The 72,089-nt window shown below is 45.8% G+C and overlaps 1 protein-coding gene across 8 annotated transcripts; it reads left to right on the top strand.

Annotated features, from left to right (window-relative positions):
* Positions 1-12,975: 12,975 nt before the first annotated feature.
* Positions 12,976-36,299, top strand: LOC144721961 (transducin-like enhancer protein 4). Of its 8 annotated transcripts, XM_078599950.1 has the most exons (21): positions 12,976-13,125; positions 13,892-14,199; positions 16,701-16,798; positions 17,882-17,945; positions 18,337-18,381; positions 20,703-20,813; positions 22,126-22,227; positions 24,387-24,597; positions 25,000-25,019; positions 26,420-26,539; positions 26,678-26,731; positions 27,127-27,288; positions 28,141-28,273; positions 28,914-29,098; positions 30,931-31,010; positions 32,445-32,694; positions 34,136-34,383; positions 34,594-34,741; positions 35,083-35,233; positions 35,364-35,440; positions 35,613-36,299. In XM_078599950.1, exons 2-21 carry the CDS (start codon positions 14,176-14,178, stop codon positions 35,718-35,720), a joined length of 2,391 nt encoding a protein of 796 aa, XP_078456076.1. In that variant the 5' UTR covers positions 12,976-13,125; positions 13,892-14,175; the 3' UTR covers positions 35,721-36,299. The 8 variants fall into 8 exon arrangements, with proteins under 8 accessions (XP_078456076.1, XP_078456082.1, XP_078456080.1 ...); XM_078599956.1 differs by lacking the exon at positions 12,976-13,125 and having other exon boundaries at positions 13,140-14,199; positions 20,703-20,765; positions 22,126-22,200; XM_078599954.1 differs by lacking the exon at positions 12,976-13,125 and having other exon boundaries at positions 13,140-14,199; positions 20,703-20,765.
* Positions 36,300-72,089: the final 35,790 nt, after the last annotated feature.

Raw genomic sequence — 72,089 nt, 5'->3', positions numbered from 1 at the left:
CTCAAAGCTGAATGGGATTTGCAAAGGGTGCAAGCAAAACCTCTTCCCCCCGCTTGAAATTTTCAGGAGATGGCAATAAATGTCAAGGCCGGATTTCGTGGATTTTTTTAAAGCTTTTCTTTTTAATGTAAGCATCTTAAGTATGACAATAAACATTGGGTGTTTCAAACTTGAGCAAAAATGTATGAAACAATGAAAAAACATAACACTAGCCCATCCCAAAAGTATGGGGTAACACGAAATTACACTATAAAATTAATAGGATTATGCCATTAATGTAGATTCTTATGCTCACAATACACGCATCGAACTGTGCTTGCAAGAATCGATTATACTCAGTGCATGTAATAGGTTCACATGATCCCTGTTGCAACTGGAGGCTGCTACATTCACCACAATTATGAAAAACATTGATTCTTGGATCACATCGCAATCCCCGAATGGTGACGATCGAATCGCGAAATCGGTCTATGCCTGCGTACTAATGCTTCTTGCACAGCAAAAACATTAAGCATCTAATAATACAAATGCAACACATTAGTCAATGACACTGTGGCCTTAAACGCGAAAGTATATATTAAGTGAGATTCCGCGCAATTACCCTTCTTGATAGCACATGGAGAAGGATCACTGCCTGAAACGTTGCATAATGATATATATCTTTTTCCTTTTAAGGTAATTTTATTAATGATTGTGTTGATTATTTTAAATGTATTTGTGCACCACTGCCAAAGCAGCAGCAGCAGGATCACCAAATAATGTGTTTAATAATACAGCCTGAGGCTTCATTTATATGACCTTTGACAACAAACTTTATATGTTTCAGGAGATTAATGTTGCACATAATTGATGCATTCATTAAATTGCAGTGTAATTGTCATGAATTTACTTATCCCCACCCCCATCCGTGACAACATAATTTCTTACGGGGGCTATGAATATAGACCGTAAATGTTGCTGGCACACATTTAACTCAGAAACACCCACAGTGTGATGCAATCACATGTTAGCTGCTTTGGCAGTGGTGCACAAACACATTTCTCTGATAGTGCTTGTCTTTGTGCTTTACGCCATTTGGCGTCCTCTGGTCTAACACCTTTTGAGACTAGGCTCCAAAGAAAGCTGTCTCTGGTGTGGACCAATCAGTTTCAAAGACAATGCCATATATTATCAGAGTATTTTTTTTTTGCATTCTGACCACAAGTATTGTAGTTAATGCATACATGATTCCTTATAAAAAGGTTTCAGTTTGGTGTTTTAACATCTTAACACCTGTTTTGTTGCCAGAAAAAATGGCAAAACCTATTCTCATGTTAGTTTATGTTTTTTCTGCTCACTAATGTGTTCGAACGGAGCTTCCCCTTACTCGTGCATTTTTTGTGTCGCTGTGCTTCGACGAGGTGTGAGCACAAAGGGCCCGGGAATCGTCGAGCGAGACCACGGCAGGGAGAGCGTTGCTGTTGAGTGGCTCGCTGCGGTCGTATTTCTTCAAGACAACTTTCAACAACCAAACAAAATCCCACTCACCAGAAAACCGCTGTCTCCTGAGCCTAGAGTGCTCGCGCTGCCAATCATACTTTTGTCACCTTGGTCAATCACTGACCTCGCTCGTCGTCGTACGAGCGGAAGCGTGCAAGTGCCGAACTATTCAAGCGCTGGGTTTTCTTGTTGTTGTAAAGGAATGTGGAATGCAAACGATTTTTATTTCCAATAATTGGGCCATTCGTGATGCTCTTCTCGAGCACCATTATCCTGCCTTTTCTTCGGGGCTCGCAAGGTCATAATAAACGTCATGATTGCATTTCGGTCGAATCAAATTCCTGAAGAAAATATTTTTTGGAAACGTGCAAGTAAAAATGTGCGTGCACCTTTCGACATATGCACAGTTTTTACGTGCAGTCAAAGCACAGCGTTTACATTACCATAAGCGGCTATTGCAGGTATTTATCCCGTACGCAACCTGTTTGCAGCACAGTTTCATCAGGGCCTTTCAGCCGCGAAGCTTCGCTGTTAGAAACACGACAAAAGAGCTGTCTTTTTTAGAGTTTGGTACCGTTAAAAGACCGCATTCGAAAATTACCACTCTCCACGATATTAATGACATCCATTATTTTGTATCTGCTGTCAGAAGCGTACGGTGCTGTAATTGCCCATCAGAGACCCGACTTGACCAGATGCAAGTGTGTTGGGGATAATCAATGGTGGACAGGGGTTAGGGGTGCAGGGGAGTCAGGGGCAGCAGCATAGAAGGAAATGGATTAAACCCCTGCCTAACAATTTACTGTCATCTGCGTGGTGGGGGAGATGGACCCGAATTGGACTTAATGATTCCTCTGGAGACGGCGATCTGGGTGTAATGAGCGGGTAGCCGTGGCCCCGACGATGCATCCAGGCCTTTAATAAATTACTTAAATTGACAGACTGTATGCAGGACAACGGGAGGCCTAACGGTATATCTCGTATGCTGAGCACAAAGGCCGTTTAATTGTACCGCTGTAGGGCGACTGCACACGTTTCTCCCGGCATTCCATCTCCTCCGTGTACAATTAGTTTCCCTCCACTACTGGCACACTTGAAATCCCCCCCCCCCCGCCCCCCGTTGCACAACGTACAATTCAGCCGCACAGGCTAAACAAAAGGGGTTCTAACAGTCATATCACGACGGCATTTGCATTGGATGTTACAATTTTTGCATGTTACAATTTTAACAACTGTTTTAACATTCGCCGTTAATATTTTACTGCCAAAGAATATTCGCTACTCTTGTGAAGTAAAACCTCTCAGGGTAAAACTGAACGGAGAGGGGGGGGAAAAAAGTTTTCAAAGATTGACATTGATTGTGTTTGACAAAGCCATTTGTCGGGAACTGTGTTGACCCTGTATTCCCCCCCCCCCCCTTCTTTTTTTTCCCTCCTTCAATCGATTCTTTCGGAGACAGACAGTGTTAGCATAAGAGAGCATAACAGATGTCTTATTCCCATAGCTGATTAGTCATTCCACTCTGGCAGAGGGCTCGTTAAAATTGAGTCGCGCTCCAGTGCACAGAATCATGAAAGTTTAGCCCAATAATCCCAATCGACCAAATTACTTTTTTGGCTCGACCGCTCGCAATTTCCATCAGCGTGGTCGGCATATTGACGGCAAAAAAATAATTCTGTCAGCCACCTGCCGGAATTAGCTTAATGATGTCAAATATACATACAATATATATAATGAACCACCGGTATTGGCAATGGGGTTGAAAAATGCAAACATAGGTGTTTTATTATCATATCTCGTGAATTGTATCTTACAGATATTACATATTCAATATCTTGTTTGTATATTTAGAAGTTCACACACATTTTGCTATTTATATTTGATTTCATTTCAATAATTTACAATGCGGATGATCATGTGCATCCATGCGATATCTATCACGGAGCAAAATTAACATTTCAACCTTCCACTGGTCACGTGGAGTAAGCGGACCAACTACATGTTATGCGTCGGCAAGAGTTGGTACAATGATATCGACACCTTGGATATCCAGTCCTTCACGATATCCTGAATGTTGCTTGATATGCAGCCAAGACAGCTGCCCATACCATCTGCACTCTGCTCTCAGATTATAATCAAACTCTGCCGCTTCTGACACAGGGGGGGTATTTTCGCTTCATCAGTGACCGCAATGGATTACCGTAGAGCGGAGCACACCCTGTGTAACATTTGATGGTTTCAAACCCCCGCTTTCTATCAGATCTAATTGTTCCCGTAATGCAGCCAACTTACCGCGGTACCCGTGGTTTGTTTTGGCATGCCGGGGCGGGTTTTCTCTGAAAAAATTACCCACCTACTTAATATTTTGCTACCCACCATAAGAGTCAGGAATATATGTATGCCCTTGTAGGATTCAAAGGGCATTTTATTTGTGCTAAGCACAGGTTTTTGTTTTCCTTGCAGCATTTTACACTAGAAGGTAGAAATGTTCATGGTTACCGCCAGAATAAATATTTATTGATGGGATTATTGCGCGTTTTTCCTTATTGGCGTGAGCATAACTCCTCGCTGTAAGTTGAAAAGTGAGTATTTGGTTCGCCGGAGGAAAGCGCTCTACACTTCAGTGAAGACCGCTCCTAGAACTGACCAAAGTGCACCCTAAATCAGCAATTGATCTTTATTTAGCCACGTAGAGGACACCGTCCGGGTGAGGATAAACTGCCCTGTTTGGCAAAGTTGCGCTTGACTGGCAAGCGGCTGATGGATAAACGTGCGGCCTGACGCTCTGAGCAAATTCATCATTTCACGGCGGCGCTTCCCATCGCTGCAGCTCTGTTGCCCTCACTAAGCACGAGCCAAGGGTGTCCTATCCGGCATGCCACCAGCTGATCATATCAGCTGAGGTGTAACTCATGGGCGACCGCCAATCGTATTCAGCTCTAGCAACTTAAAATAAGCGGGGCTGTTAGATTTTTACGATGAGGTCATATGGTGTGGGTTTTTTTTTGCTCACTTAGTATGGTAATCATTTAATGCCATAATAATTACCATATTCGTTGTTATTGAGGCTAAAAGAAACCACCAGATTTTTCCATATGATTATTGATGATATAATTATACAACAGTTAATGATATGTGGTGACCTTTTTTCTGGTCTCATGTTTGCCAGGCCATTAATCACAAGTGCAAGATGTTGGCTCTCGTGTGCGCTGGTGCTCAATGGACCGTGGAATGCTCCTATAATCGGAGCAGGACCTAGTGGCACAAACCACAGCACTTGTGAGTTGCGTTAAACATAAATTTAAAACGTGTCCTGAAAAGTTAAGCGACTTTTGTTTTTACAATTACAGCTTTTATTTTTTTTTTCATCAACCCGCCTCCCATGTCCCATAATCCTATAAGCCGATATTTGTATTAATATAACATGTAAGCATGTATAATTGTGGAGTATTTATTCCATCTGGTCAATACCAAACTGCAAGTGGCTTAATGGGAAACTGTTGTTATTATTACATCAAGGACATTAGACATTATTTAATAATGCGCTTTAGCATATGCCAATAGCACTGGCATTAGCGATTCGCAATGCTGCAAAATAAAAGGAAAGCCTTGCCATTTACCAGCTATTCAGAGCGTAATGGGTATTGACCATAAACCTGGAAGGGGAAGAGAGGGAGATAGAAAAAAAAGAAGATGCATTTGCCATTCCAGCAATCTTTGAGTAGACAATGGAATAATGTGCAGCACTGGTCCCTGCAGATACCATTAGTGTGCCTTGCAAGAGCCCTTGTTAAAGCCCAGCCACTGATGACTTGAACCCACTTCCTGCCACTATCAGCTGTTTTCCTTCCCCAGATAGTGTGCTGCATCTCGCACTGGGATTTTGCCAGGAGTATTACGACTGTGTTAGCTGGTTGCTGCTGTGGGGGGGGGGGTTGTCAGCATTGGCGTCAAAATGCAATGTATTTGTTTATTTTTCATTTTGCTGCTTGAGCAAATAGGAAAAAAAATCTATTCCTGCCATTTATTTATTTTAAAATCCTCGTCAGTTCAAAAACAACAAATGTAAAGGTGTTAATGTGCAGCACGAGCACAACGTGCAGATTTATTTCTAGAGATATAGGTAGTGAGACTTAGGCTAAAGTGGCACTCAAATTGCTTGTGCGTGAGCATGAATTTTAAATGAAGATATAGGACATTTACAATTATGAACTATCCAAGTGTAAAATTGTGTGCCAGTTTGTGTGCTGTGTGCGTGTCCAATCGCCTCCACGCGTATGCCGTCCGTCGGCATTTGAAGGCACCGCCGTAAATATTGTAGTAGTAATAAAATAACAGTTCACAACCCATCGTTAATCCACTGCTGGATGAAGGTTTCCCCGGGCCGTATTGATCACGAGGGTCGTTTGACTATACTTCACCACGTTGGTAAGTAAAGGGCTGGGAGGATGGGGGGTGGGGGAGTTGCCCAGGGCCAGTTCACATATCACTTGCTACAGATGTTGTTAGCTGTGGCCGAGAATTAGGAATTCAACTTTACTTGATAAAAATGTGCCAGATTAGGTCACTATGCGATATTCTAAAGTATCTGCTAGTTATACCGTATAGCGTACATGAGCAGTGGCGCAGTTGTTCATCCACTATGCTCAGGTGAACTGGGTTTGATTCCCACTCACAGCTACCATCAGCAGAGTAGCCAGATCTAAACTGGGGCTTGTCTTTGCCAAATAACCTCGTGGAGCATGGTCAAACAACTTCTACAACTGACAGGGCATGGAGAGGCCTTTGTGGAACAGAGAATTGATCATTATACACACCATTGCCATTCGATCATTTTGTATTTTATTTGGTAAGAAAACAACGTTTTTAAAAAAAGAAAAAAAGACGTCAATTGCTTACTTACACAAGCAACTGCAATGATAATAAACCATCTGATGATAGGTATATAACGTACCCTACCTGGTCAACACTGGCTGTTTCAAGCCATACCAATGCAAAGTAAATTAGGCTCGTCCAAACATACACTGCGCTTAAGAAGAGAATGGAACAATGCCCTCGGATCAGCTATAGGCTTACATGTGGCACATTCATTTATTATTCAGCGTGTTGCAGTTGTGGATGCAGATGATGGATCTTCAATTTTGTTTGTACAGAAACTTGCCTACAAAATATCCCCCCATAGGAATTAAAACAGAACAATTTGGCGAATGTCTGGTGGCTTCCACTTAGATAAATGAGGTCCAATTACTACTAATTAATTGCCATGAAAATAAATTCAACAGAGGAGTACTTTCTCAGCCTCTCTCAGTTACAATGTTCTGCCCTTTGTCAATCCACAGCTAGGCAAAGGCCTCTCCATGCCGTATCAGTTGTAGAAGCGAGGCCCCGGTTTACAACTGATGGTAGCTGTAAGTGGGAATCAAATTCAGTTCACCTGGTTCCGAGCAAAGTGTGTTCACAACTGCACCACCACTCTCTTTTATTTATTGCAAAAAACGGCTTGCGAAAGTGTATCCATATATGCAGATGTAGTCATAAGTACGGCATAACTATTCTCAGAAAGTGTTGTATAAAGGCAAAAATGGGTTTTAAATAGCAAAGACCGCTTTGTTTTCTGAATTATTGAGATGCTTTTATTTGTTGTTCCCTGATGCTGTGTTTCTCTGATTGTGTCTGTGAGTCATTCCATTCACGCGTTTCCCCGTGCCCCTGGATGCCTTTTGAACGTTCTTGCAAACACCCAAATCCCAAACCTCTCCATAACCATTGCGACGCTGCGCTTTGTGACACAGTTAAGCCTTATTCAATCGCCATTCCCCATTTCAGCGTTTAGCCCAGACACTCAAAACACAAACTTTCAGCGACGTCACCGGTGACTTTTATCAGTATTATTATTACATCTTGCTGCTTTCACCACGTGCGTCATGTTTAGATGAGCAACATATCAACATTTTCCCCACTGTGCTCAAATTAATGTTGGGTGCGTTAGGCCTGTGGTATACATTGTTTTTTTTTTGACAATGGAACGGACACGTATAACCAGAACTTAATTTAGGCCCTATTATATATATTAATTTCCCTTACAGGGCAGTATAGTTCATGAACGTATTGAGTTTTCTTCGTAGAATATTATTGAGCCCCCACCCCCTAACAATAACAATATCCAAACCCCCACAATAGAGGTTTTTTTTGGGGTTAAATCTAACCCCCAAAATCTCTATTATGAATAATATTGGTCGTCGAAAGCCTAAGTGTTCAACTGACTCAACGCCCGAACCCCCAGTTCCTCCCACCGCCAACAGCTGACAGGGAGAATATACTTTCCGGACCGCAGTCCTGGACAGCTGCGGTTGAATGAATGAAGCCCTGGCAACAACAACAACAACCATCACCACCAACAACAAAAACAAGTTGCAGACTTTCACGTACCAACCCCATACGGACCGTGTGGGTTCGGTCTCACTGATCAGTAGGTGGCGCTAGAAAGTCACTTGACTTAATTCTAGATTTGAAGCTTTCGTGACTGCAAGGATTCATATTCTTAGGTTTTTATCGGTAGTCACGTTGGTAAAAAAATTAAATTAATAAAAGTCTTTCACTTTTATTAATTTTAATTTTACTTGTATTAATTTTAATTCTTTACCTACGTGACTTTACCGAAAAAAACCTAAGAATATGAGTCACTTGACTTGCCCAGACCTGGTTTTCACCTGAGGACGGCTGCTTGCGTTGTGGCCGAAACGTCGTGAGAATTGTTTTATTATGTTTTATTTTTATTATTTTATTACTTCCCTTCTACCGAAAGAACCAATAAGATGTTGCCCATTGTTGCTCTGCAGAGGCAACAATTAAGCTCGCGCTGTTCACACACCGCCAAAAGCGTCTGGAGCCGCCAACTCGAGACGAGGAGGCTACGTTAGCGAGCGAGCTGTAATTTTCCACCACTCTGTCGCCATCGGTACCGCCAGGGATCGCAACCTCTCGAGATGAGATGACCGCGTGGCGTGCTTACTCGCACGCCCTCCGTGGCACGCCATCGCGGGGTATTGGGACCTCAATGAAACGAGTTGGGTAAAAGTATTCCTGCTCATCATCATCATCATCACCAGCAGCCATGGTCAATCCTTTGCTGGATGAAGGCCTCCCCGAGCCGCCACCTCCTCTCACGAACATGTGATAGTACTAACAGTCCATCTGCACATGGAATTGATTGCATCGCTCCTTCGCCATGCATGGTTGTACGTACGTTTTTGGACGCATTCCATTATTTGATTGCCACTCCGGCGTATTTTTGACCATCGGTCATGGATTATGTAACGCTTTTCAACATGCTTCTGTCCTCGAAAGTATTTCATTAACAGAATGGCACGGGAAGTCTGTGGGTTAGGGTCAAAGCAAAATGTGTGTTACATATTTTCAAATACTGTACATGTAGTCCTTTTTGCTCTGGTTTATGTCTCGGAGATATAGGCGTATCGATGATGAATTTGGCCAGTTTTCGATCTGGACAGCCCACACTAGCAACACGACTTTACACTGAAGTTTTGTTTATATTCGATCATCTTCAAGAGATTTATAGTGACCCCTCCCTCCCCATTTTCACGTACGAATGGGCAGTCATAAATAATAATGCTTAAGACGTTTTCCAAAGTAGTTGAAAAGCATAAATACAAATACTTCAGCACAAACTCTATATATTTTTTTAAATATATAAATTAAATAAGTCTTAGGCAGCGTACAGCCCCTCTGAATGTGTTGAACATGCCCTCTGCAAGCGCGGTGTAATGTCACAACACAAAACATTTAAGCGAAAGCTCTCAGTGAATTATTGCTCAGGCGAGTGCTCACGAATTGGATGGTGTACGATATTTAGAAGCGAGCGAAGCACAACGCGGGAGGCGAACAACAATGCGAAACCAAACTTGCCAACGCATATCCCACGGATGCTGCCGTGGTGTGACGAATAGCAAGCACACTGACTGAACAGGTTTCATAAATGCCCCCGCCTCTGTCCACTCGGCGACATTAAAGGGTCCCCCCCCCCAGTTGTAAGCAGTATGAATGGGTAATTTAAAAACATATACCCGCTAGAGGGGGTCTCTGGTGCTCCCCTTTTCAGAGGCCCAACTTACCAGCAGTCATATTCTATGGGTCTTTCAGTAAAGCCACGTAGATAGAAAAATAATACAAATATCACGACGTTTCGATCGCAACACAAGCAAGTGAAAAAAATACAGCTTTTTTCTATCTACGTGGCTTTACCGAAAGACCCATAGAATATGTATTCCTGCAGTCACGAAAGCTTTAAGTCAAGATTCACCAGCAGTCGTGTGAGCAATAGATTGCAGGGCTGTACCTTTTTCCTATACTGTATACCCAACATCGAAAATAAACACGATTTTTTTTCTCGAGGATTAAAGATAAAAGAGACCTTGGTGAAATTCCAAGCATGATACCGGAGCGAAATAGGTACGCTGGCTTGGCTCAAACTCCAAAAGCGCCAAGTGAATTCCCGTGTTTTGGTTGTGTTGACAAGATGCATTTCCTTTCACCATGTTACCCGGAATGCCCCCATTCTCGACATATCTCGGTAGCTAAGCAGGCTTGACCCTGGATAGTACTTGGATGGGCGACCACCACACACAGCAAGTTCTTACAGGTTGGGGGTGATTAGTGGCCTTGTGGTGGGCAGCAATGAGTAGCGCAAAAAATGACATTGTTGAATGTACTATATGTTGAAGTTCTTTCGCAGCCGACCGTGCTACTCCCGCGTCTATATTCCCTGCCTTCACCAACGACCTAGCTTTGGGTGGCCCTCATTCATCAGTGGCTGGATTAACGTGCTGAAGTTTTACATTATGAAACACCGTCCCCTGCTATAGTTGTATAACATTTTAGATGAAAGTGCTGCGTTGGATGTTGGGTACATATCTCAGGGAACGGAGGAGGAATGAAGAAGTTATAGCCTGAGCGGGGATTACTACAATTTTCGAGAGGTGACATTTGGAGGCGAGACTCAAATGGTTTGGCCACGTGTTGAGAAGGGACAAAGAAGATGCTACGGGAAGCGCTGTGGAGCTGCCACTGGTGCAGGGCAGAAGGGCGAGGAGGGCGCCCGACGGGGAAGATGGGATGTTGCGGTGGAGCGAGATGCGAGGATAGTGGATGCGACGAGAGAGGAGGCACAGAATAAAAAAAGAGAAGCCCATGGAGAGAGAAAATCCTAGCTGTCGACCGCATGCAATAACGGGACTCTTGGCTCAAATATGTACGTCTCTGGGTCGCTCTGTAAATCGAGATGTATCGGTGTAAGTCTGTGTTTCACTTTTCACTGCCCGAGTCTGTGGATCTGTAAAGAATAGCGGATGTGACTGGAGAGGAGGCACAGCGTATACGTTCGTGGAGACGGATTATATATTATAATCCGAGCAGCCCAACCGCATGCAATAAACGGGGTCTTGTGTGACTTGTGGGCTAAACTTTTATGGCGTGTGAGCGCGCGCGTGTGCGGGGAGAAGACAACGACGACTCACCCCGCAAGGAGCAGGGCCACGCGTTCAATAATGGTCGCTCTCTCGTGGTGTCAACGTTGGTGCCAGCCACCTCGCCACGCACTGAAAGCCCTCTGCTGCGTTGAAGCATCAGCAAGCCAGGACGCGATACCAACCACCACGCGCTGAATCCCTCCCGCATTGAGTGTCAACTTTACAAGTTGCATTTGAATCTCACATTGTATATTTAACGACAATGCATAATTTAGTTCGCCGGGAAAAAAAAATAACATTTGTAATTTTAATGCGTCCTTGCATTCACATGCGCAACGCTTTGTGTCGTTAATGCATATATTGTGTTTAAACAAAGGCGATACCACCCAAATTCTAGGAGGGATGATGCCGTTGGTTGTTAATGATTGCCACGCTGTGCTTGCAATATCAGAGGTCGCCCCCTTCGATCTCCCGGCACGAACAATGGTGACAAGTGTCTTGACCCCCCCACCCCTTTCCCCTGGCTCTGCCCACGCAGCAGTAACATAACAATCGCGGTGAGTCAACCGGCAGGTCGTGCGTGGTGGGCTAAAGTGTGGGTATTTCCCACAACTCTCGTCTTAGGGGCCGTCCATAAATGTCGTCACGCGATTTTGGACGATTTTGACCCCCCCCCCCGGCCTTCGTCACACGGCGTCACAAAAAAAGTTAGACCACCCCTCAAATATGACGTTACAAAGCTCTGCCCCCCCCAAATGCTTCAAATCGCTTTAAACTATTGTCATTGTAGTGCGTATTTAATGTGGCGATGCACTCTGATATTGTAGGAGAAACATGTATTAAAAAGTATATTTAACTAAGTGGAACGTGTTGTCTATATTTATTTAAAGTTGCGCATTTCGATGTGATGTCACATTTCTCACCCCCCCCCCCCTCGTCACACATCGTCACAAATGTCTGACCCCCTCCCCCCCTAGGTGCGTGACGTCATTTATGGACGGCCCTTTAGACGTGTTGGACAACGTGGAAGAGTGGACCAACCAACTTCTAGATGGGGAGGGCCTCTCGAGAGCTCTCGCTCGTGTAGGCCCTTCCGCCAACAGTGGCACGAGTTAGCAGTTGCAGGGTTGCGCCTTTTACCCTGGGCCATGGCACACAAAGAGAACGAGGCGGTGTCCGCGCCACGTGGTTCTCACTCGATGGGGGGGGAGGAGATTTCCGTGACTTGCGAAATGACCACAAATTCCTCTCACTCGCAGGGCACCCTCGGTCTGTTCTCAATGCAAGATATCACGATGCGAAAGCGCTTCAATCCCTAAGTGCCAAATACAGTGCTTGTCCCGGCTAAATAAAGTGTGTACCAATCACTCGTGCTAAATCTAACACCGCCGTGGATTTACGACAACAAGACACTCACTCACGCTTATGTAAATAATGTTTGCGCTCACGCACGCACACACACAAACACCACTCGGTTGCATTTCTCCGCAAGAGCAGCAGCAGCACCTGCAAAACCCCCCCCCCCAAAACTCTCCCGTTCCGGAAAGACAATCAAACCTAATTAGCGCAAGATCGCAGGAATTATTCCTAATTAGCCACAATTACATTGGTTCGCTAACGCGAGGATGTGGGGGGTAGGGGAAGAGAGGCTGGTGGTGGGGGGTGGAGGGTGGTGGTGGTGGAGGGGGGCGGGTGTCTGGGTGGGGTTGGGGGGTGGGTGGTGCCGAACCCACGTTACTTTGATTGACGTGGCCGAGATACGCCTTAATGGCAATCAGGCGGGGCTTAATGACGTCCTTAGCGTGTGCGCGCCTAATGATTGGAGCGCGCCCACGTGGCCTCTCCCATTGGCCGGGGCCTTGCGGTGCCGTCACGGCCCCACGTGGCGGCCAGGGCAGTGGGGGGGGGGCCACGCGCGCGCTCCTTTAATTGGCTCGCGTAGTGGGGGGGGGCAGTGCGGCGCTCCTTTAATTGGCTTGCATACAAAGGAGGAAGAGAGGCGCGACCCCCCCCACCACCTCCTCCACCGCCCCCCAATCTCAGAAACCAGCAGCAAACCAGCCAAGGCCCTCTCGCCACCCTCCCCGCCGCTGTTCGAATGCAAAAAAGAAATGAGCGCTGACGTCACGCGGCTTCGTTTCTCCGGCCGGAGGAGCGAGAGGTTGAATTTTTTTGTGTTCCACCTCCTCCTCCCCCCCACTACTCCTCTCTCTCTTCTCGCTCCGCTGGGTTTTTTTTTGCTTCCTCAGTCGGGCTGGGGCTAATTTCTTTCCACCAAACCCACCACCAAACCCACCACCCCCGTCTCGTTTGCCCGCCGTTCAACCGGGGGCCCTTCCTTCTTTGTGCGTTCCCCACTCCTTTACTCGCTTCTCTCTCTCTCACTCTCTCGCTCTCGTCTCTCTCTCTCTCCTCGTAGCTCTGTTAATAACTAAACATATTATACATTGCTTTGCTTGCTTGCTGGTGGTTCGTGAGTGTGCTGGAGAGCCGCTTTCAAAACTGTTGTGGGGTGATGTGTGCGGAGTTCTTTTTCTTGTCGTCGTCGGCGGCCTTGCGGATGATCCTGTGACTTGTTGTGTTAATGGTAACTGCACGTCGGCAGTAGTAAGGCTTGTTGTTGTGTATGTGTGTGCTCGTTACTTTGTCCAGCAATCAAGCCGTCCTTTGTTGTTGAGAGAGAGAGAGGTGGGGGGGGGTTAAGCACGCGTGTTGGCTCCGCACTCTCTCGCTGCCTCTCGTCTGTGCCGTGTGTCTCCGCGTGCGCTTGGCATACCGAAGTTTCTACCCTTAGAGAGAGAGGAGAGAGGGCTCGATAAAGACGCCAGGGGAGTGTTGTTACTACCCACAGGCGTAGTAGTAGCAGCAGCAGCCGTCGCGGTGAGAGAGAGAGAAAGAGAGAAGCTTGTGTCGGCTCTGATGGGGAGGTTTGCCGGCGACATCATTGGCGAGAGAGGCAGACGAGACTGAGGCTTGGGGAGAGGAGGAGGAGGGGAAGAAGAAGAGAAGAGCGAGGAGAGGAGGAGTCGTGGACGCGACCATCGTCGCTCGCTCTGCGCTGATTCTGTGAGCGCCAGGGCCGTGCTGCTGCTGGTGGTTTTTGTTATTTATTTTTGGTGCTTTGCCGTCGCGAACATCGAAGCCGAATACTGGAGTTATCATCAGCATCCCCTGCCGAGACGGAGCTGCTGACGATAGGCAGCAGCGCGCCATGTATCCGCAGAGCAGACACGCTGTGAGTACCTAACACCACCACCCCCACCACCACACGCAACAACAACCACCACCACGACAACAACCAACCAAGCAACACCCCCCCCCCCCCCGAAATGCTCCCATCCCCTTGCTCCTCGTCGTGTCGTGAGTGATGTCCTTTAGGGCCCCCCCCCCATCTCTCCTCTCTCTCTCACCGCCCCCCTCCTCCTGCTCCTGCTGCTCCTTCTTTGTGGAGCCGTGGTGCTGCTCGCTGTGTCGGTGCCCTTCCATGCCCCCCCCTCCTCTCCTCCTACGCGAATTTAATCTCAAAAGTATCTTGAATCCGTTGTAAATATAACACGACGGCGTGTTGTTGTCATCATCACCACCGTCGTCATCTTTCCGTGCGCCACGACCGGTCTTGTGTTCACGAACTACAGCCGTGGTGGTGGGGGGGGTAGTTTGTTCCCGGCTATCCAGCAGAAGATCCGAGAGAGAGTTTATAAGGAGTGCTCTTGTCAATAACATCATAACATCATCTGCTAATGCAGCAGCAGCAGTGGTTTAACAAGCCAGGAGGCCGCGTGGCTGACGAGAACCAGAGTATTCGCATTAACCAAATGGCTGCTTCGTTAATATTGCTCTTGGCAGCAGCTCCGCTGTTCGCGCACACTGCTCCATCGCAACGATGAGTGGTGTGTGTGAGTGGTGTATGTGTGAGTGTGTGTCCTCGTTTTGTTGATGCCACTACCACCCCTACAGCAGCCGTCGACCTTTCCACGCCAAACAAAATGCCTCGCACACATCCACGACGCCGACTGCCATCGTTGTTGTTGTTGTCGTCGTCGTCCCCTTTGTGCGACCGGCGCGCACGAGCCTTCATCATCTCCCTTCCTTCGTCGTCAACATTCTCGTCTTGTCGCTTCTCATTCCTGCTCGAGGATGGCCACGACGGAGAGTTTGGGGGGGGGGGACGGACGAATGGGGGCCCCCCTTTTGTGGTAGATGAAAGCCCGGCAATGGCGTGATGCGTACAGATTCTGCGTCTCCTCCGCCTCGCCGATGTCTTACGATGTACGGACAATAGCGTAGCACTAAAACAGCAACAAATACTCACACGACGTACAACAAAGAGAGACCCCCCCCCCGCTCTCCCCACCCCTCACTACGACTACCACGATGCATTGTGATGTCAATTGTTGTTAGCGAACGCCTATTAACGCCGCGGTGTGAATAAAACAACACCCCCTCCCGGCTGCCTTTGTCTCTCGTTGGAGACGATGTTTACCCGCATGGTACCCCAGGCAAACAACGCCTCTCAGACGGTGGAGTGGACCTCGTTTTTGTTTGTGAAGGCCCGAGCACTGTCTGTCGTCCGGTTCGGATAAATCACGATGTCACACGATTTCTGTTCCTGGGTAGTAAGTGTTATTTTCTAATTGTTTATGCCTTCAAAAGTGCAGAACATGGCGATTGTTGCCCACAAACTTTGCTTTTGTGACCAGGACTTTACGTGAAGGAATGACACAAATGCACACACCACGTTTTCTCTTTGAAAATAGGTACATTTCAAAATGTCACTGTCCTGGTCACAAAGGCAAAGTTTGTGCGGAATAATAGCCATTTTCTGCACTTTTGAGGCATACACAATTAGAAAATAACACTTACTACCCAGGAATAAAATAAAAGAGAAATGAATTGTTACACCGTGATAATCATCATCAGAGTGAACTCTGCGCCCATGGTTGTTGGCCATGGCTGGGAATCAAACTTAGGTTGGCCGGGTTTCTTTGGCAGTGTACTGCGTGCTAACCCCCCCCCTTACCGCTCCATCTCCAACACACACACATACACGCGTACATAAGACAGAGACAAACATATAGAAATAAAACACGTATATATACACACACACACTGTCCTTCAAATTGTTTTCATAAAAAGCTTCCGGCAAGATAAAAAAAATCCTGTGTAATGTATAACCACCACCACCACCCCCCTCTTGCAAAGTCTCTTCTCCGCCACTCTATAGTTAGAACCTATTACGAGGATGTTGCACATTGGGAAGGCATGTTCCAGATTCCAGTGGTCGCCTCGCACGCAGATGGTTGCGGTTGATAAATGGGCGACAGTGGATTGTCGTGATGGCGCTTTGGATTCTTCGCCCCGGGGTGCGAGATTGAAATGACTGATTATAGTGATTTACGCTCCCTGGGTAGGCTCGGCTGGCGGCGGGCGGGGTTGGTTCGGCTTGGGTGGGAATGTAATCTGTTTAAAAGGAAAGATTGGGGCTGAAGATGTGTGGTGGAGGAGGAAGAGTGACGGGGGGGGGTATGGAGGTGGCTCACGCTGGAGTCTTGTTTGATGATGCACTGGTAAGCCCGTAGTCGTGGTGGTGGTAGTAGTAGTGATGGCCTGTCTGCAACTGGGGGCGGGGGGAGGTGGAAAAATATATATGGGGGAGGAGGGTAGGTGATGGCATTGTGTGTGTGGGGGTGAAAATGCCTGGTGATTCATCAGTTTGTGTTCTTGTCTTTTTCCCAGGCGCCACCCCAAGCCGGGCAGCCCTTCAAATTTGCCATCAATGAGACTTGTGATCGCATCAAGGAAGAGTTTCAGTTTTTACAGGCGCAGTATCACAGGTGGGCAACGTGGCACATGCGACGACGACTACCACCACACCCCGTGCACCGTCACCAGACCCCGCACACCACCACGATAACGTAGCTGCTTTACGACGTGCATCACAAATAAAAAGATCTTGACACATCCTTCAAGAAACAAGGCCCTAAAAATAAAAACGCGGAGTACAAATTGTGAGCCCTCGCTGTGAGGAAGGGCCGTTGCCTGAAACGTCACGCTATTGCCAGAATCTCCAGATTACAAGATACACTTAAACAAAATTATCCTTGACGTTTTGGGGCGCATCTTACTTTCCTTAGCAACTTCTAATCCGAGTGAATACTGCATATATATAATTTTTTCCCATTTTAATGCAGCGTCATTGATGAATACGTTGCTATATTGTTATGTGTTGCCTGTGGCGCCACTGCCAACGCAGAATTACGCGATTATTGTTTTAATTCTTAAGATAAACACGAATTGTGTGCGGAACACACGAGTGATTGTTGTCGTGTAAAGAATGCGCCGAGGGTCCTGTGTGTAAGCAGCCCCATTGCCACATTTGGCAGTGGGAATATGTGCATACATGCAGCGTGGCGTGATTACTCGTGCGCCCGTTAAAATTTGAGCTGCGTTGTTGCACGAGGCCTCATTCGCAATTCTGCGTTTATGAACCTACGCGACCTTTTTTTGCATCAGGCATCCTCATCACTGGTTGTAGGATTCAACGTGACTTTGGTTTTGAGAATAGTGGAAACAGCAGCCCCCTTGTGTGGTGTGGTACGTGTGTTTACACAGTTGGAGTTTATAGCCAAACACAACTTGCCGAGAGAGACGTTCCACTCATAAAAATAATAAAGATCTATCTAACGTTGACTTGGGCAGAGCCCTTAGTGCAGAGCTGAATTGCGTTATTGAAGGAGGTGTGACAAGGTGTGAATAAAATGGAAAATAAATACTGAATGTAAGAATAACCCAGCCGTATATAAACAAGCAAAGCATTTTACTTGTTATTAATAAAGTAATGTTTCTGGTAGAAGGTGCCAAAATGTTTGTCTGATATAAGTGTCCTCTATTTTTTTGTTGTCATCTTGCGTCATCAGTTTGAAGTTGGAATGTGAGAAACTGGCCAGTGAGAAAACAGAGATGCAGCGGCATTATGTCATGGTAAGCCTTCTATTGTGCAGAACGGTACTTGTCGAACGCATTGCTGTACTGAGGAATCTTTTAAGTTGAACTCTAGTGTTCTTAAATGTCAAAAAACATGGCTCTACTTCCATTGTCCCTTAACCTCCCAGCACGCTCCTTCGTTTTCATAATGTGCCTTTTATTATGCGCGAGCTTGTCCTTTGTGACCTCGCTCCATGCTAACCAGACAGAAGTGCTATTTTTGTAAGGCAAGATTTCACAAAGCATCGCCTAAGCCTCACTAATATTGTGTCCTATCTTTGACGTAATCCAATTTGCTTTGGGTGTGTGTTGTGTTATGAATCCTTTCAAAACGCTAACGGCACAATGACTGGATCGTCTAATCAAATTTTCCGTGTTTGTTTTTCAGTATTATGAAATGTCATATGGCCTGAACATCGAAATGCACAAACAAGTGAGTGGCATAATCTGCACAATTTGTGCTTCTTGTCATATTATCTTAAGTGTATTTGTCACCAATGGAAAAAAAGCTGCTGTATAGTTTTTGTTTACATTTGTCAAATGTTGGGCCCTTTTGCACCCACCGTATGATTTTAGTTTTGTCTCGTTCTGCAGTATAGTCGGGCTCTAAACGCTGTTGCGTCTATTCCAAGCTATCTGCATTTTCTTATGGCCTGGTGCACTTTTTTCAGCATGTGAATTTTGAGGTTGTTGCAGGAAAGCAAATTCGTCCTTAGCTCTTGTCCTGCTTTCTTTGGCTAAATACTCGTAACTTTGGCAGCTGGCGAACTATTTATACTTCATTTTCCCAAGCAATTTCTTGGTGTGTCAATAACTGACCCGTAGCCCACCCCACAGGGAAATGGGGATGTAATGCAGACGGCTGTGTTCTGTGTGAAGGGATTATATTTTTTCTGACACGTGGAATGGTGGCAGGCCTTCCTTTATTGGATCGGCATCCCCCGAGGCTTCTGCCCTGTGTTTGTGGAAGGGAAAAAAATAGCAATTAGTATAGTGTGACTACCATTAATCTAAACAATGAACATTTTTTTTAAAAGCCACTTTAAGCGTAGTTGTAAATTTTGTAAAACCGCATGTAAAATAATATAAATTGCCTGTATGATGGGAGTTTTATCCACTCCACAATGTTTTGGAAAATATTTACACTTTTAGACTTGAAAGAGTAATAACACTTCAATTCTTTAAGCTCGGGAAGCTGCTTATTAATCTGAGCATGTCTGCAAGCAGCGATCTGCAAGCTGTTTGCCTTGAGACATAATAAGATGGAGTAAAATATGATAAATAGAGCGATTTGAAAAGGGTGCATCATGCTTCTTGGGTTTTTTTCATTGCGCAGAGTGAAGAGTATAAAGCTGTTAATAGATATGTTTTGCAACTGCCATTGTCGTGCTTAAATAAAACGCAAAGCACAGGAATATATGAAAATATTGCAAATTAAATGCAGCATTGCCTTGCCTGTGGTTCGGCGTACAGTAGAGGTGTAGCGACTTCTCCCACCGCAGGCAATTTCAATTAATTGCCGCGATGATATTCACAGAATCAGTTATCTTTTTAAACGTGGCCAACGCAGCTGCCACTCGCGGCTGCAGGGATGTCGCGCTCTGATATAATATATACGTACGCACGCGAAAATCTCGATACTCGTATCAAGAGATTTGAAATCGACATTGACCGATGCTTCATTATCGTAAATTTTGTTTTAGCGTCCACAATGGCAAAATTTCATTAATTTCGTGCCATTTCCAATTTTCACCATCCCACTTTGCCCGCGTGTCGCGTCAGAGCTGAGTTGCTTGGTGCATCAAGTGATCCTACCATGACGTTGGTTATGCCAAAGTCCTCTCTCGAAGAAGGATCTCTGTCAAATTTCAACACTCTTAAATTGATGATGTAGATGTGAAAAACATGGTGTTGATGAGAAGCCCTTGCTGTGAATGTTTTTTTCAACCAAATTTCTGCGGATATATTTAGCCATTTTTTGCGTAACTTACAGTCAACGTTTATTGAAATTAAGCGTGAGGTTTGATCATCTTACAGTGTATTGTTAGTGACAGTAAATCTCGATTAAGCTAAAGTGAAAGGTGCCTTTTTTACCTCCAAATAAGTAGTCCTATCTTAGTTGAATTTGGTAAACACTCATCAGGCGCTAATATCAACATCCACCTATTAACATGTAAACATTTTTGTAAAAAATGTCGTAGAAATTGCATTCGTATGGCGTGGGCACGTTGAGGCGACATCTTTATTCTTTTGTTAATTGTCGAGCGTTGGTGAGCTTCAACTGTAGCCAGCGATGAACAAAGCAAAGGGGCCCGAAGGTACAGAACTCCCTGGCCCTTAAATAATTTAATATCATGGGTAGTTGTTATCTGCGCGCGTGCTCGTATGTCGAACGTGCACATTCCTCGGTGCTGAGTGTTATTGGTTTGCCGCTGAAGCGTAGCAGTGACTTAGTTGGATTAAATGCGGAGAGGTACTGAAGGCCGACAGAAGTAGATACTCAGACCGCATCGAATTGGCCGTTTCTCCCAAACTTAAAAAAACACAACACCACGTGCGTTATCTCCACACCACCATGTGTTTTACATTTTTTTTGTTCTCAAGAACCCATAGGGGCAAGGTGAATATTGCGTTATCTTCGTTCAAAAAGGGTTGCACGAATTTCTGTTCTGAATGTTTTGTTATTGTTGTGTTTTTTAAGTTATCTTCTCCGTCTCTCAGAACTAAGAAACTAAACAGTGTATTCTCTTTCAGATGGAGATAGTGAAAAGGCTCAATGCAATCTGTGCCCAGATCATTCCGTTTCTGTCACCGGAGGTGAGTATGGACCAAAATGCCTCCCTGCTGACTGCAAGTTGGTGGGAGGTGGGTAGAGTCAACGCTGTATGCCGTGCTTTTATATCCGTGCTTTTGTGTGTCTGTAGTCTAGATGGGTGGGAGTAAGTGCTTAGACCATCTGCACAGACCCAGCGGGGCTTGTTATTTTGGCATTAGTGGAAGCGCGTTGTTTTAAAGGCAGTCATTGTCCTTGGTTGGGGTTTTTGTGTGAGTGCGCACAATAGAAAAGTGGTAGGATGAATATGGAATGGTGATCATTAAACATACTGTTTTGAAAAACCTGTGTAGCACTTGTTGGCCCATCCACATTCTGGAAGTATAGCAGCATGGCGGAGGGTATTTACCTGGAGGGAATTTTAATGTAATAACGTGCGACTCATTGACATTGTTAAACAGACATGTAAAAAGACAGTCATTAGCTGGGCTTCTGGATTTAAACAAAAATCCATTTGTTAAAAGTGCCCAGTAACCTTTAATTCCAATGACCTTTATGCTGTGAATCATTTTGAAATCTTCAAATGAAAATTAAATCTGATAGTAAGTGGAATGAATGAGTTTTGAAAAAAAAAATGTATTTGCTTTCAGTGGTATATTAAGCAAGGGCTGTGCATGCTAACCCAAATCAATAACGTTTCACATTGCTTTGTCAAAGGCGGTGTAAAGCATTTCCTGTTGGTGAACCAATCTCTGTGCAATTCCACACTTTGCAGCCAAAAGTACTATCCGTGACTCCCGTTTTTATTTAAAATAACACGTAACTTAAACATGGCGGGGTTTTTGATTTTAAAGTTACTGCTTCGGTAAACTTGTACACAAAATAACAGGTTGATTAAAATTATCACCACTCATTAACTGCCATCGAGGAGAAAGGAAGATATCACCTTTTCAACCGACCGCCCTTCTTTATGGGAAGACTAATGTTTACACAGACGTCTGGCAAGCATGGAAGAATAGTCAAAATTCCCTCCAATGGGGCTGTACCTTTACCTTTATATGACAGTCTTAGCAGGTGAGGTTTGGTGCTTCAGTGATGGACTCACCGGCGTGCAGCGAGGCATTATCCATCAAACATTTCTGAAATCATCCGTCCCCAGGAGTTAACGTGCGATTTTTCCGACCCGAAGTGTAATGAGTTTTAATTACGTACGTATTGTGGATTTTTGTCGTTATTCAACAAGTTATTGGCGTTACTCTTACCGTTCCGGGTGTTAATCCTGCTGCTGCAGCCTCTCGCTCTCACGAGTCTCTGGACCCTAGCGGATGCACAGGCAACGCACGGCCGGCGCCGCAGTGAAATGGAGTCCATTTGGTTTCTCGTCTTTTCCTCTGACTGCTGCAGCACCAACAGCAGGTGATCCAGGCTGTAGAGAGAGCTAAGCAGGTGACCATGTCGGAGCTCAACGCTATCATCGGGGTACGTGCCCTTCCCAACCTGCCGCTGGTTTGTCCTCTTCCACTTAACATTTCTTTGATGACTGTGACGCCGTGAACGCTCGCCGTGCCGAATGCTTTGTCCGCCGTGGTGCATTTTTTTATTTTATTTTGGCCGTCGTTAAAAAATGCAATGCATCACGAGCGGCCTCTAGGGCCGATCCATAAATGGGATTTTGTGTCTCAGTTGTGTGTCGCTTTACGTAAATGCTTATCTTTGTGGAAAATGATATCAAATATTCTGTAATCGGTTTAAGCAAGCCTGACGTCTGATGACGGTGAATGTCGAGTATCTGCTGATACTAAACCGAAGCTGCTGAAAAGATGCACTTCCAGAATGCCCTGTGCGCTGATGGGATTTGTGTTTTTAATGCTTTTAACTTTTTAAATGAGTGACAAATATTTAAATAAGGCATTTTATTTTTACATTATCCACAATGATGCTCAATGATTAGTACCTCCTCATTCTAGAACTGTTGAATAACATTTTACATGGTTTTCTCAGAGTTTAGCATTTGGCATTAAGTGAAGTAATTAGGCAAGAGACCATAACATGGTTTTTCAGTGAGCTTTTGTTTGCTTGAGTAATACACTATAGTTTTGTATGTACTTTCCATTTAAATAAACAATGTAAAACAAAATCCAATAGCAATATCCTTTTTAAAATCATATTAATATACTCTCAATTCCTCCAAGAACATTTATTTGATAAAAAAAAATATATATATATAGGCTTTCAAGGACCGTGCACTATTATGCGAGGGAATTCTTTTATTTCACTATCAAAGGTCAAAGTGACACATAAAAAAAATATGCTTTATGTGAATACCCCACCTAGAATGTCACGTAAATTAACTTTTAGGTGGGGGCTTCATGTTCAGGCAGAATGTTCGGGTGATGGCTTCAGCAGAATGCATTCTAGGTTGACGGAGAGCATTGTGCAAAACTTAAAAACAAAACAGTGTTCGTAGTATCGGCACAGAGTGTATTCGTCCGATCTTTTAGAGTTGAAGGAACTGTACGTGGTCGTGAATGCATGATTAATATTTATTTACGAGTGCTTTTAAAATTTACTTCAACCCTTAATTTATTATGAACATCATCATGCCGTTGTTTGCCGGTTGTTAATTGTAAAGCGCAGCATTGCTCAAGATGGTTTAATTAATCTTGGTGGGAGACAATTGCGTTTGTGATTGACTGGCAGAATGCGCCACATGGGTCCTTGGGCAAACGTTTATTTTTGTAGCGTTAATAATATATATATTGTTCAATGATGACATGAGCAATGCCAGTGAAATATATGTACTCTATTCTGGGGGGATTTGCCTCGCCTTGCCGTAATACACGGACTGATAAAATACGCGCGGGCATACAGGTGTGCCGTGAGGAGCGTGCTACTATCGCTGCCTCCTCACTTCACGTTCGAGCCTCAGGCAATGCAGCTATTAAGACATAGATGCTATTTATAAGGGAGGCTGGTTAGCTCTACAGTTGGGGACATTTTCTTAGTAATTGCAGGCAAATTGGCCCACGAGGCTCGCATACAATGGCCCACTGTTGCAACGTGCGCCGAGGGATCATTTACATCAAAGGCAAGCCTCAAAGTGATGGCAAGCCAATTTAATGTATATGCCCGACTTTGAAACGCTATACTTAAGTCATTGCGCATCCCCCATCCCTCCTCTTTTTTGCAGATTAATCCCTTGCCTTGCATCAAACTCTTGCAATATTTATTAATTTTGTATTGCTGAGTGCAGCTCCAAAAGCCCACAGCTCCAAGCGGCCAGATACGGACGGCGCTATTTGATGCATAATAGATCAGAGTTGATGCCTTCCTTGAATTGAGAAATGTGATAAGAATTTGAGAAAATGGACGATGGGAGGTAATTTCAGAGTGGAGCGTTGTGATTGAAGCGTAACGATCGGGGTGTAAAACCCACCGCTGTATGGTGGTTGAGCAGCACAGTATTGGTGATCCAAAATAGTCGGCAGTCCTCCACATGGGTAGCAAAAAGCACTTTGATATTTGCGAGTCGCATAATCGCGTTCGCCGGCGTCCGTTGGCACTTCGACGCCAAATCTGTCGCGACGTTTTCAAATATAAAAAATTATCTCGTTGGATGCAGGAACGCGTGTGATTTATCTATATACACATGTATTGTACCTTAGCAACAGCAGCTGCAGGCGCAGCACCTGGCGCACGCGCACGCGCCGCCCGTGCCGCTGCCCCCGCACCCATCTGGGCTGCAGCCGCCCGGCCTCCCGCCTGTGAGCGTGGGCAGCTCGGGCCTCCTGGCCCTGTCGGGGGCCCTGGCGCCACCTCCGCACATCCCCAGCAAGGAGGACAAGAACCACCACCAGGACAACAACAACCACAGAGGTTTGTGTTCACGGAGGCGAGCGGCACTTTGCACGCGTTCGACGCTCGTTTCGGTTGAAGTGGCAAGAGTGTGTTTTGTTTTGTTCTCGTCGTCGTCATCATCTGCAGCCATTATCAGCCCACTGATGGGTGAAAAGGCCACCCCCAAAATGTCACCATTTATATTGCTCCATCTCCTCATGGCGAATGTTCTCTCGGGATTCGTTACGTTCCTATCTTGGCCGCCGCGCCATCATCATTCTTGACCGTCGAACAATGTCCCTGCCGGCTGAAACCCCACTTTTCTCTTGTGAGAGGTGGACCAAACACAATGTGCGTTCTGGAGTTTTAACAAATGTGCTTTTGCCTTTTGTATTTTTTTGGCTCCTGTGATCGTCTCCGGCCGTATTAAATCTTCGGAAGCAGACCGGGACCCAGGCCCAGTAAGCACGCACTTAACATTTAGAAAATGTAATTGTACCATTTTAATAGTAAATGATGGCGGGGTGGGGTGGTGTTACTGTACGTTATGCTGAATGGGCTAAGCAAAGGAGCGATGCGCCGTTTTAATGTTTAAATGCAATTTTGAAAATAATCATAATGGAGCTACACAGACTTGCTCTTGTTGCAATTAGTTTACAGTGCAGTTTCAAATTGCATCAATTTATCCACTGGCTGTAGCATAAGATGCAGTAAAACATGCTGAGGGTTTAATGTTTTTCCCAGCAGTGGCTAATTGTTGACCAAAAAAATGTGTTGGCTCAAAATTGTTCTCTGCTGCACTAAATATAGAGGACTCTTAATTTTAATTGTGCCCAGGGAGTGCCACCAAGCGACATTTCCTCATTTCAAGTGGTTCGCCAAAAGAGAAAAACACCACGACTTTACATTATTAGAGCGAGCTGGAAATACTTATAAAAAGAACGCATGCCGCCTTCGCTTATTAAAGAGTAAATATTTTCACTTGTTGGTGCAGTCTCTTGTTTGCAATGTGCTTGCATATGTATTGCTTTTTAAAAAAAAGTTTGTGGGTTTTTTGAACGGGTGCAAATCGATTTGGCACTCGGGAAGCGAATTGTCGTAGTTCAAGTGGAAGAAAGTTGTTTGAGTGTTCCATGGTCCCCACAATTGTGCTCTCCCAAGTTCGTGTGTTTTTAACCGAGCTGTAACTCTAGTAATAGGCTCTTAATGCAGGTATATCCCTGTACTTGTGGCCATTGAATGCTTTTATTATGCTTGTTGCTCAACAACATATTTCAAAGCCACAACTATTTTTCTTACATGCAGGTGGTCAGGTAAGCTAAAATATCAGGTTGCCAAGCTGGCAATGCTGAGGTCCAGGGTTCGAATCCAGGTAGCCTACTGTGATTAAACCTGTTTCTCAAATGGAGTGACTTGATGGCGTAACAATGACGGCACAAAAAACAACAGCAAATACATTTTGGTTCTGCTCTTAATATGGCTAAATTCCACGTATAAGAATCAGAAATGTCAGTGTGACTCCCGTGATGATTAATATTCAATGTGGCAGCGCAGGTGGGAAAGTTCTGCGCCCTTACCGAGTCGACCAGAGGTCACTTGATGGGATTTCACAGGTAGCCCTGAGGTGTCTGCTTTTGTGGGCCATTTCTAGCGTGTAGGGTTGCACTGCTTTGCGAGAGGTCCGAATGGATGCTTTGTCTCATGACTGACATCGGTAGCGCAGTCGGTATACAATTGGGGGAAGAAGGCAAAGTAATGAATATGCTAGTTGATGTGATTTAGTGGCATAAAATAGAATGTTTAAACTTCGGGGCCAGTAGTGATGGCTAAACTTGAGTTGTGTCTTGTGTTATAATTCCAGAGTAAGTCCGTGTCACCAGCTGGCAGCTTGAGAGGCAATGAAAAATTCAGAAATTCGTCCGACTTTGCAAATGAGAACAAGAAGAGGAAGATGGATGTGAAGGAGTCTATGAATCACTACGTACGTACATGGAACATGTGGTTAATGTGCATCACTGACATCGGCTTTTTAAATGCTTTGACGTACAGAAAGCCCACATTTTTTACTATTAGGGCAAAAAACGCATCTTTAACGCGTGCGATGTTTTGGCATTTGCAGGACAGCGACGCTGACAAGAGTGATGACAACCTAGTCGTGGATGTCTCAAATGAGGTTCGTAATGAGCGGTTCGTAAAAAAAAAAACGGCTCTCAGAATTGCGTCCGGTGGATTATTAGCATAAACACAGGGCAGCGTGGTCCGTGGCTCGCATGCATAAAATATGGGCAACTGACACCCGCGCGCGATAAATCAGGCCGTTTTAGAGGCGGCGAGGCACGGGGTCATCGCGGGAGCCACGCAGGGTTTACGGCGTGCCTGTTGTGTTTGACGTTAACTACTGCGGAGACTTCGCCTCCAGCAAAGGAAGCATGCGGGGCGGCCTCGCCGTGGCTTGTTGGGTTGGTGCGTGTCACCCGCCGTTCACGGTTAGCGTCGTTTCTCCCTCCCGCCTCACGCCTCTTCCCACCCCCCCCTCCTTTTTTTTTTACCCCTCCACCTTGGGGACAGGACCCTACGTCCCCCCGGGGCAGCCCGGGCCACCTGCCCCGAGAGAACGGGCTCGATCGGTCACACGGTCACGGCCCCCGGAAGGAGGCGCCCCCGCAGAGTCCAGCGTCGGTGGCGTCGTCCAGCAGCACTCCGTCCTCCCGCTCCAAGGACCACGCGCAGGTGTGAGGGTTTGGCGGTGGAGGCAGCGGCAGCTGTGGTGGTGGTGTGGCGGCTGTTGACTTGGCAGGCCCGCTCGCCCGCGCCGCAAGGGGATTATTTATCTGGCCCCGCCAGTCGTGCTGCTGGGCTGCGACCTCGCGTCCTTTCATGTGGTTGGGAGACATCATTCCCCAGTGGCCATTATCGCGCTTGCATGGAAATAGCCGGCCTAGGTGCGTAAGGGGGCGGCTGCGCGAAGTCTGCCCCCCCCTTCCACCTCGGTGCAGGTGCTTGTTGCTTCGGTTGCTTTTTTCGTTTCGTTGTAGGTCACCGGTTTTAATGTAGCTTTGTTGTTTTATCATAGCATTAGAAGTAATAACGCTGCTCTTTTTGTTGCCCAAGGGGGGTGAAAAAAAGCTGGATTGGACTATTCTGTTAATGAGTTTTTGGGGTTCTTGTTGGGGGAAAAAAGTGGAATACGAAGAGGGAGTGCCCTCCCCCTCTCCCGCGCAGTGGGATAGCGCTCAAAGCTCCACACGTAGATCAAGAATTTGTCGCTGTACTGCCATCTCTTATCCAGCTTGTAAATGCCCCAATCGTGTTGACCTTCTTTGTGTGCAAGTACGCCGCTTTGTTTATTTCAACACACTACTGCCCACATTGAAGCGTTTCATGCTAGATCTAGTTGCTTCTTGGATCATTTTGTTTACGTGCCCGAGGTTGCCGCACACTTCTCTGTATGTAGCTGGAGGTTAAAGAGCCGCTTGTCCTTTTTAATTGAACTCTGCAACAAGCTCGGCCTCGGCGTTTCGTTACAGATCGATGGGAACTGTGTTAACATGCGCCTCGGTTCTTTTGTTGTTGTTGCTGCAGAACGAGAAACCTCACACCCCAATGTCCGCCTCAAGTACCCCAGCCTCCTCAAATGACCTCCCTGTGCCTGGCACGAGTGGTTCGGCCAGCCTTAGGCCCATCCCAGGAAAGCCTCACAGCATGGACCCTCTGGGTAAGGCGCACTTAAAGATGATATGCCTTTTAAGAGGGGAGTCAGCGTTTGGTGTTTCAAGTCGGCGATGGGGTTCTGGCCAGGACTAAGTAATGCGATACAAGAATAATAAATGCACCGTGACCCTGCGGCGGTCGTACATTTAGCCATTTGCAACAAGTGATGTTCTTTCATGCTTCTGAAACATGAGCCAGGGGAAGCCTGTTGAGATCCAGCGGCTCCACCTCACACCCCGGATAGCATTTGTTATTTTTATAATATAGAAATAATGTTTAAGGTACGCTTGGGTTTGATTATCTAAGAAACACACCCAAAAAAAAAACCCACTGCCTTGAAGTTAACCTAAGTGACAGATGTCATCGCTGCTTGGCTTGCTAACCCCAGCGTGACATCACGGCTAGTGCCTAGGGCTGCACGGGTGTTCGCGAGCAGCTCCCTTTTGTGGAAAGGGGGCCAAGAGGCCCAAGAGAAGTAGGCTACATGGCCCGGTTAATGCCGGCTTGGGCCGGGTAAGGCTGCCGTTGGAATCTGGGCCGAGCCCAACCTTCCTGGTTACGTGCGCCATGCCAGCCCACTAGTTAGGCGGTCGCGACACCGTGGATTAGCGCTAAATAATTCTGACGTGGGGATGTTGTTGCAGGGGCCGGCTTCAGGATGCCTTTGGCTGCGGCCGGCGGGCCGTTTGGCAACCCCTTTGGGATGATTCCACACCCCGGGCTGAACGGAGAGCTGGCCAGCCCCGGGGCGTACGCCAGCCTGCACGGCATGTCCCCGCAGATGAGCGCCATGGCGGCCGCGGCCGCCGCCTATGGACGCTCGCCCATGGTGGGTGCCCGATACGCTCTGCATTGGTCGACTACGCGGTCACATGACGGGCGTCGCTCGCCCACTGGGTGTAACATCGCACTCGTACGTTTGTCTCGCTTCATATTGGCTGAATGCACGGTCACATGATCGGCTGACTCTCCCATGGAGGGTGCCCGACACGCTCTGCATTGGTCGACCGCGTGGTCACATGACAGGCGTCGCTCGCCCACGGTGGGTGTAACGTGTGGCGTTCGTCATACCTTGCTCTGCTTTGGTCGACTGGGTGGTCACGTGACCGGTGGTCCCGCCTGCAGCCAGTTGACGCGGAGCCGGTGGGTTCAGTTCCCACAAGTAGCCTGACCACGTGTCTTTTTTTTGTGTGGGCTGTTAGCACACGGTGCAGGCTGGTGTAAAGTGGGAGTGGGGGATGCTGCCATGGTGTACCGGTGGGGCACACTGCACGTGCAATCCAGTGGTCGTCGGTTCCATTCGATTTCCCAGCGCGTGTGGCGAGTGACACATTGGACCAAGTTTCTTAAATTCCACTGCACCGCTCACCCCATACCGAAGTCTGTCCAACTTAGAAGTATGATAAATAGGTTCACCACAGTCGATTGCTGGGTCGTGTGTGGAGAGCTACATCGGTGCTCTCACACCGTTTCAAAGATGTCTGGCGAATGTGGGAGAGTTGGCCACAGTATTCGTCTGGAGGGGGGCCTCTATAAGAGCTACCTGGAAGGGGGGGGGCTGTTCTGCCAGCAGTGGCATGAGCAAGCACTTGTGGGGGTTACGCTTTCACCCTTTTTTAGTGTAAAATGGATCTACAAAAATATTACTTTTACCCCCTGTTGTTGTAGTAGTGTTTCATTTTGATTGTTGTTCTTCTTGGAACCGAAAAACGTGTGCACATAGATGAGTGCGACTGTCTAAGCGACTGCTGTTATCTCTAATTATATTTAAGATTGGTTAAAAATATATTAAAGTCTGTCTTAAAAAAAAACAATGCCTTTACCAAAGTTCTGAAATGGGGGTGCCAATAATTGCAGCCCCAAAGGTTTATTGATTTAATGCCAAAGCGCAGGGTCAGAATGCTTTTCTAAATTGTGTTGCATAATGTACAATTATTTGCAGCTCTTATTTATCCACTTTTGGATGAAGACCTCCCCACGCTGTGTCGGTCATTGGTTTTGTTTGATTATATTTGACGATACTGGACAGTGGGGATTGATGATGTGGGGAGGCAGGATACAGGATCAGTTCAGATCTCACCACCAATGTCATCCGTGGCCAGAAATCCAACTCAGATCCCAGGGTTCGTAGGGAAGTGTGTGCTAACCACTGTGGCACTAATCCCCCAAAAGCTCATGTTAAACACTATAGCAATGTATGATGCCCACCAAGTCATTTGCCTCCCATAATGGAGTGCAACACTAATGCTTATTAGAAAGTGGATGAAGCCCGGTACAGGTTGGTCATTAAAATATAAACTTTAAAATACAATTAAAAAAATATTTCACTGCCATATTATCCATGTGTGGTGCTGTTAATATATGAGTTTCTTTGATTACCGAGGAATATAAGTGACCTCCCACCTGGTCCAATAATAAACTGCTTGCTGCATGTTTTAATTGAATGAGTCGCTCCCAATATTTTTTGCAAAAAATACATTCCAGAAACCAAATTTGAACGTGAACACGGGTTTTTGTAATATGTTCAATTTTTTCAGAATTGGCTGTTCAGACAGGGGTTTTGCATACCTCCTGTCACTTGCACTCTAATACGATTTAAATTCTTACGCATCAAGAGCCTTAATAGCGCGTGATTAACGTTTCCTTTTCGTGCGCTCACAGGTTGGCTTTGATCCACATTCGCACATGCGCGTGCCCGGCGTTCCCCCGTCTCTGCCCAACAGTATTTCTGGTGGAAAGCCGTAAGTACTGCACATCAATAACACTTACATGTCAATGCATTGGTGACGGTGATGCATGACGACTGCATAGAAGTCGGATGAAATCCCCCCCCCCCCCCTGCCTGTAGATGATCCATGCTGTCACTGCCAGATTCCTCTCCTGCATGCGTTAATGAATCCACATCATCCCCCCCGCCCCCCCTCTAATCCCTCCTGACTTCTGGACCAGTCTCGGTAGCGAGATGTGAACTGCCTCGCCTGGTATACAGGAGGTCGTGGGTTCGATCCCGACTCCTGATGCCTGTATATTTGGAGTTTGCGTGTCTCTCCGTGGTCGCGTGGATTTTTCTCCAGGTCCTCCATTTTCTCCCTCTACATTTAGGACATGCGTTTAGAATATTTGGCTGCTATAAATTTCCACATGAAAAGGCACTTCTTTGAGCTTTCATTTGTGGCCAGGTTGTTTCTTAAAAATAGCTATATAGCTCAGTGGGCTTTACCTGGTAAAATAAAAATTGTTTATAGTTTAAGAATCCCGCTCGCCTCTTTCAAGATCCTCCCGACACTTGCCCCTGTCGACCTTGCTCTCTCAGCTCGCTGTAGTGCCCGTCGCGTGCGCTCTGCTCCCGACAAACCAAGCCTTTCCGGCCAAAACCTCCCCAGACAACCTTTTATTTTAGTGGGAAGTCACTCTTCTTATTCTGCCCCTACTATCAAACCCCTCCCTACCCCCCTGGCAATCCGGGGGGGATGTATGGGGATCTGGTGGTGTTGCGTTCAATTTTATTAAGTCTATTTCACGGGTGTGATCGATCTCGGCCAGGTGTCGACAACCAACAAAACAAGAAGTAAAGTTTTTTTCTAATTCGGTAAAAAAAAACGTTTCAAGAGCCGCAATGCAATGTGAATACGAGATGGTGGTCTGTTAAAAAATAAAACGTCACGAAGCGGTCCCTTTTTAAGAGCTACATGCGGCTCCGGAGCCACAGGTTGCCGACACCTGATCTAGGCTGACGGAAATAGTATGGGTTTGGTCTCTAGGAAAGGTGGAAATCTGATTCTTCGTGCCTCTGCACCTCCGGTTCTACACCCCGAGAAGATTACGCGCGCTCAGGGCTCCCGCACAGAGACGTGTAAAAAAAATTAAAAAGCGCTTTGTATATCTTCGGATTTCTCCAGTCTAATTAAAGATTCTGATCCATGCGACGAACTCTCTGCGCCAAAGTCCAGGCTCAAGGCCTTCCTTCCTCTTCTCCTCTGCCGATGACTGACTTGGCTGTCTTCTCTTCAAACAAAAATAAATATATAGTGAGATATGCATGCCACTGTGATACACTACTGTTTCTGTGCAGGCTCTTGAAGCGCGGTTGCAATTGCAAATATTCCACGATAAATCCCAATGGAGCCGTGTCGAGAGTGCTTTGCGCGCTACATCTTTGCGTTTTGGTGCCACAGGGCGTACTCGTTCCACGTGAGCGCGGACGGGCAGATGCAGCCTGTGCCGTTCCCTCCGGACGCCCTGATGGGCCCAGGGATCCCGCGTCACGCGCGGCAGATCAGCACGCTGCCGCACGGCGAGGTGGTGTGCGCCGTCACCATCAGCAACCCCACGCGCCACGTCTACACGGGGGGCAAGGGCTGCGTCAAGATCTGGGACATCGGGCAGCCGGGAACCAAGACGCCCGTTTCCCAGCTCGACTGCCTCGTAAGCTGACGTTTGCAACGCGCAACAATAACACATAAATGCGTGCCTTTGTGGAGAATGTACATATGTATGTACGTGTGTTGAACTTCTTTCGGCACCGCACGTAGCCAACCATGCTAATCGGAGGTGCAGGGGTTGTAATGTTTCTCATGGCACGACTAATACCATCACATGGAAATCAGTGTGCGTTGAACTAGGACTTCTCCCCCCCCCCATATTTTAAGAAGAGGATCCTTGCCGCTTAACATGTGGCAGTTCACCAGCATTGCTTCTCAAGGAAGTCTGACTGCTGATGATGAGACGCTGTGTGGCGAAACCAGCGTTTGCTTGCATTGAAGCAATGTTGCTGAAATTGTGCACTCCCCAGAATGCATTGTGGTTGTGGGGTAGTGTAAAATAACACTTGTATATTTTTCACGCGGAGGAGTAACGTATGAAGGAGATGCATTGTCTGCTTGTTTATTTTGTAGTATACAATTTGGCTGCCTTGTCGTGACATCAGGGATGCTCCTGAGTTGCCGTGGTTACCGCGCTGGTTTTTAGTTTATTTCAGTCAAAGTGAATGCCTGCTCGCATAAGAATTCAGACGGTGCTCATCTCCTTTTTGTGGCCCTGAGCCATTGTTGGGAAATTCCACATTCTTATGGCGTGGACAAGTTTATCTATGGAATAACCGCACTTGACTTCCCTCACAAGGTGGTACACGTCTCGTGTACACGCACTTTGTTTTGGTATACACAACGCTGAAGCAGAGTTGCGCAATGTGTGCGATCTACAATGTTACCAAATTCAAATTAATACTACTATAACACATTTATAAATGACATTGATTTTTTTACGCAAGTGTCTCACTACAGGATCGAGCACAATTGATTCGCACTGTTGGCTACGTACGGTGCAATAAGAAGTTCAACATACATACATTCAAACGGGAAGCAAATTACAATGGTCTCATGAACTGCACAGATTCTGCTCTGATCTAACTGTTCCCACGCCAGTCTTGCAATCCACGGATCGCCGGTTCGATTCTACCTACGGCAGTTGAAACCTGCCAGTGCAGGTTATTCCCCCCCCCCCGCCTCTCTCCAGCGAGCAGTTATATCAACGGGGTGCACCACAGTTAACTCAATTGGCAGGTGGCCGTGTGTGATGGAGTAAAGTGTGGGTACTCTCCCACCTCTTCCAAGATAGTCGGTCCAACGTGTTCCCTCGAGTGGAGAGGTCATCCCGCCAACAGTGCCTTGAGCAAGCAATTTCAGGGCTAAACCTTTAACTTTGTTTCATTGTGCTATCATGGGACTGACGGATGGCGATCACGTGGGGGAGGCCTTTATCCGGCAGTGAACAGACAATGGAAGTTGATTATGACGATGTTTGAAGTGTGTACTCTCATCCAGTTTTTAAAGAGAAGTAAAATTTTGTTGTCGTTCTTGTTGTTGAGAACCGGGACAATTACATCCGGTCGTGCAAGCTGCTACCGGACGGGCGCACGCTGATCGTGGGCGGCGAGGCGAGCACCATCTCCATCTGGGACCTCGCGGCTCCGACCCCGCGCATCAAGGCGGAGCTCACGTCGTCGGCGCCCGCGTGCTACGCGCTCGCCATCAGTCCTGACTCCAAGGTGTGCTTCTCCTGCTGCAGTGACGGCAACATCGCCGTGTGGGACCTGCACAACCAGACGCTCGTCAGGTCCGTCGCCAGCCGCTTTCACCAGCAGACACCAGCAGACACCAGCAGACACCAGCAGACACCAGCAGACACCAGCAGACACCAGCAGACACCAGCAGACACCAGCAGACACCAGCAGACACCAGCAGACACGAACTGCCGCGTCGCGCCGCGCGCCAGAGCCGCCGGCTTCATAAACCGTGCGTGCCCCGGGTTCGACTCGTCTCACAGGCAGTTCCAGGGACACACGGACGGCGCGAGCTGCATCGACATTTCCCACGATGGCACGAAGCTGTGGACAGGAGGCCTGGACAACACCGTGAGGTCGTGGGACCTGCGGGAGGGCAGGCAGCTGCAGCAGCACGACTTCACCTCGCAGGTGTGCTGCCTGCACCCTCTTCTTCTTGCCCTGTCTTGCTTCAGAGTTTAATATATATATTTATTTTATCTAAGCCCCCACCCTCATCTCCCCACCTTATTCCCTGACGAAGCCCAATCTGTTGTCTAATTTGGATTCTGTGTCATTTGGAAAACAGAACGGTTGGCCACAAATCAATGGACCGTGCCTATGCTAACTTCCACTCACCTATTGACAAACATCACTCCTGGTTGAAAAGCCACACCCAGCGCCGACAGCTCTAACGCCGGCCACGAAGCCGGGCCAAGAACTCAGGCCGATGACGCGCGGTGTGAATGAATGTCTCTCCTCGCCCTCGCTAGATCTTCTCGCTGGGCTACTGCCCGACGGGGGAGTGGCTGGCCGTGGGCATGGAGAGCAGCAACGTGGAGGTGCTGCACCACAGCAAGCCCGACAAGTACCAGCTGCACCTGCACGAGAGCTGCGTCCTCTCGCTCAAGTTCGCCCACTGCGGTGAGCGAGAAATGGGGTTTCGATTTTGTGGTTGCTGTGATTTATTACGTGTCGCGCGGCGCGTCACTAAAACGACGACCGTGATGAAAGACCACGTTGTTAATGGTTGTTCGTGCGTGTCACTTTACAGGTAAATGGTTTGTGAGCACCGGTAAAGATTACCTGCTGAATGCCTGGAGAACACCCTACGGGGCAAGCATATTCCAGGTAGGTGTCGCAGAGTTTTTTTGCAAAGTTTGCAGGAATGGCGTTTCGGTTAAAACTCGTTCCTGTTGGTGGTTGTATTTTTTTTGTGCACAAAAAATGATTGCGTCGACAAAATGATGTTAACGCGAGAGGCTTGCGAGTGTTTTCAAACGTCTTGATTTTCATTTTGCAGTCCAAGGAGACTTCGTCCGTTCTGAGCTGTGACATCTCGGTGGATGACAAGTACATAGTCACTGGTTCCGGGGACAAGAAGGCTACCCTGTACGAAGTCATTTATTGAATCGTGCGTGTACATGCCGACGTTTTTTAAAAACGCGGAGTGTGTGTGTGAGCGCGCGCGCGTATGCACATGCGTATACAAATTGCCTTTGTGAAATCTGAGCCTCTAAATCAACAACGGTGCACATATCTCAGCGGAGGGCGGTGGTGGGCGCGGGCAGGAACTGCTGTTAGGTGAATTCATTTAAGAAATTACACAAGCCGATGGACACGTTTTGAGCCGAAATGAAAGGGATGATGCCGCGCGGGTGTTTTTATAGCGAAAAATCACTCGAGGGTGGTCGACTGCAGTGGTCAAGCAGCCCCCCTGCCGAAAGAGCAGTAAAACGTCTATCGTTTTTATATAACTGTCAAACTATGCTCTCTTACTTATGATGTTGCACTGAACAGTCTCTAAATGTTACCGACTTTCTCGTGAATTGGTAAACCTGTCTTGTTGGTGGGGGGGGGGAACAAAAGCAGCCGTCGGGCGCCCGTAGGTTGACTAACCTGTAAAATCAAGCGTTGTGTGTCGTGTCGTATTTTATGGATTGCTTTTGTGTATAAAATGTAAATATTGAATAAATCTTGATCTTCACGATATGTTTAGTTTTTTTTTGTTTTTTCAACCATTGGGGGCATATGTAATATACGAAAATGTACATACCCATACCGATTTTAATTCATTTTATTTTTAAATCATGAATAGTTGCTTTCTGCTCGTACTGTAACCATTTACAAGAAATTAACTCATTAAAAGCAAGGTTTGCATACGTTTTAAACGCCTTGTTTAGTGTTTTGATGCTACTCTGTTTTCTCATGTTCAGGATATTTAGTTTCAAAGCAAGCAACCTTTCAGTATCGCCATGGATGCACTTTTCTCGGGCACAATTGACGCACCAACGTGTGCCTGTCTCCTCGTTTTAATTCAGGATTCATAACGAAACGATGCCGGATGAGGGGGATGACAACGCCCGAGTCTAGTTGGCAGCCACGGCTAATGTCAGTAGCCGAGCGATAGCTCAACTGACTGGTCGTGTGGCCCCCTTCCTTTCGGCGACCCACACGCACCACCGGTGTAAAGGAAGGAGGATTAAACACCCCCCCCCATCCCCCGCTCCCGACAGCATGGGGAGGCCTTCATCCAGCAGTAGATTCCATAAGGGGCTGTAAACAATATTCTAATGTAAAGTACAGTATAGCATCTGAAAATGGTGGCCTTTCTGCAACCTCGTGTGTGTATGTATAGCAACTTCTTCTGGCATCAATAAGGGTCTACCCCTTTTTATTTCTCCAAAGCTTCTGGGACGGAAAGGTTACCGCGTGTCATTCCACGCTTCCCTCTGTTGGAGTAGGCAGAATTCCCACGTATCTTCTATCTTGATGCCTTCATCGTTACGAAAGGGGTTGGGGGGGGGGGGGGCTCTTCTCCCCGTTGTCTGCGTAACAAAGCGGCGAACGCTCGCGCCAATCCTTATCCCAGCCGTCGGCTTTTGCCGCCGACGGCACCGTCCCAAAAGTCTCTCTCGCGTGATCCATCGCGTCCAGGTTGCATCGCCCAAATTTCCGTTCGGCGCAAAAAAAAACACCTCCCCTGCCCACGCTAAATCGAGGCGTCCGTGCGCGGTTGACTTCGCCTTCTAAATCCCTCGACCATCGCCATCGCCTTGTCTTCACCTCGGCTGCTGCGGCGTCGTTCCTCGTCTCTCCGTATCGCCGCTTTGCGCAGACGGCGGGGGTGGAGGGGGGAAGCCCCATTGATCTAGCGGGAGACATTCGGTGGCTGTGCATCCCGTAACAAAAAAAACAAAAAACCCTTTTTGAAGTGCTGCACATCCCCCGCCATGCGAGACCGACGATAACGACGACTGCGGGCTGCTTCGGCCTCTCTTTCCCCCCCCCCCCCATTCGGTTTCCAGTAAACGTGGCTCTCTCCCTCGCCGCGTTTTGGCCGCATCTAAAAGACACGTCCCGCATATTCAATTCGTCTGCCGTTCCCCATCGTCGCACCTCGTCAAACCCCCCCCCCCCACCAAACCGTCGGCCGTCGTGTGACCGCCGCCGTGACGCATGCGGCCAAAACCACGCAATTGTTTCGCGTGAGCGGTGTTGTTCGCAAGCGCCTCGTGAAGACGACACCAAAATCGTGATTTTTTTTTTTAATTCAAGGCTTTTGTGATTCCCACGGTGTCCGTGGCGCCACCGATTTCCCAGCCGCGCACCGGCGGGACTTTTTCGTTCTGCCGTCGAGGTGTCTCTCCCCTTCGATGTTGACCGCTCCAGCGCAGCGCCAATTGATGAGACTCGAGGTAAATGTCGATCACGTGCATCCCCAAACACGTTTAGTCGAGCGAAATGCCGTTCCCGTTTTGGGCACGCGCGCAAAATGTGTTGTGTCCGTGTCTTGTTAAACACGGGGGGACGAGGAGGAGGGGAGGTGGGACAGGGGAGGGGGTGTTAACCTGCAGTGCACGAGTAATTAAATATTTTGACATTCGGCTTTGGACGAGAGCCAACGAGCCCGCGTCGCGTAACACTAAAACGCCGACGTGACCGCTTCACGCCGCAACGCGATCCCCACACCGCCTCTCGGCCACGAGTCGCCTCTTGAGGCCGAGTGGCGGCGGCGGCGGCGGCGGCTGCTGCTGGTGGCGGTGAGTTGACGGCTGCCCGTACAAAAGATCCCGCACACTCCGAATATGCACAGGCGCGCCTCGCCCACAGAGCGTGGCGAGCGCAGAGAACCCCTCTGCCCCACGGGGTGGGTTCGGGCGAGGTGGCGGCTGCGGCAAACTTGACCCTGAGCAACGAATGCAAACGGAATCGATTGACTACTCTGAGACATCCCTGCAGTGGAAAGAGGTGCCCGACAAACCACTGCTCCGCAAGAGGGATGGGGGGGTGGGCTGGGGGTTTGGTCCTGTGGGGTAAGTAACTCTACCCACGATAGAAACTTAAGAAAACCCTCCTACCGGGAATGTTATTCCTGTAGCCTTGTCTGGCACGTGGCATAAGCTGAGCAACCTTATACCGTTGCTGTGTTCTTTCCCAGTTTGTGCTACCGGGGCCGCATTCGACGTTTAGCCGTCCCTGCCCGAGGCATTACTAGGGAATCCTGAAATCCTCAATAAGCAGGCGGGCTGTGCGCAGAATGCAGGCAACCTCCTGCTGGTTCAGCCATCGTGTGATTGAATCCAGGCGGTATGTTACGAGGATTATCGTTCTATCCCTCTGCCGCAGTGGCAGTCGGGTGAGAGTTTACTGTCACGATGGCTCTTTGGACGTTCGTTGTTAGCCGTGCGCGTGTGTGCGCGTGTGTGTGTGTCCTTGCCTCTCTAATGCCAGAATAGGACTGGAATGTGTACCACATTGCTGTCGAGGCTACCACTTAATTCATTGTTGTGCTTCAGATGGGATCAATGTAATATAAAACGGGGACGGTTATTGCACACAGTTGAGGGAGCACTGCAGTGATATCAGAATATATTATCTCAATAAAAATGCATTAGTTCTCATCCGCGGAAGGGCATGTCTCTGAGTAAACACGATGACGTTTAAGGTGGTGGTGGTGGAGGAGGAGAGATCTATCCGACGTGCAAACCTTCCCTATTTGCATTGTATCTCGGAAAGCGAATTTCCTCACAAGCGCACACACTAATTAGAGCGGCATAACTCGTGAGCGTGTCATAGTGAAAACGCCACGGGTCCCTCGGCTTTGCGTACCGTTCCTTCAGCTGGCACATCGTCCTTCTCCGGCTGCTTTCAGGAGGAGGTGAGTAAATACAAAAATACTTTTTTTAATTTACCCGGTAAGGCCCACTGAGTTATACAGCTCTTTTTCAGAAGCGACCTGGCCACAAATGACAGCTTAACAAAGTGGCTTGTCACGTGGAAATTTAAGCCAGCCAAATGTTTTAAACGCGCGTTGATTCTAAATGTGGAGGGAAAACCCGGACGACCCGGAGAAAAATCCACGGTGAGAACATGCAAACTCCAAATATACAGGTGTCAGGGTTGAGATCGAAACCACGACCTCCTTCATACCAGGCAAGGGAGTCAACATCTCGCCTCCACGGCTCATTAACATATCTCAGGAAGGCATGATCTATCACTGTGCCGGAGGTAATTCCAAGCAGTTGGTTTCTAATAAATAATGAAAAAAACTTTGAATATGTATCAATCCTGCTGCAACCTTAACAGTTAAATATAATGGAGGTGACGTTTTGGGCAAGGGCCCTCTTTTATTATTTTATATGCCATGAAGAAGGACCATTGCCTGAAACGTCACCTGTCATATAAATATCCTTTTAAGGCCACAGCATTATTTATGAGTGAGTTACGCTTTTTGTGTGCTTGTGCACCACTTCCAATACAGCAGCATCACCAAATAATTTGTTCAATAATGGACTGACCTCAATCCTGGACTCATCTTCGCGCGGTTTATGTATGGTTATGTATCCAAGGCAGAGGATGATTATATCACTGATGTCCGAGAAAGATCAAGCCAGCTCGCGAGAAAGCTTCCCATAATCTGTTGTGAATGCAGATTATTTTGGATTAAGAAACATTTCCTGTTATCCTTGTCTGCAAACTAAGCTTTGTCTAATCTCTCACTCAAACACTGCTGCCCTTTATCCAACAACTGACCCGTTTCTGAACATCACACACATCGGATTTAGTACAAAATTAAGCAAAACCCACCAGTGATGGTGACTTTGCAGGGAAGCTTTCATTCAGCAGTGGATAATGGCTCAATATGAAACGAAGCATGAATTGCTTTGTTTTGAAAAGTGAAAAAGTAATTGCAAAAGTGGATTGAGATTAAAAGAACATTCTGCTGTGTTTTTTATATGTTAAATCATAAAATAATTGGCCAATACATCTATTCCAAAAAAATATTAAATACATATTAATCAAGATAACTTGACTGTATTTACTGAATATACCTTAATTTGCAAAGCAAACTACAGTATATCATCACATGCCACTGGAGAACCACCTTCCTACAGACGCGTGACTGTCCTGCATGGATAAACAAATCACATTTATTTTTTATTATTATTTGCAAGTTTCAGATTTCAACATTGTACTGATAAAACCATCAAAATGTTTTCATCAACTTTGAAAAGGCCCATGCTGGCAATGCACTTGTTTCTGGGAAAGCGACATTTGGGTGGACGGTGACCTGTGCCGTTTCAAGGAATCTGAATTTGAATGAAGCAGCAATGGCCAGTTGTGTCGTGGGTCGAGTGCCAGAAATCTCGCTGCTTAGCCAATCGGCAGGGCCCTTTGCAAGATGGAGTGTTTCTAAAGTGTGCTCCTGAAACCACATTTTATTCACATTACTGTGAACTGCACACATTAAATGTTGACTCAAACTTTCAAACGGGTTAGTCGAACATTTGTAGAGTTCTCCAGCAGACTGATATATTGCCTGAAATATTGCTTTCAAACTGATTAAAATTCATGGCAGGTAATACCGAGTATATTAAATAGTAGTATATTGCATAAACCCAAGCTAACCTCTTTGGGGGAGAGTGCCTGGTGCAACTGTGATTGATGTGGAGGAATTACTGTCGAAAGTTCTGTGGATTGGAAGAAGGCTTACTCCAAAAGAGTAATAAACAGAGTTTATAGTGTCACCTTAAGTCCCAGGCTTTTATGGTGTAACAGTGGAATCACGTGTAAGTTCATGCTTTGATGGGGTTTGGCAGTAGTCTGCAATAGACTGCCAAACTCCAACAAGAGGTTAGCTCATAACACTATTTAACACAATCATTGTTCCTGGGTAGTAAGTGTTATTTCGTAATTGCTCATGCCTCAAAAGTACAGAAAATGGCTATTACTCAATGAAAAAAAGGCTAATTTGTGTCTTTTCGTTCTCAAAAAGTCAGAAAAAACATATGAATCAAAATTTACATGTATTTATACCAAAGTAATACAAAAATGACTACAAAAGATTTAGAAGTGAGTAGTTTTTCGAGATTTACGATTATACTGTAAATCACGAATCAGCCCCCAAATGGAGTATCCCATCATGTTCTCGTTATACTGTTCTTGATAGCGGCGTTCAAAGTCCAGCATATCCTTATGTAAGCGCTCGCCTTGCTCCTCCGAGTACTCTCCCATGTTCTCCTTGAATTTATCAAGATGAGCATCAAAGATATGGACTTTGAGAGACATCCTACAACTCATTGTGCCGTAGTTCTTCACCAGTCTCAACCAGCTTCACAGAGTTTTCGACCTTGTGATTTCCCACGAAGCCACGAACCACTGTGACAAAGCTGTTCCAAGCCGCTTTCTCCTTACTAGTGAGCTTCTTGGGGAATTCATTGCACTCCAGGATCTTCTTTATTTGTGGTCCGATGAAGACACCGGCTTTGACCTTTGCCTCAGACAGCTAAGGGAAGAAGTCTTGAAGGTACTTGAAGGTTGCCGACTCCTTTTCTACAGCTCTGACAAATTGTTTCATAATGCCCAATTTGATGTGCAGTGGTGGCATCAGCACCTTCCGGGGGTCCACCAGTGGCTCCCACTTGACGTTGTTCCTCCCCACTGAGAACTCGGTCCGCTGTGGCCAGTACTGCCTGTGGTAGTGTGGCTTGGTGTCCCTGCTGTCCCAAAGGGGAAGAGATGGGTACTTGTTACCATTATGGAGCAGCACGGTTTTGAGGCTCCTGGATGAGCTGTCAATGAAGAGGCGCCACTCATTCTGGTTACAGGTGATTCCGATTGCCTCGAACAGACTGGTCACATTGTGGCAGAAGCAGAGCCCATCTTGATGGGTGAAGAAGCTGCAAAAAGGTTGGTGACGCTTCCTCTGATCTGCGACTTGCACACTTTCATCCAACAAGTTCCACTGCTTGAGCCGAGACGTCAAAAGCTCGGCATTGGACTTGGTGAGACCAAGATCTCTGATCAAGTCGTTGAGGCCTTTTTGGTTGGGGGAGTATGGGTTTCTCTCCTCAGCTCCACCTCAGAAATTGTCATCTGGATCTACAACGTCTTCCTCGCTCTCTGACTTGCTGCTCTCTTCTAAAGATGGCTGCTCTCTCTCCGGAGGAGTGGGTACGAGGAGCTCATGGCAGTGTGGCACCGGGGCGATGGATGAAGGAAGGTCCGGATACGTGATAGCAGGTGCATTCTTGCCAGTCCGACGTTTGGAAGGGTCCACCATGCAGAAGTAGCAGTTGCTTGAGTGGTCAGTCGGTTCCCGCCAAATTCCTGGGATAGCGAACTTCATGGCTCTCTTTTCCCTTCTGTACCATCCAACATAAATACATTTATTTCACCCATGATTGATGTGTAAGAGATTCTCGCAACATTTTTCATATTTGATATATATTTTTTCAATACATTGAAAATTGTAAAACATTTAAAAATGTTAAACTTTACAAAGTTAATATTTTTTTTTACAAATTTTTATAACATTAAATTCCGAGCAACAATTGTCCATCTTACCTTCCAGAGTTTTTTTTGCATTGCTCGCGGTGAAATGAGGTGTCGTGATCCCCGACAGGCATGCCGAAATATTCCTTGTAGGCCTCACACATCTTAGCAGATGCTTCCACAGAGTACTTTTTCGCTCTTGTCTTGATAAATGGCCGCAGACATAGTAATATGCGTCTGCCGGATGCTTGCAGCCTCTTGATGCCATCTCGGAAAAATGCAGATATGTATCCACTTAGGCAGCTGGAACTAAACTGAACTGGTGGGCTTAAGGACCCTGTATTTATACTACTATTTATTTTACTGGAAAGTTCTAGAATGTTCTAGAAATTACTCCAAGTTTACTCAGCACTGAATCTATCTGGAATGTTCTGGAAAATAGGTAAATTTAAAAATATCAATGTTCTGGTCACAAAAGCAAAGTTTCTGGGGAATAATAGCCATTTTCTGTACTTTTGAGCCATAAGCAATTCGGAAATAACATTTACTACCCAGGAACAAAACAAAATTGTTACACAGTGTATAATCAGAGACACTTGGGCTGGATGACAACACGAGAAACGTATATTTTTCTGGACCAATATAGAAAGGTCGCTGTAAAATCTAAATGCTGTAGTGCTGGAAATTGCCAGTCTTGTTATATCCTTTTTAGTCCGACGAATTTATGAGGTCCTGTCAAAAATGTCAGAATTAATGAACGGCACTGTATTCCATCCAAAGCACGTGCACATACGTGTGCACTGGAAGGCGAGTAGCATAGAATTAAAATACCTCAACCGATTAATATTGTCCACTGCCCACGAAACATCGCACTGCAGCAGCCTATAGAGCACCAATTATACGCATGGTGATCACCCATTCGAGCACTATCCAGGCCTGAACCTGCTTAGTTTCCAAGATCTTGCGAGAGCGAGCGCACTCCGCACACTCCGATAGGCATCCAAATTAGTTGAGGTCACGTGGGGTCCCCTCCTCCTGCACCGGCAACATCGCTGCTCGCGATTGTGCAGGCTTCTGGAAGCCGGCCTGGAAGACTTTGGCTGAATAACTCTCTCTTTCAGCTGTCTCGCCGCCTGAAAAGAGGTTCCCTTCGAAGCAACGTTTCACGAGTCACATTCGCCGCGTGCGCTGCTGTAATGCGGCGAGTGTTTTCCGAGTGTGACCTCTCCAAGGTAGCACGAGACGTCTCGTTGGATCGAGTCTTGTCTCTTGCACGAAAACTCGCAAGGTGCACAAGTTCGTGTTGACTGGTAGCGGGGCGGCGGGGTTGTGTGATTGGCCCTGCTGAATCACGGGACCCTGCGAACAATGGGCCAGTTGTAGACTCAATCAATATATTTTATCTACAAGGTAAGGCCCACTGAGCTATATAGCTCTTTTTCAGAAGCAATCTGACCTACAAATGGTCGCTCAACGAAGTGGCTTATCACGTGGACATTTCCAGCAGCCAAATACTCTTCACACATGTTTCTAAAACCAACTTACTTGGGGAACACGCTTTGGAACGTCTTAGGCAGCAGCTCCCCGACCCGTTTGCCTGCCATACATCTTGCTGTGTGCTATAGCGCGCACAGAGCACAACAAGTGTGCACAGGAAGGCGTCCAAGCACACGGGTTCACTAAATTCCATGCAACAAATGTAAAGCAGCTTCAGCATTGCTAGTGCACACCCTCAAATGCGGTCCTGGCCGAGGAATCACGTGTGATCGTGCCCCACGTGATCGCCGCTAAATGATTCGTCTCACGTAACCCCCCGCCCCTCCCCCCGACATTGTGACGTGTGCTCCTGGCGGTACACGTGACGCCACAAAGTAAACCACAGGTTGGGAACCATTCCATGTCTGTTTTCCTTTCAAATTACGAATTAAATCAACGCCCCGAGGACTTGTTGGCTGAACCTCATGCTGGGTCTGAACATCAAGTGTATCCCTTGCTTAATACTCATCACCTTCGCATTTACACAGCTAGTTTCGTGCTTAATCCGAGTTGTAATTCGCACGACGCTTCTTCTTAGAGATGTTATTTTCTGATATTTCAAGCGGGGATTGTTTGACCATAAAATGCACGCTGCTGGAGGTACTGCACACCCAGATACCTTTATTAGTTTTATTTAACGTGCACTCTGTGCACTTAAGCCGACCGCTCGCTTGTGTAAAAATTACAACTTGACTGAAGTTAACTGCGTATTTCCGAGGTAGTTCGTGAAAGCCAACTCTTTCCGGTTTTCTTTCTTGTGTCGATTACATTTGTTGAATCTGGCATCACTCAGGAAGCTTATGCCATCAGCACGTGCCTTTGAACCATTGCCGAAGCTGTAAAAGCGGCGTTACTCGTGTCGAGTCATTGGGCCCCTGACAGGGCCGTCCATAGAGTGGGGTGCGGGGCCCGGGACAACTCACCCTGTGTGGGCTCGCCCCCCGTAGCGTGCCCCCCCCCCCAAAGCGCTGGGCCCGGGGCGGTCGACTTGACTCGCCGTATCCCAGGGACGGCTCTGCCCCCCATGGAAGCTTTTGCCCACCCAGGTGCTCCCACCGCCCACCGATGACAGATTTATTTTGCAACGTTGAGGCTGTTGGCGGATATGCAGCGATGGAGGGAGGGACACCAAACTAATGAGCCATGCTCCTGAGGACAAAACATGTTTCAGCTTACGAAAAAAACTATTAGGTTTGTATTCAGTGCATCCTTACACATTGGACAATCATGGGGAAATAGCTTTAAATAGCTATAAATGCCACTTAGTGCCGAAGCTATTAGATCCATTTCAGCAGAGCCAGAGGTTGGCCGAGGGGCTTAATTTCCACAAGATGTGACCACAGTGGCAAAGCATTCCAAGAGGCCATATTCGGCTCTGCCTCCAAATGGTAGAGATAACGCAGTGACTGGGAAACCAGCCAGGCTGCTTTGATCATCACCTCCACTCGGTACTTCTGCTGCCATGCAACATCTCACGGAAGACCCTGTTGATTGCTGGTTAGTCATCGGCACAAGGCTGTGCCTGGATCAGCTATATACTTCGAGATAAAAATAGAGCAAATATTGCGTGGCTTAAAAAAAATCCATTATCTATGAGAGACCAAGTACGAGAGGTTGATAACCGCGTTAATGCCTTGCCGACAATGCGGTTTGTCGAGGTTAGTTGCTGTCCAGGCTGTCGCACTGATAGCGGATACTAAAGCCTTTGGATCCGGGAAGCGCAAGCCAAGAAAAACAAAGTTCAAATTCGCGATGATGTCAGCTGGAAAAAACAGAAACCAAGAAAACTTGCTGGGGTGTTCCATTTCTTGAGATACCCAAGGCCGACCTTAAACGCTGCAGGCTGCTGCATAAAGTGAGCCATTGTGTTTCTAATATAACCTCATGAGTTGGGAGAAACTATTTTGACCGCACATGAAAAGGAAGGCCAACATATAATCAAAGCTCGAGCCACGAGTAAATCCACAAACTTTTACGTTTGTTTGTGGTCTGAAGGACCCTTGCGTGGATTTTTCCTCTGCTTCTCTACGGACACCCAGCAGCTTAGCCCTGTTTACACGAAGCAGTGTGGATCGCTTTTATCTACGCTCCAATTCTGTCTGCTGTCTGCCCCCTTGTTCATATTTTGCCCTAGGCAATGAACTGAATATACGGCAACACAATTCAAACCAACTAACCAAACTTTGGCAACTGGAGCGTGAAGATGTAAAGGTAAACCGGAGATGAGAATGTTTGATGGAAAGACCAAAACAAGAGGAAAGGGAGGGAGGGAGGGAGGGGAGGGTGGAATAGAAAATCCATTGCCTTTGTTTTTATAACCTGTAGACAAAACAGCTTCACATGCAAGGCGGTAGGGTTCCGGCTAACGAGATGGCGCGCTGTGCTTTTGTTGTTGACGTTGGAAGAGTGCCCCGGATTCTCATCATGCGGGGCGCTTGCGGTGTCAATTGAGGTGGCACCGGCGGGTTCAAATGCCGTGAAGTGTGGAGCGTGTGTGTCATCGTGCTGATAAGCCACGCGCGCTTGTGTGACTGTGTCGGCGGCAGGAGCCAGTCGCGCCGCTTTGCGCGTAAATACAAACACGCAACACAACCACAACAACAAAAAACACCCGGAATCAGAAGCCCTACAAAGGACACGGTTGTTCGCCGTTGTCTGTCCCGACCGATGGGAATCTTTCACGACGTTCGTAATTGGTGCACGACGAGCCGTGCTGTAACCCATGGCTGAATTCATAACATAACAAATAATTAGTATACAAGCGAGAGAGCATACTATCTTTATATATTTTTTAACAAGCTGTTTACGTGCGAAACACCACCTCAAAATATCAGAATACGCCGTTGTTATAAATATATATTTTTTACATACCGAACTGCGGCAGATAGCATAAACACACTGCGCCAGTGGAAAGTTTGACACGCGAGACGCTGTCACGGTCCGGGCCAAGTCTCGCCGGGTGCAACTCATCAAGAGCTCACGGCCAGACGCGTGGACTCGCTCACGGCCCAAACGGCAGCGCGTGCTCGGAGCAGACTGCTCGAGTGGACACCGGCAAAACCATTTGACGCCGCCATCCAATTGCACTGCGGTGGCGACGCAAGAAGATCCCTGGCCTCGATCTTCCGCGAAGCTTCTTGGGGGGTGGGGGGGGGGTCACGACGCCCTGAACCGCATCCGCTGGACAAACCGCGGCAGCAAGCAAACGCTTGACGCTTGGCGCACGAATGGAAATACTTAAAGCTCTGTCGGGTCGCTGTGCCGCTGCTTCAACACGGAACAGTTATCTGGCCCAACCACCTCACTGTAACATGACAGTTGTTGTTCTCCATCAGCATCAGCCACCCGAAGAAGAAGATGAAGAAATAAAGAACCAAAGAGTATGGATCCTTACAGTCACGAAAACTTCAAATCTAGAAAGAAGAAGAAACCCACACGCCATGTAGGCAAAGGCGCAACCTTGCAATGCCCGCACCAAGAGGTGGCTATGAAGTAGCCCTTCTTGAGATTTTAGCCTCATCTGTCAAGCTGCACGAAACGCCTTGAAAGAGGCCGAGGGAACCCACACTTTATCCCACCGCATGTGCCACCTACCGATTTACTGGCTATTAAAAATGGTATGTGCAGGTTGACCTTTAAAGATCATCGTATGATTTAAAGGCACCATAAATTGTGTACGTGGTACAAATGTACGTGTGTGTGCTTACACGCATACTGTGTTGCGGAAGTGCGCTGCGAACCCGGTGGCCCAAGTTCGATTCTCGCTCACGACCAGTAACAGTGGCCTCCCCTAGGTCGACTCAGCCTCAAATGGGTACCTGGTGTGGTGTGTGGACATCGCCACTCGGGAGACAAAAGCGGCCGGGCGTGGAGATGGCCACCCACCTCCTCGTGTGCCGTACCGGCCTTCATATATGCTCGCTTAACAGCACTTGTCCCAACATTTTGTTGAGGCTATAAGGGCGATCTTTCTCTTTGTATCGCACATAATGAGTGGCGAGGAAGCTTTAGGAATCAGATACTGATCGAGAAATGCGCTAAATGTGGAAGCCCCGTAATGATTTACAGGGCTTACGTGTGATGAATGCATTGATGTGAAGGGTGACTGCGTTGAGAATATACAGCGCCACGCGAGTGCGTGTTGACTTCCGATATCCATTCTCAAAACGTTTGTCTTCTAAATACCCAGGCTGTGACTTGACTCCGCACAGCCCTTCCGATTGCCAGCGGAATGTTTCCACTGCAACGAATGTTAAAACAGGTGCATTATAGCGCATTGATGGTTAAGGGCGACTTGGCAGAATGAAGATCTTCAAGTCTCTTGCAGAACAGGAGATGAATCAAGCTTCGGCACTGAGTTTCACCCGGATCGTCTGTTGTGAAGCTCTGCGTGGATCGCCGACAGTTGGAAACTGTACCAGTGAGTGAGATTTAGGACCTCCAGACTTGGAATGAAAGCATCATCTTGCAAACAGGAGCAATTAGGCGCCCTGCCTTCAACAGCAACAACAAAAAAATGCTGCCCATAGAACCACTCCTGGAACCGATCGGTTTGCATTTGCTTTCATACGACGAAGTGGTTTGTGTATTTTTTTTAGAACAAACGCTTTGCTACGTCAACCCACGTTTGATATCTCCAGCTTGTGGCAGCAGCAGCAGCATTTGTTTTTTAGAGTGGGTCGTTGATCGGGGGGTGGGACATTCATACATTTCTATGACCGGACTATTTGAGAAAAAGTTGATCGGAGTGTTTATAAATCCCAAGGTGTTGGCACGTTCCCTTCTCTCTCTCTCAGGCACTCCGTGGCTCCCACGGGAGAGTTGTTGATGCATATGTAGAGGTGCTATACACACTCTATTTGGTAACCTGCGGGGCCACTGTGTATCAGAGGGGCAATGCAGAGTTACCGCTCTGGGACCAACGGCCGGGGTCAGGGAGAGGTGAGAGCGGATCGTAAACACGGATTCCCGCCAGACCAACTGCCAGGGGTCAGATGAGGTAAAAGAGGATCGAAAACACGGTTTGTAAAGAACCAATCAGAGGGTCCCACGAGGGAGCGTGTGATTGGATAAAGACCGTTACAAACGGGTATAAAAGGGCGAACGTGGGGAGCGCGCGCCAGTTCTCCTCGCACGAAGACCGCAGCCCGGGCTGAAGAAGCTAGGACCCTGGACCAAGCCTTTCAGCTCTTGTAAGAGCTAAGGCTCTGTGTTCCAGCAGTCAAGGGAAGAATAGGTCCTGGCAGGCAGACCCTGGCTCCCCAGCCTTACAGCTCTTGTAAGAGCTAAGGCTCTGCGTGACCAGTGGTCAGGGGACCCACCGAGCCAGCGGTGGGTCAAGCTAGCCTCCCCTAGGTCCCAGCCGGAGGACGCTAGGGTAGCGGGTAGACTGGGAATAGCTCCCGCCAGTTCGGAGGCTGTACCTCCCTAGGCTAGCAGTCAGAGCCGTGTGTAGGTCCCGCCAGGTAGGGAGGCTGTACCTCCTTAGGCTACGGGTGAGGGAACCGTATATCCCTCTGTGTGTGTATAGGGACTGTGTCGAAAGAAAGACAATAAACAAGTGTGTGCCTTAAAGGAGTTTATTCATCTGTTATTACGACACCACATACAATTGAAATGAAGTCATCACGTGCCTCCACTGCACACCTCGAGTTGTGTGAGGGCAGGGCATCTGTCCGATTGCAGTTGCCCGGGAAGGAAGCACAGCACGTTCGGTCGAACGATGGCACGGTCTAACGCAACTCGAAGCGTTTGACATGGTTCTTACAAATAGCAACAGTCGCTCTGGCTCTTCTCTCTTGACCAACTCTGGTGCAACTTTGCCGTGTTTGGACAGTCCTAAATATAATTGACATGCACATGTCTGTCTTGCCGTTATTTTTTTGTATACATATTCATATTTTTCGTCAGAAAATCCAAAGTAGTTCAAGGGGAACTGAATGGGTCTCATGAGGAAACAGTGGTAGATTAATCAATAAAACATAAACATACATTCGTATTAAGTTTTGTTGACGTACAAACTATCATTTTAATTCATGACTAAACTAAATTAAAAAAAAATACTATCACTATATCTTATGTTTTATTGAGATATTTTCAAATGTCCCACAAGGTCTGATGTCAGTAACTGGACTTTGGTGGCCAACCCCCAACTACCTCTGTCTCGACAGTGCTGACATTTACACACCGCACCAGGTACACGTTAAAGGCTGAATCGACCTAGGGGAGGTCCAGGACCAGTTCAAATATTCACCACTAGTGTTATTATAGCTTTAAACATATAATGAACTCCGTTTTAAAAAGCGCATTTGAAATTAATAATCTCAAAGCGCTGAATATCAGAGGTATACCATATCCTTTGGATCATAGACACACTTTTCCCAATTCTATATTAAAACGAATGTGTGTGTGGGTGCGCGTGACCAGATTAGTTTAACTTTATTCACGTCGGACACAAGCTTGGGGTGCTTCTTACTTTCTGGAGCGTCTTTTAATCTGGAGAGTATGGCATATACTAGTCGAAACAATATGTACCTATACTATACATATCCACATATAATATATTCATATATATTGTATACATATATCGTGTGTATGTGTATATATATACTCCTAATTTTTCACCAACTACTTTCTACAGAGTTACATGCATAGATCTTCTCCAATTCCACATCATGTGGATCATGTGCAATTGGAGAATATGCAAATGTCGAGCACTTTCGAGTAACGACACCGTTCAAATGATGATGATCATGCTCCGCTGTAAGTGGAGGAGCCTGCGCATCTCGTTCCCTGTGTTGTGTAGGGTTGCGTGCCCGATCCTGGGCCCTATATATCACCTACTATAATCACTCAGAAATGTCTGTCCGTCCCGCGCATGACGTCACTCCACATGCCGCACCCCTCCCCTAATTAATAATCATGAGTGGAAGACGTCACTCCACATGCCGCACCTCTCCACGATAAACATTAGCGGGTGACGTCACTCAAAATGGGGCACCCCCCCTCCTCATTCATAATCATGAGCTGAACAATTTTTCTATTGAATATTTCAGATGTACTGCCATATACACCCATCCTTGGACAGACAAAAAAGCTAGTATATGAAAAAAGGCCAGCCTTTTCCCCCCATCGTCCTCAGTGATAGTGTAGAGGAGTAGAGTGAGCAACCATGAGAGGGGGTACAGAGGGAGGTGCGAGTGAGTTGACAGCGGAGGATGACATCATGTCACGGGTGCTGTGGTGGGGAGCGGTAGTGTAGCGTTTAGCGCACTGCGCTATGAACCTAGCGACCCGGGTTCGATTCCTGCTCACGGCCAACACCAGTGACGATTATCTGAACCCGTCCTGGGCCTCCCCTAGGTTGACTCAGCCTGAAATTAGTACATGGTGTGGTGTGTAAACATCGCCACTGGGGAGACAAAGGTGGTCGGGCGTGGTGTTGGCCACCCACCCCCTCGTGTACCGTTCCGGCCTTCATAGGTGCTTGCTAACAGCACTTGCCCCTACAGTCTGTTAAGGCTATACGGGGGATCTTTATCTTAAGGGGGTACCTTCGGGAACAAAGGCAGGTCCGAGTTAGGGGGAGCTGCCGCCCAAAGGGTACTTAAGGGGGACCGCGTGACGAAGGCGGGGTCGTTGTAGGAGCCCGGAGCAATGGTCGCCGGACGGTGTTGGCTGAACCCCCGTCCGGGGCAGACGAGTGTGAGAGCCAAAGGGGATAGCCGATAACGGGCTCCAAGTATTCAGTAAGGGTCGGCTTAGAGAGAGTGGGTTCTTCTCTCCTCGTTGCCGGGCGGTGTTGGAGAGCCCAAGGGATAGCTTAGGGTAGGACGACATAGAGTTTTGGGGTCCAGGGTAAGGACCCAGAAAAGAAAGCACCTACCCCTGGTGTGAGCTTGAGTGCTGAACGTGATAATGTTAATAAACGGCAATCGCCCTTATAGTAAACTCCGTCTCTGCGTGGTTCTACTTCACAACAACAGTATGTTAGTGTATTCCGTCTATGTGTGGTACTGCCCACATTCTTCTGATAAGGTATGTATGTTAACACAGCCTAGTTGAAGCACATGCTATTGTGTAGCAACGTGTAAACACTGCAGAAGCTTGTTGAGAGGGTTCGGGATGCCTTCTCGATAGCGATTGTCGATGCGGGGTCTGGAGGAAGTTTCTTTTTTTTTGGCGGAGCCTAGCAGTGGAGAGCAGAAGGCAATGGTTAAAACAAGACGAAGCACTTGGGAGGTTTTTGTTTATTATGCTGATTTGTGTTGAAAGTTGGCAATCCATTGGAGAAAGCAGCCATGACGTGTGCTGGTGATTTTGTCATTTTGTTCATCGGGAGTTTGCTGTTCTTAAAGAAAGATACTTGACATTGGAAATTCCCGTTTCGGTTGAACACATTGATGCAATATTGCATTCGTAGCATCTGGTCTTCAAAGTTCGTTCGGAGCTTTGCTTCGTGTCCACGAGCTTTCTCCATCACTCACAATCATCACTCGCAGCACACGAGGTGCGCGTGTGTATAAAGCATATAGATGAACCGAGTCCTCTATTCTCTCTTTAGCGCATCATTTGAATTGTATAACATTTGACAGCTTCTCGTCTTTGTACTCTTGCACTGAAGCCTGTCTGATCGGTTTACTGTAGGCAGGGCATCACGACGGAATCAACGACGCGGCGGTCTGTGCGTGGCCTGTTATGGTCTTCTGGAAATCATAGGGCGCTCGGAACGGTTATAAAGCACAAGATTGATGAACGGCATACCGCCCTGCTTTTCTGGGCGTTCTTAAAATACGACGCTGTTTACTTTACCCCACGTCTTAAATTAAAGCAAACGACGATGCTCCTGTAAGCCGTTACATCGCTTGGAGCAAAATCTTAAGTGGAGCGAGCATTTCTCGATGAGAGCGATATTTGTGTGTGTGTGTGTGTGGCAATTATGAGTATTGTGGTGTGACGTGTTTGGCACCCGCTGTGTGCAATAGACCCAGTAACTGATCTCTATCCAGGCCGGGGTGAGAGTGTGATGGATTAATTCTTGGCGCGGCATCAGCGCCGTGTCTCTAAGTTGGTGACAGCGAGCGTCTAGCTTGTGGTGAGTTACAGGTGCTTGTACAGAGAAGCACTTTATTTATACAGCGATCACGCAGTTTCCAAACTGCCAAAGCCCTTGGCCGAGGCATGGAGACGAGTATTTGGCGGCACCGCAGCGAGCCCATCTGCCTCCTGTTAAGAGATACTGCATAATGAATGCCGAAAGTAACCAGAGGAGCAGGGTTATTAAGCACCCACTCCCACAGGCATCTGCCAAGAATTCCCTGGCAGTAAAACGATAGCAGCTGAGATCTGTATCTCCCCCCTGATTGGGCAATCATCTTTAAAAAGCGGATGGCACTGGAAAGTGAAACGTGCACATTGCGACGCTTGTATAATTGCAGGAAATGTTAGCATTGGAAACGTTGTTTCATCACACCATTTATTTCTTCTGGCACGGACTTTTGTTAGTACAGCCGCACTGGGGTATAACAAAAAAAGCTTAAATATATACACGTGCACAATAAGCTATTTTTGGGGGGGGGGGGGGGGCAATCTTTGTCAGCCTAAACATGGAAATGTTGTTACAGAATCCCAAACAGAGCTGAGTTGAAATGCAGCGAGGCGGAGATGAGATTTATAGGTACTGATTGGAATGAAACTCATTTTCATTTGTTTGGTCCTTATTTTGCATGTTGATAAAGTTAAACAAATATCGTGGTTTCCACGGACACTAGAAAGGAATAAACAATATTAACATTACAGACTGCTCCAGCGTAGAAAGCTATACGTTTGTTCATACAATTTTAAATATCAAATATGTACTCTAAAGAATTGAAAAATATGTTTGCCTTTAAATTTTCCCAGCAATCACCGCGTTCTTTTATAGGAGGGTATTTTTATGTTTAGTAAATTGTTCAATTGTTTACTTTTGATAATTTTAACCCCTGAATTTTATCATCCTTTTGCAATCCGCATCGTGTCACAAGATGAAGAATCCATCGGAACTCTGACGGAGAAAGGTCCGCGAAAGCAGATATCACATAACTACTTCTGAAATCTGTTGCAGTGACATATTCATACTACGTGGCAACACTTTCCTACCTGCACACCTAAGAGTAATGTTCATCGCATCATAGTCAAAGCCGTGTTTTTAATTCTCAGAGCTGGAATATATTTTTGTGTGTGGAGTCATTGGTAACTTGACTGAGAATATCAACTCACGACACTTGAGAACCCAGTTTAATCGTGGGCAGATGCCCAGAATTCAACACAGGAGCTCAGTGGTGCCAGTTCAGTGCTCTGACCTCCTGAACTACCCAGCCACCTTAATGAGCCCCTTATTTCATGTGGCAGGAAACTAGAGAACCAAAGAGAAAATACTGTCTCAATGTGACTTTCACTCAAGTGGTCTCAGCCTGCAGCTCAGCTCTTCCCAGGGCTTGTGGCAATTTCTCAATTAACATTGGTTATTATTCTCACGATACATTTGTTCAAACTTACGTGCATGCATAAATAGTTTACAACTTCATGGGGGGAGTGGTGGTGCAGCTGTTCACGGCACTGAGTTCTGAACCCGGAGCCCTGAGGAGGATAGATGGCGAGCGATATCTGAATCGATTCAAGGCCATTCCTTCACCGACCTGCATTTAACCGGCCTGGCAAAGTATGGTCAGACAACATAGACGTAGGGGAGCACCTTCGGTCCAACAGTAAATTGACAAAGGGCTGTCAAACATTTTAATCATTTTGTTCATAAGACCAAATGCCGACACCATGTGAATTCCTACATTTAAATGAATGTAAACCGCACCTCGTATGAGATTTGTACAACACGTTTGGTGGGATCGAGGAAATGGGTAAACGCGACATTATTTTGAGCATCCAAACAAGGTGTCATTGAGGAAAGCAACATTTTGACGAGCCAGACACTCGATTGTACATTTAGGTTAGGCCCAACATCTTAGCATTCCATAATCAACGATTTTTGGGTTTAGATCGCGTTATTTATAAATGTGTCGTAACCCTCCACCACCCGACACGGCCAATCAGTAAAAAAAGTGTCACGTTGACAAAAGACAAATAGTTCACTGCTTTAGCCCACCGGTGTGTTGAAGCGTGAAACCACAACATTTACAATTTGAGTACGACGTTTCGCTGGTAATTGCATCCAGCATCATCGGGCAATTCGCCAGAATGGAGCATCATCGGGCATTCTGGCGAATTGCCCGATGATGCTGGATGCAATTACCAGCGAAACGTCGTGCTACTCAAATTGTAAATGTTGTGGTTTCACGCTTCAACACACCGGTGGGCTAAAGCAGTGAACTATTTGTCTTTTGTCAACGTGACACTTTTTTTACTGATTGGCCGTGTCGGGTGGTGGAGGGTTACGACACATTTATAAATAACGCGATCTAAACCCAAAAATCGTTGATTATGAACAATATTGGTCGCGAAAGCCTCGCACGTGTTAATCTTACCATTCCGTCTCACAATATAAGAAATGCTTTTGCACTCTTTAAGCTCTTCACGCAAGTACGTGTGTCAGACGCACTCCCTTGCTGCTTTCCCTGATACTCCATTCAATATATTCCACAGCCTTAGATGTAATGTGGCCTCTATTACAGAAAGCCATTGGACTGATTCTCTTTAGCAGCACCACTTTGATGTAGAAGCCAGACACTTGTTTGATCTCTTTTTTTTATGCGTTTGTCCAAATTGGGATTCTGAAAGAAATGAAACCAAAATCAAAGGGGTGCCAAAATGTATTTTTGGCACCGAGAAAACTTTGACTCATCTGTTAGCCTTTAGGGTGTCTGGCCGGAACTAAACAAGTATTGTGGGATAAAGGTAAAACCAAGAAATACTGCAGGACTCATTGGCGTCCTGTGATCTCGTGCCATGACATTTTTTGTTACAGGACGGGAATATTAAATATATCATTTTCTACTTTGTAACATTTTAATATTGCTGAATTGGTCAAATAACCTTTATTGTAATTCTTTATCACTTGGTCGGTTGTCACATCGTTCCATTTTTTTTTCCCGCCTCAAGTAATTAAGCACTGCCTTTGCCATCCACATTTATTACGTCCCAATGGGACATGAACAATATGCCATTCATTTTACTCAGAACCTACTCCAGTAATAATCGCCGAATGCATGTTTGCGGTGTTTGTGAATTATCCCCAACTTCTACGTCAAAGAAGGACGTCTTGTACCGCAAATCATTTCTCACCGTCACTGTCCCTGCCCCCCCCACTCGTTCTTTCACGCCTCACGAGTGGCACGGTTCGTCGTATAAAAATGGTGTTCAACTCGACATTTTTTTGCTCGTGCAACTGAGGTCGCATGTGCATGTACACCGTATTTAACTTCTCCTCTGCGTTAGTGACCGGGCCAAGAATGGGATTGACGAGGCTTTCCTCCAAACCCCCCCCCCTTGCACTGCTCCACTTTCGAGTGGCCTGTCATGCAGTGGGCGCCAAGATGCCCGCAACGTGCCAACGGCTGGCAGGCCAAGGCCTGCCTCGCGTCGAAATCCGTGGGTCGCGTGTCTCCCGGGGCACCGGGCTGGCCTGGTGTCACTGCTGGTAGTTTCTAGTTGCAATAAACATGGCTTGCTCTGGGTGGGCGTAATCTGTCAGTGGCTTTCGTGTGCAGGATCCTGCCGGGTGCAAGATTTACGTTTTATTCACCAGTGGGGAAATGGAGATCACATACTCGGGTCACTCTTGGGGAGACTAAATAAAACGCAGCTGTTCACTTCACTGCAACGTGAAATTCGTGGCATGGAAAGCGGCAAGTCGGGCTATGGAAAAAATGTATGTGGCGCTGAGGGGGAATTCTGTGCAGTGGAAACTGGAGACAAGGAGATTAGACCGACCACTCAATGTGGGCCTGATGCCGTGGAGCCAGCAAATGAGATTTATTGATCTGAGCTACATTACATGCCGATTGAACCCTGGGGAATGGCCTACAATATATATGAAAGCCTGGTTTTTACTGTGCAATCTGCATAATGGTTATTCTTCCCATGAACTTCACTCACAGATTCCTCAATGCACGTCAAGGACTCTTGTTTTCCCAGCCGATCGTTTCGTCTCATCCACACCGCGTTCAACCACCGCCCTGCAGCTCACAGCGCGTCTCTATCGCTTCTCATTTCCTCACATCGCTCTACTTTGTAATTCCCTCACATTGCCTCTTCGATACGGCAGTTGCGAGATGTTAACTCCCTCGACCGGTATGCAGGAGGACGTGGGTTCGATCCCAACGTCTGTGTATATATTTGGAGTTTGCATTTCTCCCTGTGGCCATGTGCGTTTAGAGGATGCTATAAATTTCCACATGCTAAGCCACTTCGTTAAGCTATCATTGTTAGCCAGGTTGCTTCTGAAAAAGAGCTATATCGATCAGTGGGCCTTACCTGAGGAGATAAAAAAAATAGTTTAGTTATTTTCCCTCAATTTGTATAACCTTGCTAGCTTTAATGAACGCGTTAAACTCTGAATCTATTCCACCTTCAATAGTGCTGTTAATTGTTGAATTCTTAGCCTTTGGGGCCTTGAGGCCTGTGTTCGGTAACTGTGATTTTTATTTTTATACACACACGGTACACGAATGATACATTTACTTGTCCTGCGCAGGATTTTGTTCTTCATGAGTTCACTGATGAGTGCAGAATGCTTTTTGTCTTAACAAAACACATACAAAAAAACATTAAATTTAACAATTGCATGACGTCTATTCTTTTCTTCTGGAGTCATTGCTGTGGTAGTCTGCATGTGAGAAACGTTCCACTCTTGCATTGTGCGCATGCACTGTGAAGAGCACACGAATCGACTGCATGTCACATCGAGAGATAATGAATCACGTGACGGTACCAGTCACAATAAGCACTTCTCTAAGCTCTTCAGATGCCACTGCCGTTGAATACAAAATGCACGATATCGTCAGCAAAGTGCTTTGTGAAACTCTAAATCAATACACAACTTTGCTGGCTTAATATTACTCCGGTTTATGCACAATGTTTAACAATACATTTTGCCGGTTGATTTAAGATTGCAATTCAGTTTGAATATCAAATTATTTTTGGTGATGATGCTGCTGCTGCGTTGGCGGTGGTGCACAACAACGCTGCTTTAAAAGAGGAAATATGCAATTGGTGACGTTTCGGGCAATGAGCCTTCTCCACAGAACGTACATAAATAAGTGCCTTTTGTCTGAAACGTTACAGACTTTCGTTTATTTTCTTTTAAGCCAGCGTTGTTGACGAGTGAGTTTTTTGTGAATTCCATTCGAATTGCAGCAGGTCCTACACATTTAAACATTGTAATCAATTTCTCAAAATCTTTCGTTTTTGCTGTCGTTTAAAAAATATATATTTTACACATTCATTACTGGCATCTAAAAGCGTTGTTGTAATCGTTCGTGCTCGTGCCATCTCATCTGAATGGAGCTTCAGGAAGTCAACTCGTGGGCACAAACGGCTGTACGTTATTGAATTGATATTTTACAGAACACGTGCAACGTTTTACCGATTTACACTGTGGCCTTTCCCTACTATCCAAGTTTTGGTTGCATTGCCACTTTCATCATCATCAACAGCCATTGTCAATCCACTGCTGGATGAGAGCATCCCAAAACCATCGCCACCTCTCTCAACCCTGCCATGCAACAACTCCGCCCAGCACCTGCACGGAAAATTATTTCGTCGCTCCATCTCCATTGGTGGATGATTTCCTTCGTGTGCATTAACACTCAATTCGCATTAACACTCGTTCACATTAACACTCAATTCGCATTAAGACTAAATTCGCATTAACACTCGTTCACATTAACACTCGTTCGCATTAACACTCGTTCGCATTGGCGCTAAACATCCATCAATGCTCAAATCCTGCTCTAGGTGAATTGCTACATTGCAGGATTGTGAAATGGGGGGGGTGGGAGGAGGCCTTTATCCAGCAGTGGCTTTAACTGTGGCTGATGATTTTTTCGGAGAAGCTTTAACAAAAAGCCTGACACTAGAAAGTAAGTGTTGTATAAGCGCTGCAATGCCACAGCAAAACGCCCATGAAAATGACACTTGCAATGATAATAATAACAATAATAACAACAATGCCATTTTCACGGACACAAACGACCGCGACTCTGCGATGTGGAAGCCAGACTCTGTGACACTCGACAGGCAGGTGAAAGAGGCAGCGGCCTCCAAAAGTGTCTCTGAGAAGTACGCGCAGAATGTACGCTGCTGCTGCTGCTTTGAATATGCAGCGGCAGGACTGTGACTGCATTCCAGACGGCGGGGGCTGCCTTGGAGACACGACGCCCGGCAGTGGTCCTTTCGCGTAGAGGGGAGGAGGAGGTTGTGAGTCACGCTGCTTCGGACACTTATGCCGTGAACTGTAGTGTGGGGGTGACAGGAGCGGCTCGAGAGAAAGAGAGAAAGAGAGAAAGAGATACGGGGGCTGCCACGTGGAGATGACGCGTGACAGGTCACGGTCAAGTTCCGTGGTGTTGAGAGGAGGGGGATGTGAGTCGTACTGCTGTGCAGAGCTGCACCACGAGATGCGGTGCGGTGGTTTAGCAGGAGAGTGAAGAGAGATACAAAGGACGGCATATTTAGTTGTACATTTGTATTTATACGTACAAAATTTTCCCAACAATGATATTGAACCATGAGAATACTACTTGAGGGAATGAACGTCTTGAAAGTGCTGTAACCCCATGATTAAAGACCTTGGCACTCAGAACACATTTGCATGTTTTCCATCTGTATGTGCTCTCCAGCCACTTAGCAAATGTTGGCCGATTATTCACGGCTCACTATTTTCTTTTTATCAGGCAGCATTGAAACTTAAGACGAACACGTTAAGTATTCATATATACGTATGTAGATATTGAATTAATAATAAATACATGTACTTCCTGTGTGGCAGAGTACAGTATTAAATAACGAATGAACCAAACTATGTTTCATTCTGCGTACATGTCTGAGATAATATTAGGCTGTAGATTTCAACTATATACACGTTTAGCACACATTGAAGATTCAAAGCAATGTGCAGAAAATCATTAGTCTCAATAGCGGCCATTATTTTAACAGCAGGCTGCAGCAGGCTGCTAAAATAAGAATAACAATAAAAAATAATAAAAAATAATGAAATCAATGTCAAAACTGGCCAGCTGCCATTGGCTGATGCGCCATGCGTGTCTGTGGCTTTTCATGCATGGCAAAGTGCGGTAAATCGAGCTCTGTGTGATGGCTGGCTCACCACAACCGCCAACACTGCCAGGAAAAGAAAAAAAAACCCTCGCAAGGCCAAGTGATTATGTGGCAGTAACCCGACAGCGGATTAACCCATGCCACTCGCCAGCGATGCTCTTGGGGGACCTTCAAGAGATGGAGGCTAAATTCGGATGGTATGGTTAAGAAGAGGGCCAATGTGTGTGTGTGTGCGCCATGGACTTGGGCAACGGATGAAGAGCCAGAAGATTCCTTGGCTGCGAGGGCCCTGTCACATCAATAATAGGTTAATACGATGAGGTTTGACTGTTGCCTCCTGTACCATCATCATCCTCTGGCCAAATCCGTTGAACAGCTGTCGGAGTGATAAAGTAACACACCCGCAGGCCTGCCAAAGTTTTTCTTTCACCATAGCAAACATAAATAATCCATGACATGCTCAAAACAGTGATTTTATTTTTAAAAATGAATCTTTCCATTCACCTACATTATATAATAATAAGTTAACTACAAAGCAGCCCTCTGCGGGATTAAATCGATATTGTTATTTAAATTCATATGAGTGATGTAATCATGTTATTGTATAAAACGTACGTTCTGTGTCCTTGTATTATAAGTGCTTCTGAAGTTCATTATTTCTCTGCTTTAATGGATCAGCACATCTATGTAAATTCTTTAAAGAGTTTTAAAAAGTTAATATTGAAATGGCATGCATTTCATGAATATATTTAGCATTTCACCTTCATAAAACTGTTTTAATGGTGTCTTGATTAATCTGTTAAATATTTTTGATGTTTTCAGAGCTGTTGGCTTAACTTTAGATTAAATATTTAAGCCAAAGTCTGCAAAGTAATTTCTGGACATCAAGTGTCCACATTGAACATCAAAAGCACAGTCGGCTGCATTAATCAGTAATCATTGAAAAGACGCAGATGGACTGAGACCGCTCGCAGAGACACGAGGAAGCACCAGGGTTTTACCTCTTGAGGTACAACATCAAAAAAATTGGGTCATACCATCCAAAATGAGACTATCTCCCATTCCCAGAAGAGGAGAATAACTACATGTAGATGCATTGCAAATATCTTATTCTGAGTTGTGTATAATCACACAATAAATGATGATGATTATTATTATTTGTATTATCATTACAAAAATTACAAACAAGTGACTTTAACATCTAGGGAAGACTTCGAGATTTCCAAGGAGTGCACTATCCAGGGAAAACCGGGGGACAGGTGGCGGCCATAAGCAGGCATAGGAACCTGCAAGGAAAATATACGGTGCCAAACTTTAAGTTACACAAATAAGCGGATTCCTCCTCTCCGTGACGCTTTTCTGCCACGTTTTGCGAGGCGGCGATGCCGATGACGACGCAGGGGGCTGCCCCCAGAAAACGCACGCTTGAATGTCCGCGCGGAGCTCTGCCGGCGAAGGTTATTGTTGTCATATTCTTAGGTTTTTTCGGTAAAGTCACGTAGATAAAAAAATAAAAATAAAATTAATAAAAGTAAAATTTAAATAAAATAAAAATCACGACGTTTCGGAGGCAACACAAGCTTCCGTCTACTTGATACAGCAATCGTGCTGTGACGGTTCCACCTGAAGACGGAAGCTTGTGTTGCCTCCAAAACGTCGTGATTTTTATTTTATTCTTATTTTACTTTTGTTAATTTTAATTTTTTACCTACGTGACTTTACCGAAAAACCCTAAAAATATGAATCCTTGCAGTCACGAAAGCTTCAAATATAGAATTAGTGTTGCCACTTCACTTGATCGCAAATCCTCCGGAGTCGCTCCAGCCACAGCGGCAGGTGTGTGGCGCAGATGCTTTGCATTTTGGGAGAAGCGCGGCGTGGGGAGGAGCAGAGGGAGAAATGTTGTCAATTCGACCTGTCAGCTCTTTACGCCGTCGTAGCCAAAGAGACGTCCCTTAACTAACTTCACCGTCGGAGTTAGGCCCCGAGTCTCTCTGGGCCATCGCATCGTGAGATGCTGATTATGACTACCGAGGCTTTTGAAATAAAATGTAAAACCATCGGGCGATTTTGCAGCGGGGGCGAGAAATAGAATTGCAGTTGGTATCATTTTTGTAAGTCAAAACAAATGTCAGATGAAGGATTATAACAATGGCTGTAACTCAATGGCTGTAGATTGATGTCGCCCATTTGTTTTACTGCTGCTGCTGCTTTTGCGATTGAAGTCAAAATAATAAGTGGCTTGCATTGGCTCGGAACAACCAAGAAACACCCTGCATCACTAACAACGTTAAACATATGGTTCACACCTACGACATGTACAGATCTTTGTCATGATAAAATCCTCCCCACGCCACCATGGGTCTTTCATAGTCGCTGCAATAAACATTTAGAATTAACACCACATCCATTACTAAAAAAGCTGTCAAATTGTGGCTTAGAATGTTCGGTGCATCTTTCTGCAACAACAGAAGCAGCAGCAGCAGCAGCAGCTCCCAAAGGGGAAAGCCCTAGAATCTTGAGACCTGTCTGGGGGATTGCTTGGCTCTGGATGTTAGCCATGCTGGTGACAAAATAAGACGCGATGGGCATAAACCGGAATTACCTTCTGCCGCAACGGGACGTGTACACTGTCGCCTGCACACCTGCTCGCGCTTGCGTAGCGAAGCATGCGCGAGTCGCACCCCCCATCCACCCACTCTACAACCGCCAATCCCCTCCGCGTGCGCATCACCCTATGCTTGCGTGTTCTTCCTCTAAGAGCCCTTGGCGGTCCTACGCAACTTGGGATTTGGAGTGGGATGCGCGCATGGTGACACACGCACGCGTGCTCGGTGATTTCGTGAGCAGAAGCGGTGCCTCCTGTCCGCCAGTGTGACACGCCAAACTGCGACTGGCTTTGTTTCGACAAAGCGACTCTAATGCACTGAACGAGATGGCAGGTGACGATGCTGCTGATGCTGCTGTGGGGGTAACGTTTAGCACGCAAGCTAGACTTGCAACTCAGAGGTCACCGCTTAAATCTGATCTCCGGGCATGGCAGTTGAGACAATGGGCATTAAAACAAAAATCTCTTCCTCCTGCCCCGGTCTCTTCCACCTCTTCCAAGATGTTTGGCCAGTGGAAAAGTAGGCCAATTATGCTTTCTAGTTGGGCTCTCCAGAACTCCTTCGATTGAAGGTGGTTCTGACAGAAGTGGTGTGAGCAAGCAATTGCAGGAGTGCAACTTTGCCTTAAATTTTAACTTGTAAATGTTGAGAAAATCTATCGCATTTTCTCAATGATGTCGAGATCGGTGGTCTCAAATGATAAAATGACCACACATGCAGTTCTTGGGATCTGGTGGTCTTAATACGAGCTTTTGTACATGCAATGCACATTTCTGTGCGTTGTTAAATCTACGTCTTACCTTTTTTTACGAGGTTACGAATAAAATAGTGGCTTTGAAAACTTAAAAGATTCAGAAATATGAACGGCTTTTTGTCGTGGAATCCAAGTTTGACTAAAAGCAGCTGTCCAGACCTGTTTTCCAGTCATGGTCTTGTTTTGCCGGCAGTTGATGTGCCTCCAAGCTACAATATAAAAGCTAAGCCTTTGCCATATGCCCCAAAGAATTCCAAAAACAAAGCAATGTTTTAGTGTAACAGTTGATGCATTTGCTCTTAAAGATATACATTAATTATGTGCAAAACATGAGAACATTTCAAGGGATATATTATATACGTAGAATAAAATACCTCTATTCTTTCATGTTGAAATGAGATTTGAGTATGCTCCAGGAACATTTCTTAGCAGTACATGTATCGTAATTTTAATTAAATACAAAAAGAAAAACTTTACGATTTATTAGTTTGATGTAATGCCAAGATGTTGCTTTTTAATTTAAAACTAGTGCAATAGAACTTGCCTGTAGAAAAAAAACGCAAGAGATTTGTGGTAAAAGTTAAATAAATTGGCAAGAGATGTTCACCTCAATACAATGACACTGTAAGAGGAGAGGGGGGGGAGGGACAATAATTAATTAATAATTTTGCACAGGACAAATGGAATTACATTTTATATAGACTAATCCAACGGGGACTTATGCCCAGAAATAATTTAAAATTCCTCTTCTAATAGAGATTTGAAGTGACTGTGTGCCCTAGTTGTCTTAATAAAATGGTTTGGTCATTGCCAGTAATGCCTCTCCACCGTAATGAAAACTGACTTGGAGGGATCATTTTTTGCTGGAGAAAAAAATAATCACTATTACCCATTCATATTTTATGTGAGTTCATAAATGAATAAATGCTAATTTTCAGATTTTAATGGCAAGTGAGAGTGCTTTATTAATGCCCTGCGGGGAATTAGAGCCAGTGGCGCTTGCATGGAATTATTAAAATGCTGATTATTTGGTTAGGGGCTGAATATGTGAAGTTTGATTGAAACGTTCTATTCTTTTTGGCAATATCAATGTATATATAGTTCATGTTAAACTGATATGAAATGAAATATTGGACAATTAAAGATTTTGGCTGGAAAGAATACATGCTATTAATGACTTGAAACATATTTAAAGGTTTAATTAAAACCACGTCTTATCTTTTAATTGCTAGCAGTTTTCAAATTTCTATAACTCTTTTAAATTATAAAGCATGTCTTGCATATCGTTATAATAATATTAATACTAATGTACAGCCCCTTCGTCAATCTACTGCCACTCTATGGTGTGTTATTCATAAAAGTTGTTTGACCATACTTCACCATTCTAGATTTTAAGTTTTTGTGACTGCAAGGATCCATACTCTTTGGTTCTGTCGGTAAAGTCACGTAGGTGAAAAATAGAAATAATAATTATATAAAAATAATAAAATGAATTTAGTTATTTTAATTTTATTATTATTTTTGTTCATCTACGTGACTTTACCGAAAGAACCAAAGAGTATGCATACTTCACCACTGGTTCAGATATCGCCCCGCCACTGACGATTAGCTGTGGCCAGGAATCAAACTCAGGATTTCCAGGATCATGGTGCGCAGTGTGCGCACCGCTGTGCCACCACGCACCCCAAAGTTGTCAGAACAAGTCCAATGTACAAACAATTTGTGATTTGCACAAAACTAACAGGGGAAGCATTTAATATTTCAGTCAACGAGGTCACATATGCATGCTTAATTTAACATCAATTGCGCATTTAATTATTCTACGTTTTGCAACACGTAACGGTGTGCCTTATTTCCCAAGTCTATTAAATGCAATCTGCCTGCAACATCTCAAATTTTTACTTTTAATGTGAGATTATTTAGTCATACTTTTGATTAATTATTTAAGGGTATATCTGTTATCCATTAGTTACTATTTAGGTAGCTATGTATATGCCTATTTAAAAACTGGTCATCAGAAGAAAAAAAAAGATTTACTTTTATTCCCATGAGGCCCCATTGTGGAAAGTGAACGTCTCAAACGATGATCCTCTCTTTCTGGGGCCTGTCTGCACTATGAAGAAGAGCTATTGCCCAAAACGTGACCTACCATCTGTTTTTAAATCCTTTATATTAAGTTCACTTGCTTGCTTGCTTGCGTGCTTGCTTGCTTTCGACCGTGCAAATCTTTCGGTCTTTTTTAACCCACTTCCCGTGATCCAATCGAGCTGACATTTTGCACACAGACTCGTTGTGCGTGACAATTCATTTTCCTGAAAAAAATTCCTAAATTTGACACTGTTTAGGGAATTTTTTTTTTATATTTAATTACCAATTGCTTAATGGTGGCAGACAATCATCTGACCCATAGGTGGCAGCCATCTAAAGCCAGAGGACGAGAGGACTCTAGCCGCCACGCATATAAAGGATTTATAGTGAAAAACTTTGTTTTTACGGGTTCATTTTTTTTCCTTTTAAGGTGTTATTGACGAATGTGTCAACGCAGCATCACCAAACAGTTTGTCCAAGTTTATTAAAGTGTTTTCCCAATTAATACACTGAATGATGAAAATGTTGTTGTTGTTGTTGTTGCAGCACCTACACTTTAAAAGCCGAATCGGTAGACGTGAGCATTGACACTACAACACACTTCATCTGAGAAAAGCGCTGCCAAAAATGGCCTGGATATTTACCGCCTGTGTCGCTGGGATTTATTTTGCTTGGACGGGCAGCAGCAGTGAAGCTTGCTTGGAAACAGCAGAGCGATTGCCCCACGGAGAGACTCCATAGACCCCGCGGGGTCAGGGACAAGGATGAGGCAGGCAGGCGCCATCACCTCCAATGACAGTTTTATTTCCATTGTCACTTCACTGCACACCTTGCGTTCTATGGGCAGGTCAATATCTCTCAGGCCAGAAGCCCTTAAATAAGCGCAGTGGAATAAAACCGTGTGATGAAACCCATCTTGCGGCGGATGGAACCCTCATCGACAGTTTATGACCTCGTGTACTTTTTTTCGGGAGCATTCTGTACACGTCGGGGGCAGGTGATTTAAAATTGTTTAGCTTACACCAAGTCTGCCTCTGTGTGTAACAATTTTTCTGAAATAAATTGTGGCTCAATTGGTTTTCTTTTTATCAGGATAGAATACCCCATGACACACTTGTAAACGTTGAGACGGAGGAGACTTGCCCATTTTTATGGCATGAGACGGCCCAAATCAACTGTTTGACACTCAGATGAGTTTTTTTCTTTCACGAGACTTTTCATAGGCACTTTATTGATTTGCTGATGAATGAATGTGTTGTTTTTTTCTCCATCAATTAACACAAGGTACTGTAGTCGTATTTATGAGTAATACCTTGCTGTGTGTGACACACACACAGCCCACACATCTCAGTTGCATGGGCCAATGCACATGAATGCGTTAATGGCACATTTCCCAGATCCAGGCAATAAAGTAACTACAACTGCAATACGTTGTACAAACAACATCAGATTGACTTACTGGGTCTGATATCATCTTGCCAAATGGACATTTTTTTCGTGGCATATTTTGTGTGAAAATGGCTTCACTTTCCATGAAGTATTTTAGATTTTCAGTTCCTAAAAAAAATGTGGCTTTGTTATCCAAAAAAACCCTCCAGGGATGAAAATAGAGCCAGCTATTTCTCGAGTTGGGATGCTGCTGTAGGGTAATCGTGTAATGGTTAACAGACCCGTATGTACTTTTTAAGTGTGGTATTATACAGTTCATGAAACCCTTGTAATTTACTTGTTGATTGTGCTTGATCCATTTCTCAGCAAATTGTGCATAACTCTGAAGTGAGACCAATACAATTTTATAATTTAAAATTATAATTTCACGCATTAATGTTTTAGTGTGTCAATTTAGAAACAAAGCACGTAGATGTTCTCCAATTCTGGCTACGGTCTGCATGCGTAAGCGTTACACCGTGAATGCGACGCAGGGTGCAGCCCGCGGAGATGACGCGTAACTTTCAAGGGAGACCGAGGTAATGTACACCCGTAATATGTCTGTTTCCACAACAATTAATTCGTCGCGAATAAATATAAATTGAGCGTAAACAACGTGCAGAACGGACGCCGATACTGCGTGCGCTGTAAGTGGTGGGGTGGGGTGGGGGGAGGAGATGGTTGCTGTGTTGTTCCACAGTGCCCTGTCAGCAACACTATAATTACAGGTGTGATGCGTCCCTGAGGGTTTGTTCTCATTTAGGAGACTTCCTGCCCAGACCTCATTAGAGCATGCCAGCTTAGAGACACGGTGCTTGCCACCCCATTATTAGGTGCTGGGGAATAATGAGGGACGTGTCTTTGACAAGTGACGTTTAGGTGTCAATTATTCTGCACGTAATTACACAGCTTGTCGGGTTAACAGTTGAGACCTGCAGGAGCCGAGCAATATTCTATAAAACTCGCAAGTGGTCCACACCTTGAGTGAGACTGTGCCATTGCTTATGAAGCTGGGACATAGAAGTTGCATGATCCAAAGTTGATCTGTACGCATTTATAATGCTGCTGATATTTTGGCGTCTGTTATTTTTTGTTGTTGCTAAATATCACAACCGAGCAATCGAACGTCACAATGGCAGAAATTGAAGCCACTAACGCGGAGTTTGGCAACTAAACTTCGTTCGTGTCTTCAAACAACGATTTTGTGTAATAATGGCAGTGCAATTAAGAGCACGATGCTGCACTTTCTTTCAGTGCTACCTAATAAATGTCGTAATATAAATCACCTCCATCAGCAGCACTGACAGCATTGTGTGAAAGATGTGTGTGTTTCACCAGGCTGACGACGGCTTGTAAAATTGCTACAACACATTCCGTGTGAGGTTTTGATGGAAATCTGACTTCCTTCATGCCCCTTGTATGCTGAGCTGTTTTTAAAGAGGTGCGTGGTAGAGAGCCTGCTTTAAAGAATTCCTGAGGGGAATTCAAAGTTCCTGGCAATAGAAGACGGTTCCGTAAGTTTGAATGCTTGTGACAAGGGTGTAAGCTGGAAGCAGATAAATCATAATTGTCATCATAATCATCGCCGTAGTTGTTTACAGCATACTTATCTTCATCATCTCATGCCATTCTCATTTTACAGCACACCGTGTGTACTGGCTTCTCTTAAAATAATTCAGTTTTTTTTCTGCTTGAAGTCTGTGAAGGTAATTTGCAGAGATCAGTAAAATATATGTATACCTATTACAATATATTCTCCCCTACAGTGTGATTTATCATATTGTGAAGCTTTTAAAGTTTTGTTGAAAAACAATAATATGAATTTATAATTTTACAATCAAAACACTTTCTCAATTATTGCTAGGAAAAAAACAAGCATTTCACCTATCGATGACTGAAGTGACAGCTAGTATTTGAAATTTGTAAAGATACGGTTGGTCAATTGAGACCGCTCCACCGTGAACCGGTACTTGTTGAGTGTGGAGCTCTTTTGAGTGGGACACTTGTGGTGGAGGTATTTGTGGTGATTTTACTTAATCACCACGTTCGGGAAGATGTTGGTAAAATGGTTAACCTTTCGAGACCTTGAGATTTGATCTACAGCAATAAAATGCAATTTGAGCAATTACCGTGCCGCAATATGGGTTCTGCAGAGATGAGTGGATGTGTGATTTGTAACTGTCTCATTGATTTCCTTGCCTGCTGTCACCCAAAGTTTTTAAAGGATGACACAGTTCTGTTTTGTGAAGGGGGGAGGGAAATACATCTCACACTTTTGTACACGAGCTGAACGATAATTGGCGCTCGGTGGAATCAATCTGTGCTGAAGTGCGGGCTGAAATTCGCTGCAGAACCGCCTCGTCGAACGTGAATCTGAATGTGCAAACTCTTTTACAAACATTAAACCTGCAATTGTACATTTCCAACGTTGCCTGGGGAGGCGACATCCTGTCGTTAATGAACGGTAACAGTTAACTTGCAAACTTCGACTCAAAGTCGCGCGCGTTTATTCGCAGGCACGCACACCGCGCCCTCGGTATCCACCCCTCGCATTTAAAACTGAAAAGTCGGGCCACGCACTTTACCCCATTGAGCGCTCAGTCGGAGAGTGGCAGTGCACGCACACGCACACGTGATGCACTGTTAACGTATTTAAAAAAAAATCGACCGGGACAGCTTTTTTGTAGGAGGCTGCGGCACCACACTCTGAATGCCTCCCCAGGGAACTTTGGAAATGCTAGTTAGCATCTGGAAGGATAAGTTGTGAAGAAAAAAAAACAATACGTTGAATTGGTTGGTTTAGGCTGATGAACACTCAGGGTTGGCTGCCGCTTCATAATGAGCAGAAACAATGTGCAAGTGGGAGACTTGCCCTCCCACCCACCCGGGCCCTTAATGACACTCGATCACACCGATGAAATGTGAAGGGACACCCCTTAATTGACTTCCCAGATGCAGCGATGCGACCAAAATTTCCGTCTTTATTTTTCTTCTTCGTGAACCAAGTTTAGTGATAAAGTAATTCTGAGTAGAGGTAATTTGTAACGTTTTATTAATACATATTTCAATGGCAAGTTTAAAACTTTTAATTTATTCTTCTTTTATGTTTCTTAAAGCCATTCCAAAAATGGTAATTTTAAAGAAAAATGCCACAATATAATTCAGTTTCTTGGCTCCTTAATATGATAAGTATATAATAAAACATTGATATCTAAAACATTACTTCTTGCAAAAAATAAATAGCGTTTCAATAGTCAACCATTACAATTTGCATATCTGAAATATCTCCCACAAAAAAACACATTGCTCTCAAAATATAATGGTCAAGAGGACGAGAAAAAATCCCATCTGAATTTTAATAACGGGCACTCACTACAAGGAATCTGAGCTTCCGCGCTGTGGTGTGTAATGTGCGTATAGGATGGCATGTAACAGTAAATAGGAACACGAGAAAAAGTGTGAGGAATATTTTCATGCCATTGTTCAGTCACGCCAACTCTGGCCCCTTCTCAACAAACCGAGAACAACCACCCTAACCTCATCCACCCCCTTCCCCAAGCCTATCTTCTTACCCCCTCCGCCCTCCGCCACATCCTTTCACCCCCTAAAATCCCACAGAATGCGTGGGCGTTTGAATAGATGTAGGATGCATAATGCCATAGCCCCGTATTGGTCTTCCCAGTCACGTCCCAGGCACAGTGAAACAGAGCCTCACTTCATTGGGCGCCCATCACGGACCTTCACGCTTATAGAGCCGTTACCCCCAATTGTCGTTACGCTCCAGTGGAAATTACTCGCCTCCCAGCAATTAACTGAAACATCCCAATTTTTCACACCGATGCTCGGTGCTGGGGCATAGTTAAATGCGAGACGTTTATTGGTTCTTTTTGCAGCGTGACACAAGTAATGGACCACTGTTCAACTAAGAACCGCACTAAAATAACTATGATAAATTTACATTTTGCCAAGTTAATCTCTGAAATGGCAGTGACGTTTGTTATAATAGGATTTATTCCAGTGTGTTTCGCTACCTTCATATATCACTTTAATATACATTTTATTATAATCTCAAATAATTCCGGGATGCAAATTACTGACGTATAGCATTCAGTGGGGGTTTTTTTCCCTTTCGTGTCTAATGCAAACTGCAACATGCCGAGATTGGCAATTAGTTTGACTTTTTTTCCCAGTGAGATCATTACGCCGTGTTCTTGTTTCAGCAGTGTTGTGCTTTATCAGATTGGAACTCATTAAGACGTGCCTCCCCTTGGGAAATCCCACCCTCGCCTGTCAGGGGCTTTACAGAGGTCGTGGTCTGTGG

This window comes from Lampetra planeri, chromosome 13 (genome assembly GCF_965212315.1).
Source record: "Lampetra planeri chromosome 13, kcLamPlan1.2.h2, whole genome shotgun sequence".
NCBI classification, from domain to species: Eukaryota; Metazoa; Chordata; class Hyperoartia; order Petromyzontiformes; family Petromyzontidae; genus Lampetra; species Lampetra planeri.
This window is presented reverse-complemented; position numbering and strand designations above follow the sequence as displayed.

What these genes read in the sequence shown, in the direction of transcription:
- LOC144721961 (XM_078599950.1), top strand. Translation starts at nt 14,176, where the DNA reads ATGTATCCGCAGAGCAGACACGCT. An exon ending in TGACTGCAAGTTGGTGGGAG is followed by an intron (nt 20,814 to 22,125) that starts GTGGGTAGAGTC and finishes TGACTGCTGCAG; the next exon opens with CACCAACAGCAGGTGATCCA. An exon ending in TCGTGGATGTCTCAAATGAG is followed by an intron (nt 26,732 to 27,126) that starts GTTCGTAATGAG and finishes CCTTGGGGACAG; the next exon opens with GACCCTACGTCCCCCCGGGG.